At 36.4% G+C, this 71,681-nt stretch overlaps 6 protein-coding genes across 10 annotated transcripts in view; 2 read left to right on the top strand and 4 right to left on the bottom strand.

The window, feature by feature from the left end:
* The window catches only part of LOC122024848 (probable mannose-1-phosphate guanylyltransferase 1), a 3,610-nt gene extending 1,486 nt beyond the window's left edge, over window positions 1–2,124 (bottom strand). The window contains exons 1-3 of one of the 4 annotated variants that reach the window (XM_042583571.1): window positions 1,969–2,117; window positions 1,096–1,133; window positions 795–925 (exon numbers count right to left, since the gene is read on the bottom strand). In XM_042583571.1, coding sequence (XP_042439505.1) covers window positions 795–905 — 111 coding nt within the window. In that variant the 5' untranslated portion in view covers window positions 906–925; window positions 1,096–1,133; window positions 1,969–2,117. Of the gene's footprint in view, window positions 1–794; window positions 946–1,095; window positions 1,134–1,968 lie in introns of all 4 variants that reach the window. The other 3 variants (XM_042583570.1, XM_042583572.1, XM_042583573.1) reach the window with 3 other exon arrangements.
* A 23,766-nt stretch (window positions 2,125–25,890) lies between these two features.
* Window positions 25,891–26,211, top strand: LOC122022869 (transcriptional regulator TAC1-like). The gene has a single exon (XM_042580982.1). It carries the CDS (start codon window positions 25,891–25,893, stop codon window positions 26,209–26,211), a length of 321 nt encoding a protein of 106 aa, XP_042436916.1.
* A 2,927-nt stretch (window positions 26,212–29,138) lies between these two features.
* LOC122023463 (ATP-dependent zinc metalloprotease FTSH 8, mitochondrial-like) lies at window positions 29,139–37,620 on the top strand. Its single transcript, XM_042581580.1, has 8 exons — window positions 29,139–29,360; window positions 29,441–29,666; window positions 29,746–29,820; window positions 33,014–33,147; window positions 33,981–34,460; window positions 34,708–35,475; window positions 35,756–35,983; window positions 36,883–37,620. Exons 1-8 carry the CDS (start codon window positions 29,301–29,303, stop codon window positions 37,369–37,371), a joined length of 2,460 nt encoding a protein of 819 aa, XP_042437514.1. The 5' UTR covers window positions 29,139–29,300; the 3' UTR covers window positions 37,372–37,620.
* A 444-nt stretch (window positions 37,621–38,064) lies between these two features.
* On the bottom strand, window positions 38,065–39,620 carry LOC122024185 (elicitor-responsive protein 1-like). 2 transcript variants are annotated; one of them, XM_042582747.1, is made up of 5 exons: window positions 39,371–39,620; window positions 39,224–39,292; window positions 38,980–39,136; window positions 38,756–38,894; window positions 38,065–38,317 (listed from the first exon to the last, which is right to left on the bottom strand). In XM_042582747.1, exons 1-5 carry the CDS (start codon window positions 39,435–39,437, stop codon window positions 38,258–38,260), a joined length of 492 nt encoding a protein of 163 aa, XP_042438681.1. In that variant the 5' UTR covers window positions 39,438–39,620; the 3' UTR covers window positions 38,065–38,257. The 2 variants fall into 2 exon arrangements, with proteins under 2 accessions (XP_042438681.1, XP_042438682.1); XM_042582748.1 differs by having other exon boundaries at window positions 39,224–39,289; window positions 39,371–39,616.
* A 999-nt stretch (window positions 39,621–40,619) lies between these two features.
* Window positions 40,620–44,161, bottom strand: LOC122024680 (ras-related protein RABE1c-like). The gene is made up of 9 exons (XM_042583352.1): window positions 43,972–44,161; window positions 43,743–43,887; window positions 41,951–42,023; window positions 41,750–41,850; window positions 41,559–41,624; window positions 41,378–41,475; window positions 41,223–41,285; window positions 41,053–41,145; window positions 40,620–40,986 (listed from the first exon to the last, which is right to left on the bottom strand). Exons 2-9 carry the CDS (start codon window positions 43,813–43,815, stop codon window positions 40,903–40,905), a joined length of 651 nt encoding a protein of 216 aa, XP_042439286.1. The 5' UTR covers window positions 43,816–43,887; window positions 43,972–44,161; the 3' UTR covers window positions 40,620–40,902.
* An 827-nt stretch (window positions 44,162–44,988) lies between these two features.
* On the bottom strand, window positions 44,989–54,225 carry LOC122023467 (ubiquitin-conjugating enzyme E2 7-like). Its single transcript, XM_042581584.1, has 6 exons — window positions 54,064–54,225; window positions 53,854–53,956; window positions 53,029–53,126; window positions 52,861–52,961; window positions 45,652–45,729; window positions 44,989–45,399 (listed from the first exon to the last, which is right to left on the bottom strand). Exons 1-6 carry the CDS (start codon window positions 54,110–54,112, stop codon window positions 45,322–45,324), a joined length of 507 nt encoding a protein of 168 aa, XP_042437518.1. The 5' UTR covers window positions 54,113–54,225; the 3' UTR covers window positions 44,989–45,321.
* Window positions 54,226–71,681: the final 17,456 nt, after the last annotated feature.

Here is a 71,681-nt window from a genome sequence, read left to right as displayed (position 1 = left end):
ACTGAACCAGCAAAAAAAAAATCAAAAAAAAAATCTCAAGACATAAATGAAATTTTCCTAGTAAAGATCCAAACAGTGGATCAACTGATACTCAAGCTGTCATAAAATATCCAGTTACTTCCACTAGAGCATCAGAAAAAGTATAAGTTAGAACAATTGTTTTGTAAGAAATTGATTTTCGTAACCACTTAGCTGAATAGGAATATAGAGGGACTATTTGGCAAGTAAATCATTGTAAATTAATTCCTTTAGTGGATGAAAAATTAATATCCATCATGAGTATTCGAACACTATTTGAGTATTCGAGTGATGAAGGATTGATCCGGTTTGATCAAATAAAGGCAGGGGTGTACAAAGCATGGTCCATGGATGCAAATGCATGAATGCAAAATCAAGTATACATAAGTGTTAATATTCACAGGACTAATAAGTGATGCACAATTGGTTAAGAAAATGGGATCAAAAAGTTGTGAACACAAATCAAATAATAAATCATATTTAATTGTGAATTAATTGATCTCTAAAACTGAAATTTAAATTATCTTAAGTAAATTTGTAGTCATTCCTCGTCATGCACCCCTAGAACAACCACAGATCACAACAAACAATGATGACAGAAATGAGGTGCAAATGGTTGAACATTGTCCGATGAGACACAACACTACGTCTCCTACCGAAAGCTAGCTAGATTGACGTTAACAAATTCCAACAACATCATTAGGCATCATCAATAGATTCAACACTCGATATCCTCATTAATGTAAGTAGTAATGTAGTAGAGTCATAAACAATACCTGATGAAGGATCATTGGTTTGTTAGCAAAATCAACAAGTGGCTTGGGGAAACTAAGAGTCAAAGGTCGAAGGCGGGTGCCAAATCCTCCAACAAGAATGAGTGCTTTCATGGTAAATAATTTCTTTTACCCTGTAAATAAGATGGAAAGTCTGAAGACCAAAAGACAAGCCAAATCTATTAAGCTTTGACAATAAAGAGCAAATACATGAATGTTGAAAGTTGAGGATATTCCAGAGAGAACATAAAAGGTAAAGCAAGTATCCATTGAGGCATTGGGGGTTAAATTGATGTGCACTTACTCAGGATTATGATCTCGAACTAAGCATGAACTCACACCCTATTATGACAAGGGATGAAAATAAGATTATTCTCTTATATAAATAAAAAAGAATTAGTTAATTGATTTATTCCAGAACTCTTTTTTTCATATCTATCCAAACCTTTTATTTGCTTTCAACGTTTAGTTGAACTTTCTCAGACACTTCAATTTTACCCTACCGGCATTATGACATCTAATTCTAATATCCTTGGTGGCATTCATGATTAGTAGATATTGCCAGCAAAACAACAAACACCTCTCGCCTAACAAACAGCCATTATTGTTGGACGCTTTAGTGTTAGGGATGAATAATAGCATCCATATGTTTGGAGAGGTGTAGTTTGCTATGTTGGCAGGACCTGTTGATCTTATATACCACCAAGAATAACAGGAATATAATGTTTTAAAGATGGCGAGATACAATTAATGTGTTTCAGAAAGTTCGGAAGCATTTAAAGGATTTGGAAAGATACAGAAAAAAAAAAGCTAAACTTTAAGGATAAGTTAATTAATTATATTAACAATCAAGAAATTGATAGTACAAGAAAACTAAACCCCGTACTAATTTTTCCGCAGTGAACATTTAATAAAATTTCACTCACCCTATCAAGCCTCAAATCCCTAATCACCGAAGACATAAGAAGATCACAACCTAACCAAAGCGAATCTATCCTAAGAAACGAAAGAACAAGACTAAACTTGCACACCTCCAGCATTTAGAAAAACCACCACCCACATAAAAAGCTCACCGTGTAAAAGACCGAGAACTTACGGAGATCCGAACAAAGAACCAGCATGAAAAGCGAGGGGGCGAAACAAGGAAGATGCAAATGTAAGAACGACAGGATCTCACCAGAAGAAGATTTGTAGGAGAGATTACGGCTGCACGGCGCAAAGAATCCACAGAAGGAGAACCGATCTGTCCGCTTCCCGTGAGGAAGACGATGATGATGAGATTCCGACGCCTCCCGTTCTCTCCCCTTTTGTAGCTCCATTCACAATTCACTCATTTTATGACGTCGACAATCAAATGAAGAATTATTTAGGGAATTTTCCTACGTGGCACATTCCAATTTGTCTAAATTAATTTTTTACTAATTGAAGCTGCATTTCTTTAAAAAGGAAAATTACATATTTAATTTTATTTCAAAAACGAAAAAAGATGTTTTTAAAAGATGTTTTTATATATTTTTATAAAATTATTTGTGAGTTGAAAAATAATTTCGTGTTGATGGGTAAAAATAATTATTTTGGAAAAAATATCAATTACTTTTTTTAGAGTCTAATACGTAATTGAGATTAATTGCTGACCAGTTTTTTACTTAAAAATATAAGTGTAAAATTGTAATATATATATTTTTCCCCGGATTAAATAAATTAAATTTTATCTTTAAAATTTAGAAGTTGATTATAATGTTCAGTTAAAAAAATTTAAAATTAAAAAAATTTAGAAGCTTATGGGGTATATATTTAGGGTACTAATAATATTTTTATTTTTTTAGCTTAGGATTAAACCAATTAGATTTTACCTCTAGAATTAAAGAGTTAGTTATAATGTTCCAAGCTAAAAAAATATAAACTAAAAAAATTAGATATTGACAAGGTATATTATATGTATTTAGGGTTTAAAATTTAGAAAAGATTAAAAAAACTCAAAAAAAAAATTAGGCATCTGTATTTGATTAAAAAAATGTCCAAGTCGCCTTCAATGCATTGAAGGCATTTGGGGCACGTACAGACATATCAATTATATATAGAGAAAGAAAATATGTTTTAGCATAAACGACTTATGTGGGCAGTGTTCGTAGATAGTTGAGATAATTAGTGGAAATGTTTATTTTTCATTTATTTATTTATTTTTTATTTTTTTAAGCTCTAGTTATGCCAATAAACTTTTACCTTTAGAATTTAAAGGTTGAGTTATAGTATAAAGTATAAAAAAAAATTCAAATCGAAAAAAAATTGGATATATACTAGATGTGTAAGATTAGGTGCGTATAATATCAAAACTATATATATATTGGTATTATATTTATTTTATAATACTCATCTTATGAGCACCATGTGTATTTTTTAAAAAAAAAATTTAAACTTTAATACTATAACTCAAACTCTAAATACTAAACTCTAAATTCTAAATTTTAAAAAAATTATATATATATATATATATTTTATTTTCTCTCCCCTTACGCCTTCCATTCAAAAGTTTCACTCGGCTTTCCAAAATCTTTTCCCTCACTCTCGCTCCTTCCTTCGTCGCACAATAGCTTCCGTCACTCCCGCTCCTGCCGACAACCCCCTTCTTCTCATTTGTCACAAGCTTCTTCTCGAATTGGCTGAAAGCTTCCTGCCGCTCCCATCCCTCCATTCTTGATTGTAAGTCATTCCACTCTAGTGTCTGTTTTTCACTCCTTCCTTCCCCACACAGTAGCTTCCATCGCTCTCGCTCCTACTGGCAACCCCCTTCTTCTTGTTCGCCTCAAGCTTCTTCTCGAATGGGTCGTAAGCTCCCTACCGCTCCCATCCCTCCATTCTCTATCGTAAGCCCTTCCATATAGATCCCTTAGCGGCCGGTTAGAGGGGGGTGAATAGCCTGCACAATAAAAACAAACAAAATCCCCTTTCTGGATCTTATAGCTTGATTAGAATAGACATTTGCATAAAAGAAATAAGAGACCGGTTAAAAAGAAGAGGCACAAAAGGGTTACTTGGTTTGCAATTAGGGGATTGCTATTCTAAGGAAGTTGAAGCTCACTAAACAATGTCCTTCAGGCGGAGAACCCTCTTATAGCAGTTGAAGCACTTAATTACAAAACAAAACTAAGGAGGAATCATTTTCAAATGTTGTTCTGACATACTGGGATCAAGGTTATATTTATAGCCCTAGTCAGGGCGCTTGGAAGGGTTCAAGGCACTTGGAGGGGGATAAACTTTTATCCCAGTCCCAATAGAACGCTCCACATCGAGTTTGGATGAAATTCCAAGTCTGGGCGCCCGGAGTCCGGGTCTTCCACTTCGGTTTCGCTCACTTGGGTCCGGGTATTCCGCTCCGGTTCTACTCGCTTAGGTGATTTCGGCCATCCAGAATAGGGCTCGCCTGAACCCATTTTCTAGCCTTTGAGCAGTCTTCTGCTCCGGCTTCTCGTCCCTCGAAAATGTCTCACGCCTCCTTCTCGTCTGCCATGTACTCTTCCGTAGAGCCTCGCCCCTCGGACGCACCGAGCATGTCTGCTCTCTCATGTATCGTCCTTTTCGCTAGCAGCGTCTTTCGCTCGACTTCCTGTGTTCATAAGTTTCTGCACACTTAGACACAAAGTATCAAAATAATAAAATGACCTAACTTGACTTGGTTGATCACATTAAAACCATCATGGGGTACTCACATTCCATTCTAGTGTCTGTTTTTTCCTCCTTCCTTCGCCGCACAATAGCTTCTGTCACTCTCGCTCCTGCCAACAACCCCTTCTTCTTGTCCATCGTAAGCTTCTTCTCGAATGGGTCGGAAGCTCCCTGCCGCTCCCACCCCTCCATTCTCGATCGTAACTGCTTCCACTTCAATATTTATTTTTCTCTCTATACATTATTTTTTATTAGGGTGTATACTACAACGTACAAGCCATGGTTGCTACATGTTATAGTAGCTAGGGCTTGTACAAGTAGCTGACAATTAGCTGCTACACGTTGTGTTGAACCCCGTAGTTATTTTGATGTGATCAACCAAGTTCGTTAGGTCCTGCTTTGTGTTTGATCCCTGTGTCTGAGTGTGCAGGAGCTTAGGAGCACAGGAAGTAGAGCGGAAGACGCAGCTAGTGAGAAGGACGGCACGGGAAGGGAGCTGACGGGCTCGGTGCGTTTGAAGGATGAGAGAGCTGCGGAAGAGTACACCGGTGGGCGAGATGAACGTGCGCGGCGTTCGAGGGACGTTAAGCCGGGGAGGAAGGCTGCTCGAGGAGAAGGCCGAAAATTGGGTTCGGATGAGCCCTATTTCGGTTGGCCGCAATCACTCAAGTTTATCGGAGCTTTGGAAGCTGAAACAAAGTCAAAAGGAGTTAAAAAGCTAGTTGTAGGCGCCTTAAAGGAAGTGCTGGAGGCGCCTGCGCAGTCCTCCATCTTGGAGGCGCCTTCAACAAGTGTTGAAGGCGCCTTCAACAATGGAGGCGCCTTCAACACTATTGGAGGCGCCTCCAAGCTGGTCAAAATGACCGTTCGAGCATCGGATAGAATTCTATACACTCATCGAGTTGGAGGCGCCTTGAACCTCATTGGAGGTGCCTTGGACCCTCGAGATAGACTTTCCAGGCGTTATATAAAGGCCCCTGGAGCTAGAAATTAGATATCAACTCAGTAACCAACTATGTATTCATTCCTAGCAACTAGTGAGCGCTCTAAGTGTGTAAAAAAGGCTTCTCCGCCTACAGTGAAGGAGACTCTACTAGTGCGATTTTCGACCGCCTTGGATTAACAACCCACTAGGTTGTAACCAAGTTAAAAGTCTGTCTCTCTTCTATTTCTGCTATTTATTTTTATTATTGTTGCTATCTGTTTGAGTTGAAAGACGAGGAGAGTATAGTTTTTATTTTTCAGGCAATTCACCCCCCTCTTGCCGGCCTCCGCTGCACCAACAATTAGTATCAGAGCCAGACCACCTCAGAAGGACTAACCGTCGACTGAAGCACGAAGATCAAGACGATGGTCGGTACAAGCATTGATCCTCCGAAGTTTGACGGAGACTTCGAGTTCTGGAAACACAAAATGGAGGTCTTCTTCAAGACGGACTTCGACATCATGTTGAGTATGAAGAGGGGTTTCAAAGTACCTAAAACAACAGACGGAAAAGTACTTGAGGAATATCGATGGAACGAAAAACAAAGAATCGAATTCATGGCAAATGGTAAGGCTGAATTTCATTTACTTACTGTTCTACCTATGCAGGAACTCGAAAAGATTGGTGACTATACATGTGCGAAAGAACTTTGAGAAAAGTTCTTAGAACATCACGAAACTTCAAGAAAAGAAGAATCTGACCCTTCGATGGACATCGCTTCGTCATCAGAGGAATCTGAGATCGAGGAGATCCACAACATAGCACTAATAGCCGAACACCGACCTAAAGACGACGATGAAAGCTGCTCCGAGATGAGCATCAATGAAGGGGGAGAAACCTCAGAGGAAGAAAGCGACGATGAAGGGGGAACATCACCGAGTCAGGTAAGTCAGGTACGTAATCTAACCCCTACTCAATCGTTTCAATTTATTAAGTCTCTTTCTAAAGACTTATTTAAATTAGAAAAAGAAAATGCTGAATTGAATTTGAACCTAGCAAAAACATGTCCACTAGAAATGTATGATAATCTAAAATTAGAAAATGAAAAATTAAAAGTTGAAATTGAGAAATTGAAGAATAATAATGCATGCTTAAATAAATTTCTAAAATCAAAATTAAGAATTTATAGAAAATTGAATTGGTATATAAGAAAACATCAGGGACAACTTAGGAAAGTCTCCAGAAATTATGTACCCCCTAAATTTCTGAATAACCCAGTAGGAAGGAATTTATACTGGATTCCAAAATCCTTATTAGATTAAAATTTCTTTTAAGGCTTTCAGAAGAAAAATTAAACGTTAAAATTTCTTTATGAAGCTTTGTCTAAGGAAGTAGTTGTTGCTCCAATAACCAAGAAGGCCGAGTGCCTCGCCACGACTTGAAAGCTGAAATATTGAAATAAAATGTTTAATTAACTTTCTGAAAAAACATTAAAGCTAGAATTAAATAATGCTTTGAAAGTTTTCAAACATTTTTGAAAAATTCTAAAAAATTAATTTTGACTTAGAAATTATTTTGAAAAATTCTAAAAATTCAGTTTACTTAGATATTTTTACTCATTGTGGCTTAACTTAAAAATTTGCTAAATATTTTTAAAATATCATATTATCTTATTATTACCCCATTTTTGCTGTGATCAAAGGGGGAGAGAAAAGTACAAGTTCAGGGGGAGAGAATTTTTTAAAATTTTAATTTTTTTTTTAAATCCTGCTTAACTCTTAATTAATTAGTTGTAATTTTATTTATTGCAAATTTATGCTTAACATGTTAGTTTAGTAATTTTTTTAAAAATTACTGTTTGTTTATTTTCACCCTAAATTGAACTTGGGTTGATGCACATCAAAAAGGGGGAGATTGTTGAACCCCGTGGTTATTTTGATGTGATCAATCAAGTTGGTTAGGTCCTGCTTTGTGTTTGATCCCTGTGTCTGAGTGTGCAGGAGCTTACGAGCGCAGGAAGTCGAGCGGAAGACGCAGCTAGCGAGAAGGACGGCACGGGAAGGGAGCCAACGAGCTCGATGCGTCCGAAGGACGAGAGAGCTGCGGAAGAGTACACCGGTGGGCGAGATGAACGTGTGCGGCATTCAAGGGACGTTAAGCCGGGGAGGAAGGTTGCTCGAGGAGAAGGCCGGAAATTGGGTTCGGGTGAGTCATATTTCGGTTGGCCGCAATCACCCAAGTTTATCGGAGCTTTGTGTCACGCCCCGGGAAAGTCCCTGTTCGAAAAAATTTCGGCAGCACCTCCCCTGTACGGGTGACAATCTGAAGCATTTCTACAGACACAATATACATCAGCCACATGCGGCTGGAATATATACACAACCACGCAGTTAATAATCTCAGCCTACAAGGCTGGACAAATATAACAACAACCACGCAGTTATATATAATTTTATCAGCCCATTCGGCTGAAATCAAAACCAACACAGCGGAAAAACATAAATATAAGCCCATACAAAACAAAACAAAACACTGCTAGCCGGCTAGGCTTACACCACACATCAACACAACACTCCGGAAACAAAACCGGAACACAAAGCCAAATACACACTAATAACCATGATTTTACTGCATTATTTTGATTCGTATATGCATGGTTTGATGTTGATTTCATAGTTTAAATCATGGTTACATCACATTTTGTGCATAGTGTGTATTTTTGGACCTAATTGCAAATTATATTATTTTTGGTGTTATTTGATGCTAATATTTGATTCTTATTTTGTAGGCATCAAAGGATATTGGATTTGGATCTATTTGGACCGAAATTGGGCTCGAATCGGAATTCAAACGAGAAGATAAAGCTTTGAAGCATTATGGGCTGTTTATCAAGAATAGGAGAGATCTGAACCATCCGTTGAAGATATGGCCGATCCAACCTAATGAGGAGAAGATCTAAGTCATTGATGAAGACCCAGAAGTTTTGATCCAGATCTGAGTTCATCTAGCCATTGATCAAGCCGAATTAATTTGGGCCGTTCAATGAAGACTGGGCCGATCTGGGCCATCCAGTGATGATCTGATCGATTCGACCTACGGGAGGGTAGATCCAGACCCTAGATCAACATCAGTACCTTCAAATCGGAATTTGGATGACTTTTCACCGTTGATTTAGCCCGGAATCATCTCAGCCGTCCGATCATATCCAGATCTGATTTAAATAGAAGCTACAGTAGCTACAGTGCCTTCGTCGATCCCCTTCATGCAGCTCAGTTCCGGCGCGCGTCTTCCAGCGGATTTCGACCACCTTTCCTTCTCCTTTCAACCTCTCGAACTTCAATCTCGGTGGAGGGCTTCTCGGCAGCGTCATCCCGATTCTCTGGAGCCGTCTTTGGGTGTTTCCTCCGGCGGAATTCAGCTCCCAGAAGTTCTCTGTTTTCTCCAGATTTGGAGGTGGTCTTCCAAATCTGCGTTCCGATCCCATTCAGTGACGCTTGGAGGTGGTCCGCCGGCGTTATTGAGCTTCATCCGATGTCATCCGCGTTCCACAGCCTTCCATTAGATCCAGAGACCAGATTTCAGATTTCGTCCATTCTTGGGGTTTTGGGTTGTTTCCAACGTGCCGGGGGTGGTCCGTCGGCACTTGTGAGCATTCCTCGAATTGATTTGCAGCTTAGAATCTCCACTGAGGTCCGAAATTGGGTGGTTTCGATTTTGGTACTCTTGTGTGACGGCAAGAGTATGAAGTTTGTGAGTTGATTGCGAGAGGATTGGTTTTTATTTCATTATAGTTCTTTTTGCTATTGTTTTATAGTTAGAAGTCTCAGCTGTGTATCAGCTCAAGGAAGGTTCAACAACACCGACGGACCACCCCCGACGAGCTGAAACAACCCTAAACCCAAGAAAATGCCGAAAATCTGGAAATCTGCCATCCTTGACCTCTGAATCTGGAATGGTGTTGCGGACTGCGGATGGGCATCGGATGAAGCTCAATAACGCCGGCGGACCACCTCCAAGCGTCACTGAATGGAATCAGAACGCAGATTTAAAAGACCACCTCCAAATCTGGAGAAAACAGAGAACTTCCGGGAGCTGAATTCCGCCGGAGGAAACACCCAAAGACGGCTCCAGAGAATTGGGATGACGCTGCCGAGAAGCCCTCCACCGAGATTGAAGTTCGAGAGGTTGAAAGGAGAAGGAAAGGTGGTCGAAATCCGCTGGAAGACGCGCGCCGGAACTGAACTGCGTGAAGGGGATCGACGAAGGCACTGTAGCTACTGTAGCTTCTATTTAAATCAGATCTGGATCTGATCAGACGGCTGAGATGATTCCGGGCTAAATCAACGGTGAAAAGTCATCCAAATTCCGATCTGAAGGTACTGATGTTGATCTAGGGTCTGGATCTACCCTCCCGTAGGTCGGATCGATCAGATCATCACTGGATGGCCCAGATCGGCCCAGTCTTCATTGAACGGCCCAGATTAATTCGGCTTGATCAATGGCTAGATGAACTCAGATCTGGATCAAAACTTCTAGGTCTTCATCAATGTCTTAGATATGCTCCTCATTAGGTTGGATCGGCCAGATCTTCAACGGATGGTTCAGATCTCTCCTATTCTTGATAAACGGCCCATAATGCTTCAAAGCTTTATCTTCTCGTTTGAACTCCGATTCAAGCCCAATTTTGGTCCAAATAGATCCAAATCCAATATCCTTTGATGCCTATAAAATAAGAATCAAATATTAGCATCAAATAACACCAAAAATAATATAATTTGCAATTAGGTCCAAAAATACATACTATGCACAAAATGTGAAGTAACCATGATTTAAACTATGAAATCAACATCAAACCATGCATATATGAATCAAAATAATGCAGTAAAATCATGGTTATCAAATTAACCATGATTTCTGTTCTTGATTCTGATTTGATTCTGCAGAATGGAACTTCATTAAGTTTGAAACTTAATTTGGTTTGTTTGAATGGTGATACACATTAAAAGCTATATCAGTATTTGTTCCTTAACATTAAGTTTAAATTATCTAAATTTAGCACTGCTGAAACTTAATTCACAAACCTGATGTTGGTTGTAGTTGAGAAATGATAAGGGGCTGTATTCTTTGTTGATCAGTTCCATTCACAATAGCATCAGAAACTTAATGCCAAATATGAAATTACAGGAATTCAGTGCTGTTATCAGAGGATGAAAGCTGGGTAGCAGTAAGTGTATAAAAAAATGCATTTCTTATAGCTCAATTCAGCCAATGAATTCAGGAACTTTCTTATGCAACTTATTGAATTGATAAAAGGTCAAAGACAGAAAAAAAATAAGCGTGCATAACTGAAACTGAATCCTGGAATGTAATTTAGAAATGATTTGCAGATTTGGGAGAGTGGCTTAAAGAGTATCAAGTCATTGTATACATGTTGTTTTGTATTGTCCGAGACAGCCAAAGTTTAAGTGTGGGGGAGTGAGTTCTTTGTTAGTTGATTGATTATTTGAGCTTTCAAATGCTGAAATTGAAGTGGAAAAATAGTGAAAGAAATTTTTTTGAAAATTGGCACATTCAAGAGAGTATCAAAAGGGAGACAATGTATCAAGATTCTATGTTGGCATTCAAATTGAATGGGAGGGTAGCTTGATACTTTGAATTGGTTAAAATAAATGGTATACAAATCTCTTTACACATCAAATGGTCAACTCATCAAGTATATTCCTCCAATACTTTCATTCTCTCATTTTCTTCATTAATGCCTTTTCTTTTGCCTATTTCATCCATTTCAATTGTTCTTTTTGCTTCTATTTAAATTCTTCATGATTAAATCCTTTTGATTCATGTATGCTATGTTCTATGGTGGTGGAGAAGTAGAAAATAAGCAAGCCTATGGTAGTGAAATGTTGTGAGTTGCATTGAGTGAGTTCCACTTATATACATGTTTGAGTGTGAGAGTTAGAATAGGTAAATTCCTTGTGAGATGCAACTTGCTTTAATTTTTCAATTGGATTGAAACTACCATACCTACTGATTATTGTTTGAATTGTATTCATGATTGTTTGTGATCTTTAGATGGTCTTAGTTAAATTATTTTTACTATCTTCTAGGTATTGCTAGGAAATTTTCTATGGAGATGATTTTTAGTTTTCTTTACTTGCACGGGACGTTTAAGACTAAGTGTGGGGGATTTGATAACCATGATTTTACAGCATTATTTTGATTCATATATGCATGGTTTGATGTTGATTTCATAGTTTAAATCATGGTTACATCACATTTTGTGCATAGTGTGTATTTTTGGACCTAATTGCAAATTATATTATTTTTGGTGTTATTTGATGCTAATATTTTATTCTTATTTTGTAGGCATCAAAGGATATTGGATTTGGATCTATTTGGACCAAAATTGTGCTCGAATCGGAGTTCAAACGAGAAGATAAAGCTTTGAAGTATTATGGGCCGTTTATCAAGAATAGGAGAGATCTGAACCATCCGTTGAAGATATGGCCGATCCAACCTAATGAGGATCAGATCTAAGCCATTGACGAAGACCCAGAAGTTTTGATCCAGATCTGAGTTCATCTAGCCATTGATCAAGCCGAATTAATCTGGGCCGTTCAATGAAGACTGGGCCGATCTGGGCCATCCAGCGATGATCTGATCGATCCGACCTATGGGAGGGTAGATCCAGACCCTAGATCAACATCAGTACCTTCAGATCGGAATTTGGATGACTTTTCACCGTTGATTTAGCCCGGAATCATCTCAGCCATCCGATCAGATCCAGATCTAATTTAAATAGAAGCTACAGTAGCTACAGTGCCTTCGTCGATTCCTCCACGCACAGTAGCTTCATCCTGGCGCGGTTTTCTTCGGATTCCGACCCCTTTCTCTTCTCCGATCATTCTCCCGAGCTTCAACCTCGGTGAAGGACGTCCCAGCAGCTTCATCCTGATTCTCTGGAACCGATTTGGGTGTTCCCTCCGACGCAATCTCCATTTCTTCGATACCTCTGTTCACCTCAGATTTGGAGGTGTTCTTCCAAATCTGCGTTTCGATTCCATTCAGTGACGCTTGGAGGTGGTCCGCCGGCGTTATTAAGCTTCATCTGATGCCCATCCGCAATCCGAAACACCATTCCATATTCAGAGGTCAAGGATGGCATATTTCCAGATTTTCGGCATTTTCTTGGGTTTAGGGTTGTTTCAGCTCGTCGGGGGTGGTCCGTCGGTGTTGTTGAACCTTCCTTGAGCTGATACGCAGCTGAGATGATCCATTGAGGTCCAAAGTTGGGTGGTTTCGACTTTGGCACTCTTGTGTGACGGCTTGAGTGTGAAACTTGTGGAATTGATTGTGAGAATGGATTGGTTTACCATTTTATTTCATTTTAGTTCTTTTTCTTACTGTTTTATAGCTTAGACAGATTTCTTTTAATGTTCGTTATATTTTTATGCAAGTAGTTAGCATTTCTTTCCTTGTTGAAGCTTAGTTTAAGTTTTATTTGTGCTTGGTTAATTGTTTAGTGTTTAAGTGCTAAATTAGATTTACATCTTGCTTTAGATCAGATTTATTTGAGTCTCGTAATTTCATCCTTAGTTTGATGTGTGTTGATGGATTTATCACAATGTAGTGTGACAATGCGTAATGATTTGTTCATTGGCACATAGTTATGTTTCACTCTTGCTTTAGATTAATTTCTTAATTACTGTGTTTTTCCTCTGTTAGATTTAGATTTAAAGCTTAAACCCCCAACTCCATTTTTATATCAAAAACCCCAAAAAATAGGAATAAAAGACAATCCTAAATTACATTCTATCGTTGGTTCCTCGGATCGATCCTGGGCTCGTTACTACGACATTATTGTTTAATTAAGGGGTTCAGTGAAAATAATATATTGTTAATTTGATTTACGCAAGTGACAGTAGACTTCGCTTCATCAAATTTTGGCGCGCGTCTTCCAGCGGATTTCGACCACCTTTCCTTCTCCTTTCAACCTCTCGAACTTCAATCTCGGTGAAGGACATCCCAGCAGCTTCATCCCGATTCTCTGGAACCGATTTGGATGTTCCCTCCGGCGCAATCTCCATTTCTTTGATACCTCTGTTCACCTCAGATTTGGAGGTGTTCTTCCAAATCTGAGCTCCGATTCCCATCAGAAACGCTAGGCGGTGGTCCTCCGGCATTGTTGAGCTTCATCCGACCACAATTCGCAATCCGTAGCTTCTATTCCAGATTCAGAGGTCAAGGATAGCAGATTTCCAGATTTTCGGCATTTTCTTGGGTTTAGGGTTGTTTCAGCTCGTGGGGGGTGGTCCGTCGGTGTTGTTGAACCTTCCTTGAGCTGATACGCAGCTGAGACAATCCATTGAGGTCCAAAGTTGGATGGTTTCGACTTTGGTACTCTTGTGTGACGGCTTGAGTGTGTAGTTTGGTAGATGATTGAGAGATTGGATTGGTTTACCTTTTCAGTTCATTTCATTTCTGTTTTATAGCTTAGATTGGATTCATTAATTGTTTGTTATGTTTTTAGCAGTAATTTAGTATTTCATTACTTAATTGAAGCTTAGTTTAAGACTTCTTTGAAGCTTGGTTACTTGTTTAGTGTTTAAATTCTAAGTTAGGGTTTCATTTCTGTTTAGATCAGATTTAATTGTGTCTTGCTATTTTATCTTTAGTTTAAGTGTGTGTCGATGATTTAATCACAACGTAGAGTGACAATATGTTGAGGTTTGATTATTGGCACATAGTTAGGTTTTACTCTTGCTTTAGATTAATCTCTTTATTGTTGCGCTTTTCCTTTGTTACATTTAGATTCAAGCTTAAATCCCCCCAACTCCATTTTTATATCGAAAACCCCAAAAATAGGAATAAAATACAATCCTAGATTACATATCATCGTTGGTTCCTCGAGAGCGATCCTGGGCTCGTTACTACGACATTATTGTTTAATTAAGGGGTTCAGTGGAAAATACATTTACTAATTTGATAAGCGCAAGTGACAGTTGCAAAGCTCTAACACATCACACACATATCATATACCAAGATAAAATAAACAAAAAGGCGGAGACATGTCTTCTGATGTGACGTGGGGACCGACAGGTAGAATGCTCCAAGCGACTCCATAAACAACCTGGTACCTGAAAAAGATAGTGTCCACGAGGGGTGAGTTCAACAACTCAGCGAATACCAATAGACATACCTAGTAAGATATATCTAACAGCAATAAATATGGAATACAGCTTCCTAATCATATATAGGAAAAATACAAAACTGAAAGGTAACTGAGGAAGCTGTACTCACCAGGAACTCCTATCCAGAACAAAAGGGTCGTCAAACAGAGAGTGTCATAAATCCTGTATGTATGTCAAACATATGCATCCAACCAAATGCAGCAAATAAATGCAGCAAGCACAAGCAATAAATGCATCAATGCGTATGATGCCAATGACATGGTCACCCCTGACGCCAGTCAACCATCTCACACACAACGATGAGACCGAGTGGGTAGGACTGTGACAACCGTGCAATCTGACATCACTACCCCTGATGAGTGACCGAGTGGACGGGATGCTGTCGGAGTATACCTATCCTCCTACCCCAAATCATAAATGGGGGAGCTCAATGCTCTCATCTCCCGGTACACAGTGACGGAGAGGAAACTCTGCCGGCTACCACGCTGCGTCACACTACCCATGAGCGGACCAACGGAGCCAAACAAAGTCCAACTGTCTGCTGGCTACCATGCTGCTACACTAAACCAGCGGAGCCAAACAGAGCAGAACTGTCTGCCGGCTACCACGCTGAGTCCTCAGACCAACGGAGCCAAACAGCAGAACCGCCATACACCTGTCTGATATACCACTAACCCATGAGTGGTGATGTGTACAGATCCATGTAACTAGCGATATGCTCACAATAATGGAGTCGACTATCGCTCAGCATGCAATCATGATGCATGACACTAAGCATGGCAATATCATGATCAGCATAGAAAAATTCATATATATATAAAATGGGTACCACAGTATCAATGGTCAGATTCGAGGATCTAAGGTACACAAGTCAGGTATGGTATAGAAACCTAGGTATCAGATAATCTAGATACACATGCCAGAAAATAAAATCCAAGACCTAGTCCTAACCTCAGTAAGGTATGGTATGTCACTTACTCTAGGAAGTAAGGTACTCATGGCAATAATCACGAAACATAAACATGGATACATAACAAACGCCCAACAGAACATGCTATGGGTAATAAACAGTGACATACCAAAGACAAACATGATCATTACTTGTAGCTATAAAATACTATGCATATCCAATTGACAATATCATAAAAGATAAGTCAAGAGGTACCCGCCTCCAATAGGAAGGATCATATCCGGTCCAAATCTGACATCGAGATACTCGTCTCGCGTCAAAGTCCTGTAATATCAAACATATACGGATTTAGCTAATACTCTTATGCATTTAATTAGTTAACCAACCATTAATCCAAATCCATCTAGGTTTAACTTAACTCATTTCACCATTACAAACCAACTCCAATGTATTAAAGAAATCACCTCTAAAACTTACCTAATTTACCCTCCTTTGTTGAATCACAACCGGTGAAGTTACTGCCATAAATATGTTCCCGACACTGCAAACAAAACTACCATCAGAGACATCCATCTCAGTCAACACCACATCCATAAGCCCTAAACTCTACGAGTCCAGAGCTCAAACCAACTAACTTACCCACTTCAGTATTTAGCTTAACACAAAACCTTACCCAAATTTTCTGATGCTTCAGTGCTGCTCAAATCCTGAAGAACTTACTGCCGAGATCCGGAGAAGCTGCTGTGGGAAAAACATTGACAAATACCACAGTTATCAGCCAACAAATTCAGCACAGGATCCAAATCAAAAATCCAAATACCTCTTTTTGCCTTACCTAACTCGATACCCCTCGTTTTCCTCTCTGCCGGCGGTTGGTGGCGAAGAAGGAGGACCCAGTGGTGAGGTCTAGGGCAGAAACGTTTGGCCGGCTAGGAAAAAATCTTGGTGGCTGGCAACCGGAGATCGGCAGGGGCTCATCTAGGGCTTGCTTCTTCCGTACAAAGGGCGACTCCGAGAAAGGGAGACAAGGCCGGCGGTGAGATCAGACCTAGGGCACGAGCGGAGGTGATAAGAAGAGAGGCGTCGACTGTAGAGGCGTCGGCTGTAGAGGCGTCGGCGCTGCTCCTTGTTGCTGCGGCGACGCGATGCGAGGGAAGAGAGAGCAATCCCTAGGGCACTCTCGCTTTACTGTGGTCGTCAGTGGCGTCGCTGTGCGACAAGGGGAGATTGCGATAGGCAAAGAGTTAGCATTGGCTTTGATGGTTTTAGTGGCAGCACAGAGGGGAGAAGGGCGTCGACTGTGGCAGCGGCTCGGGAAGCAAAAAGGAGGAGAGGCGAGGGAAATCGGGTTCGGCGAGGAGGTGAAAACCTTAGTGTAGCGGTTAGGGCAGAAGATCGGAGGAGAAGGAGAAGGCGCGAGGGGGAGGGGGCGCGGCGTCAAAGAGAAACCGGAGGAGAGATAATAAAGAAAAGAAATAAAAGAAAATAAAAGAAAAAGCAAACTTTTCCTCGCTTAAATGGGTAGCTTAAACAGACTTTCTTGGGCCCCGTTTTTATCCCCGTAAACTCGTCCATACGAGCTCCGAAAATTTTTCGAAAAATTTCTAAAAATTTCAGAAAATTCCCTTATTATTATTCGCCATTTTTTCGGTATTTTACACTTTTGAAGCTGAAACAAAGTCAAAAGGAGCTAAAGAGCTAGCTGCAGGCGCCTTAAAGGAAGTGTTGGAGGTGCCTGCGCAGTCCTCCATCTTGGAGGCGCCTTCAACAAGTGTTGAAGGCGCCTTCAACAATGGAGGCGCCTTCAACACTGTTGGAGGCGCCTCCAAGCTGGTCAAAATGACCGTTCGAGAATCGGATAGAATTCTATCCACTCACCGAGTTGGAGGCGCCTTGAACCTCATTGGAGGCACCTTGGACCCTCGGGATAAACTTTCCAGGCGCTATATAAAGACCCCTGGAGCTATAAATTAGATATCAGCTCAGTAACCAACTCTGTATTCATTCCTAGCAACTAGTGAGCGCTCTAAGTGTGTAAAAAAGGCTTCTCCACCTACAGTGAAGGAGACTCTACTAGTGCGATTTCCGACCGCCTTGGATTAACAACCCCCTGGGTTGTAACCAAGTTAAAAGTCTGTCTCTCTTCTATTTCTGCTATTTATTTTTATTATTGTTGTTATCTGTTTGAGTTGAAAGACGAGGAGAGTATAGTTTTTATTTTTCAAACAATTCGCCCCCTTCTTGCCGGTCTCCGCTGCACCAACACATTGTAGCAGCTACTTGTATGGTAGCTACTACAATGTGTAGCAGTTACTTATACGGGTAGCTGCTACACATTGTTGGGATCGTTCGTACTCGGCTAGAGAGGGGGGGTGTGAATAGCCGACCCCAAATCGTCGTTTCTTTCTACAAAACGTGTTAGCGCAGCGAAAAATACAAAGAAACGAAAGAGAAGAAAACCAAACCTTAACACAAGGATGTAACGAGGTTCGGAGATTAAGGCTCCTACTCCTCGGCGTGTCCGTAGGGTGGACGAGTCCAGTCAATCCGTCGGTGGATGAGTCCCCGGAGAACCGGCTAATACAATATACTCCTTGTGGGTGGAGAAACCTCGCCACAAACGTTTGCAACAGCAAACAAAGAGTACAAGAACAGTAAGAAAAGCAATACAATATGAATACAATAGCACTCTACCAATTGCTTGCTTTCTTGTTGACTGAAGCAACTTCACAACCCAAACGCAGCGGTCGACAATCGGAAGCTCACGCGAAGCTTGAGGCGAGCTCAATCAAAGCTCAGTTGAAGCGAAGCTTTAGCAGCAGAGAAGAAGAGGAAAAAGAAGAAGTGCAGCAGCAACCCTCGACCCCTTTATACTGCGAAGAAGGCGGTGAAAAAACTAGCGTGCGGCAGCTAGAACCTGATCGATGCGGGCCGATCGGGGAAAGATGGATCGTCGATGATCGGATCGTGGACCGATCGAGCTCTCTGATCGGTCCCGGACCGATCACTCTCTGAGAATCACACTCGTCTCCGATCGGTCGTGGAGACCGATCGGACACACTGATCGGTCCCCACGACCGATCAGCTTTTCTTCACGATCGTCGCTGATCGGTGCGTGGACCGTCGAAACTCAGCAAATTCAGCAAGCCCGATCGGTCACCGGACCGATCAGAAACCCCCTGAATCGGTCTGCAGACCGATCCAACTCCTAGGTTTAGAGTGCCCTCTTTAACCTAGTTCGGAGAACGAGCTACCGAGCCCTCTCCGACTCCATATGCCAAGCTTCACTCACTTGGACTTCTCAACACCAGATGTCCGATCACCCTTGATCTATCTGGATTTTCCCTTGCCCGGCTTCACTCACCAGGACTTTTCACCTGGCTTCACTCACTAGGATTTCCACACTGCCTAACATCCCAGTTGGACTTTCCCACTGCCTGGCTTCACTCACCAGGACTTTCCAACTGCCTAACATCCCAGTTAGGACTTTCCCACTGCCTGGCTTCACTCACCAGGACTTTCCAACTGCCTAACATCCCAGTTAGGACTTTCCCTCGTGCCAAGCTCCATGCTTGGACTTTTCCCGTGCCAAGCTCCCTGCTTGGACTTCTCCAGTGCCAAGTCTCCATACTTGGACTTTTCGCGTGCCAAGCTCCCTGCTTGGACTTTTCCAGTGCCAAGTCTTCATACTTGGACTTTTCAGGTCAACCTTGACCTAGGGTTGCACCAATAATCTCCCAACCATCTATTCTTGTCTCGTCACATCAAGAATAGAACTCTCTCACGAGTGTCAAACATCAACATGCAACTCAACTAGGTCAACCTTGACCTAAGGTTGCACCGACAATCTTCCCAAGTCAAACATCAAAATACAACTCGAGTCAAGTCACCTCGAGTCGGGTCAACCAGGTCAACCTTGACCTAAGGTTGCACCAACACACATTATAGCAGCAAGAGCTTGTACATTGTACATATGCGATAACTGCTACACATTGTAGTAATTAGGGCTTGTACATTGTAGTATAAACCATAATAAAAAATATTAGCCAAACAATCTCCTCTTACAACTTTAAAATTACTATACATAGTAATTGCTACACATAGTAGCAGCTACTATCCAAGTAACTACTATACGTTGTAGCAAGTACTGTCCAAGTAAGAATTGTTGTGCTTATTTTCGATGTTTATTAATTGCCCATCTTTTCAAAATCCCCCTTCTGTCTATAAGAAAGTCATACTGGTTTATTCTGAGTATTAAGATCCTAGTGAGTTTTATTTTTAGTTCCTCTAATGGCTTCTAAAAGAGATTTATCTGCTCCTATCAACGTAGAGAGATCACTTAAATCGAAGAAGGCCCGACGATTGTCTACCCAACCTCAGTGACGATCTATACGGCTTATGTTAAAGCCCAGTTGTGCTTCTTTAACTTCTCCTTCCTCTCCTATTCAACTATTTGAAGATTCCTCCAATAAATTAGATGAGGTATATCATAGAACCTCTGTCTCCCCCTCTCCTTTGGACTTTATTTCTTTAATGATGGCATCTATGTGAGTTATTTTATTTTTTTTAGGAGACTACTATTTTTATCTTCTATATATGTTATTTTTCTTTGATATAGAAAACGAATTGGTCTTCCCCGAAGACAACAATACTTGTTGTTCCCTCAGGCCCCTCCTCTTCATCAACTAACATATCTTTATCATGAATTTCTACTTCGTTTGATGACTGCCCAGCGAAAGCCCTAGAAAAGATGCATTTTTAGGTACACGAGGCCCTAGAAGAAGCACTTCAAAGGGAGAAAGCTTTCCATGCCAAACCGGACAGGCTGCATGATTTGATAAGAGCTTACTCATTAGAAAAATAGATTTTTAGTGTATATTAAGTGTTGAGTGTTATTTTCTGAGATGCTGTATAACTTAATGGTTTTGCATGTTTTTACTATGTTTAAGATATTATGGTTTGAACCTATTCCCCTGCCCACTATAATTCCATTTTAGTAATCCTTGTCTTTACTCTTTGTCCTATCTTTTTACAGGTTTTGAGAAGTGTTTTGAGCATAACCAGCAAGTCTTTTGATGACCCATTTTATAGTTTCAAAAAGACAATTCAGTTTGAGTTGTCTTTATCAAGATTGAATGTTATTAGAATCATTTTTCCTATAAATCATCTATCAACCTAACTCCTTTATGTTGCTTAGCTTTTCTTCCTCTTATACAGTGATTTTAGTTGAACTCTTAAAGGATCATGTCCTTCTTTAGCAGGAAGATAAAACCCATTGAGGGTGGTGTTAAAGAACCCCCTATTGATGAGGATTCAAACTCTGTCTTCTGCCTTTGAAAGACATCTCTATCAGTAAACTCCTCTGTTTCTCGATACATTTTATCTTTCTTCTATTATATCTTTCTTTCTTTATGAATTTATGAATTTTATAAATTAATTCAAACAGGTCTCTCAGTTAAGCCATAGATCATCATATAACTCGTGCCTATATTAAGATTCTCACATAACACGAAACCAAGTGAGGAAGGAGTTGGATGCTACTATTTTAGGAGAGACAAAGAATCAAACTGAACTTATGCAACTGTGATGATAACTGTCCCAAGTTGATGTAGTATTATAGAATGCTATAAATCAAATAACTGAAGTCTAACTATAGCCCTTTCCAAGCTTTAGTATTTGTATTAACTTTTTGACTTAAGATTTTCTTATTTGTTCTTTGTTATTATCTTTGTTTATTATATTAATATTATTCCCTTTATGTATCTCAACCCAATAAAAGTCTTCAACTCTTTCTTCATTTATGCTTAATAAGAAGTTACTCTTCATTTTCAGACAATAATAGATTAAATCAATCTTAGCTTTTTATCTAGATCTAATCAAGTAGCTGCTACACGTTATAAAATCTAGTAATCCTAAAGATCATTTAAATTAATCAAAATTACTTTAAACTTACAGTATACAATAGTTGCTACATGTTGTAGGAACTACTATATGGTAGCTACTATAATGTATAGCAACTGCTGCATGTGTTGTAGGTACTTGGACAGATAGTTGCTACATGTTGTAAAATCTAGTACTAGCCCTAAAAATATTTTTGATATTTAACCTAACTTGGTAAAAAAATATTTTAAATTAGTCAAAATTACGTTAATATTACTGTAGACATAGCTACTATACGTTATAACAACTACTGTCTAAGTAGTTACTACAACGTGTAGCAGCTACTGTGCGGTAGTAGCTACTTAATATTCCTAGATTGAATGGTCAATAAAATCAAACAATGAATTTATGGCGATTTATCAATTAATTAATGATGACCTACTTACTCTAGTTCATTGATTCATGTCTTTCACAAAATGACCACTCATACCTTCTATAAACCATGGTCCGCGAACACAGGCAAAATCTGACTTTGTTAGAAGGACAATTATGAGCGTATAATACACCTTTTATTGCCAGATTTAATAGCACCCCTATTTTAATTAAAAAAAATGATGATGACGTAAAGGGAGCTTTCTCATTTTTCGCTTCTGTTTCATTACTCTTTTACAAGCCTCCTCATTTTCTTCGGCAATCCTTTCACAACATCTATATATTAGCGAGTAGCATAACTATGGTGTCATCTTTCCGTCACCATCTTCGTCATTCCTTTCATGACATCCACTATCTTTATTCAAAATCTGGTAATGTGTCTTCCTCCCAAAACGGAAATGACAAAGCAGTCATGTTACCTTCCATGGAATATTGTAAGCTTCATATGGTTGTACGCGACCTGTTTGGGGTTCAGAAAGGAATATTTTTGCTACAAACATCATTCCATATGCTATTGTTTCAACTTCTAGATTGTGTAGCTCTATAAATTTCAAGAAATCTCTTCTGTTGATCAAGGTTGATCGCTCATGTAGAACACTGTGGACGTTGATAGCCCAAACTTCTCCCAGCTACGACCAACGCACGCGAGGGAGATAGAAAAAGGTTATAAATATTTCCTAATCATAAACTTCCCTTGTTGCAGATATTGTGCAGTAGAACAATGTGATATTAATATCTACAATGTCAGGTCCACGGTGTAGCAGTTGGAATATTGAGTAGCTGCTACATGTTGTAGCTGCTACTTTCAAGTAGTGGTTACAACATGTAGCAGCTACTCAACATTGCAAGATTGAATGACTTGTATATCTTTGTATCTTTAAGTTTTGTATTATGAAACAATGTAACAGAATATATTGTGTATGGAAGAAATTTTATTTTTACCAGTTTGATTGTGTTTCTAGCCAACACTTTTGACAAAGAGTGTAAGAAAAGTTTACTTAAGTAAATAAAGTTGTTATGCTCCATGAGTACCTTCATAAATGCATTGAATATTAGGATCATTGCATGTTATAGCAGCTACTCTCGATTAGTTGCTACAAAGTGTAGCAACGACTATAAACGTGTAGCTACTACATCATGCGATGTAGCAGCTATTGTCGAGCAATTGCTACAATGTGAAAGTGATAGAGTAATTGCCCTTTTGGCCATATAGTTTCCGCTGTAACCCATAATAGAGAAACATTTCAAACCATCCTGCTTGGTTATCCCTCTCGTTCGTGACTATCGTTTAGTCTATTAACCTCATCATGATGCCTATAGTTTTTCCCCCGAATCTTCATCCCTATCGTAAGTTATTTAATTTGACTGTTCACCTTATGTTTAGGGTTTAGAGTTTTGGATTTTTAGGATTTTCAATCGACTTCCAAAGTAGTGTAGTTGCTTTAACAAGACAAATTTAAAAGTCTATTTTTCATCACTAATTTGTTCAAGAGTTAATACATCATGGAAGAGTTTAAGCCAGAAGACCTATAAACACTATAACTTCAAATACCATATTTATTCTTTATCACTAATTTACAAGGTAAAAGGATCAAGATATCAATTAACATGTAGTAGCTATTGGACAGTAACTGTTACATGTTGTAGCAACTACTTGGATACTAGTTGCAACAATGTGTGGCAATTACTGTCCATGTGACTACTACAACATATATCAGTTATTTATACAATAAGGATTATTGTGCTTATTTTTTATTTTTATTAATTGCTCGTCTTTTTGGAATCCCCCCCCTCTGTGTATAAGAAAGTCATATTGTCGAGTATTTGCTACAACGTGTAGTAGCTAGGGCTCGCACGTTGTAACATAAACCCTAATAAAAAATATTGTATAGAGAGAAAAATAGATACTGGAGAAAGGGCTTATGATCGAGAATGGAGAGGTGGGAGGGGTAGCATCGACTTTGTTTGTGGCGGCAATTTGGGGAGCTTCCAGCCCGTTTGAGAAGAAACTTATGCCACATTTGATTAGCTTGCAACGAACGAGCATAAGGGGAGTTGGTGACGACGAAGGGTTTAGAGCGAGTGTGTCTGAGTGTAGGAATGACTGAGAGGGAAAACATATTTGGAAAATTGTTTTGAAGATTTTGAACGAAGGGTGGGTGGAGAAAGAGATTAACTAAAAAAGTGTCCGACTGGAGAAAGAGATTAACTAAAAAAGTGTCCGACTGGGAGAGAAAATAGATTTGTGAAAGTGTTTTGAAGGTTTCCAGCCCATTTGTGCTTAGCTTGCGACTGTATTTTGTACTTAGATTGTAGTGTCTTTACTTTGCTTGTGACGGATAGGTTAGAAGGGGCATTGCCGGTAGGAGCAAGAGTGACGGAAGATGGCGGTGATGGAAAGAGCGAGAGCGAGGGAAATTTAAATATGGAAAAGTCGAGTGAAGGTTTTGAATGGAGGGCAAAAGGGGAGAGAGAATAATTTTTTTAATAATATAAAAAAATTGAGTGAGCAACGCCACATGAGCACGTCACTTACGGTCACACAAGAGACATCAAGCAATATATCATCCCCTATATATATATAACATTTACTATCATATAAATTAAAATTAGATATATGTATGTGATGCAAAAAGTCACTTCTTTAGTTTCTATTATTTGTTAATCAAATATCACAAGTCTAAGAAAATAATGCATTTTGAACTCTCATTATAATTTGCATTCGAAGTGTTTTCTTTTTGAAAATTTTAATTAACTTGGGATTTTGCTTGCTTCAACAAGTCACGTATAGTCAACAAAATTAAGATAAATTATAGAAATTGATACATATTTATGAGATATGATTGTTAGAATTATTGTAACAATTTTAGTGAATTAGGATTGCAAATAAAATGTAAAAATTATAAGAAAAGAAGGCTATTATTGAATAAATAGAAGATCTCATACAACCACTACTACTTCAAAGAAGTTTTGCTAACATAACCGGTTATTTTCAGACTCTAAAAGTTTAAGAGTCAACAATCTGATCACCTCATGAGATCTAAAAGTAAAGGTGCATGATTCCAAAGATTGACAAGAAAAGTTCGCACAAAACAACTAAAGAACTCCTTAGAATCCATTGAATTCATTAGGATCCAACCAGAGAGGGATCTTAAGCCTGGACTGCAGCTTAGACAACTTTTTTTTTAAATTATTCGTGTAAGTTTTTTTACTTAGCCCACTAAAATTCATCCCTTCTACACCAAAGTCTAATCCAATTCTAAGTTCAAGCGCCCAGCTGAGTTGGTTATCACATGACAGACTTAACCCTCCGGAATATAAATTATATTGCTCGCATATAAATGCTCAAATTTGCTCGGTTAGAGAAATATAAAATACCAGTCTAGATCTTCCAATATAATGGAACCTCAATTGTAGTGCTCACGGCCGTTATGAAAAGATCTGTACTGTTTTCTGCTTCACCAAAGTATGGGGCTACTGTCCAACTTCAAATCTCTCATTTGTTTAAGAACACTATCGATCAGCTTCTATTTTTAAAATCGTGCAGGATTGACACCTTTTACTCAATCAAAGGAAACCTGTTCCACCAATGGCATAATTAATATAAACAACAATATTCTTCCTTTACACCCTTTGATCAGCACTAACGTCCAAGGCCGGCTCTCAACCGTGCCCATTTTTTATTCTTTCCTTATACTTTCCGGCCGGCGCTTGGAACACTTATCTTTTTAATACTTGATATTCAATTTATACCGATTTATTTTAAAGTAGACAGACCGATCTCATATTTCGGTCATCAACTAAATCCAAAAAGTAAGATGACTCCTGGCATGATGCCCAGCATCACAAGTTGTTTAAATATCGAACCCTAGATCTTCCTCTTTTTGTTGTTCTACACGCAAATTAAGTTATACTTGTTGATCTTTCTAACTTCTCTTAACATTGTTTAAAAAAAGAAAGAAACTGAGTCAACAGGAGACTCAGAGTTTGACTAGTAATTAGGAGAATGTTTTTTCTCTTAACTGTGTGTAGCTGACCATCTCTCTTGCATTTCTTAACCCTAACCCTAGCACTAGCCCTAGCCGGCCGGCCGAGGAGATGGAGGGCGGTGAAAGCGGTTGCAAAGTCGGTGGCGGCGACAAGCCCTGTGCTCGCTCCTTCGACTGCATCTTCTGCAAAAGAGGCTTCTCCAACGCGCAGGCTCTGGGAGGGCACATGAACTTGCACCGCAAGGACAAGGCCAAGACCAAGCTCCAGGGCCCTCGCTCCTCCTTCGGCGCCACCAAGAGCGCCGCTGCTTCACGGAGGCTCGACCGCGAGGAGACTGAGCAGACGGCGGCGGGGCAGCATGGCGTGGCGGTAGAAGAATTGGACCTTGAGCTCCGGCTGGGCCGATCAAAGACATGTACACATTTATAGACATATATTTTATCTTCAAATAATAAAGTTAATTTTTGGTTTTTTGTGAAACGATCGATCTTTTTAATTTATGTATGTTGATATGATCGATCACATATATATATATCAAGCAACTCAATCATAAATTTTAAGGTTCATCGATCATTGAACAGTGACTCTAGATCAAGATTATTATGCTAAATTAATCTGATATTTTCTTCAATCTTTTTTATGTGAATATATGATCATGTCATTTTAAGTTTAATTATTAAATCAGCATTAAACAAACTTAATTGCCCACATTATTAAATCTGAGCACATGTATTTCTGGTGTGTTTCTCACATGGAATTAGTGATAATTAGATATTATGTGTGAGATTGATTTAGTTCTTATCATGTTACTGATTTTAAAATGACATACTTTGTTTGCACAAATTCAAAATAATTAATGGCTTAAACACTTCTATCATTGAATTCTTAATATATGGTTTGATTTTATCTCACTTGCATGATTAAGGTAGTCATTATATTTGTGGTATAGTGATCAAGAAGCACCTACTCATTAAGTTCTTCTCTCTAGTCTAAGTTCCGGTTCAAACGTACCCATTTCTCACGGCCATGAGCGATGGCTAAGGAACTTTTGGGGGACTCTTTTTGTTCTTCTAAATCATTTCTAGTGCTCATTCCTCCAAGCTCTATCTCTAGAAAAAAAAAAAAGAGAATAATTTAATATGTTTTATTGTTGTGGTTGAAGGAACCTATATGTACATGGATTTATGGAATACAACATCAATAATTATTGTACACATGTGACATCATATATATCATCTGATAAACACTTATTGATTGAAATTAATTTTATATTAACTATTACTTTTGTTGTGATTATTATTGAATCACCACTTTGGATGTTAGCTCAGTCTTATAATTAGGCTTTTCCCCTTTGAATAATTTGAAAGTTTAAGTAAGAGATATATTCTTTTTCTTTTAAGATAATATTGCACTTCAATTAAAAATTAGAGCACTCTAAATTTTAAATTTTAATGAACTTTTTGAAATTCTTTAGAAACAAACATAAAAGAAGAGCTCAAAAGAGAGATTTCAACTTGAGTTTGTAGTGATTTTATAGGAGTCAAGAGAAAACTCAAAGTGTGAAAAAAATGGAGTTCTTTTCGTAAAAGGATCATAATTAATAGAGAACTTAATTAAATAAAGTTGGACCTTCACTAATGGCCCATTTCTTAACGTGTGGCCCAATTTCCAAACTTTTTTTTAAATCGTAGCCTAATTTTAGATTTCGTCGATCTCATTCTCTCAAATCTCAATACAATAAAAAAAATTAAGTAAATATTTAGGAATTAATATGTAAATTCATGGTCTACTATTCTATTTTTAGAGCATCCACATCAATTACCCTAAATTAAACTTTTACCTTAAATTTTACATTTTGCATTAAAAAAATATTTACCCTACTCATTCCCTAAATATACATTTTATGAATAGTAGTTCTTTAAATTTAGGGAATGGATTCCATTCCCTAAACATTAAAATACTATTTCTCTCTCCTCCCTCTAATAATAAAAAATTTCTCTCTCCTTTCTCTAATAATAAAAAATTTCTCTCTCCTCTATCTCTTTCCTCCATCTAATAATAAAAAATACGAAGGAAAGAGAAAAAATAATAAAAAAATAAATACATGATAAATTATAGGGAAGCTGATGTATCATATAGTGAAAAATGGATATCTAAATTTAATAAAGTAGTTCTTTTACCCTAAATTTTAGATTTTGAATGAGAATATTGGGATGGTCTAAATAGATACCTTCATTTTATAGGCCTATCCTTAACATTTTTCTAAGATTTTTTTCTGTGCATATTTTTTTTTTTTTAATTGAGCTTAACGTATTCGTGTATTCATGCTTGTGGTTGATGTCACCATCCAATTAAGTTAGACTTATTTCTCGAATATTTTAGATATTAATTTTTTATTCATCTAAATGTATTCATAAAATAGTTCATTTGTTGATATGTTCATGGTTATTTAGTTGATCTGGAATCAATTTCTTAGTAGATATAAAAGGCATGTCTGATCTCCCATGTATTGGACTATTATTATAGGATTAAATATTTTCATAATTTGTTTATATATATTTTATCTTGAGATCATTATTGGACCGCTTGAGAGGAAGGATATCATCTTTTACTTTAAGAAAACAACTCATCTATATTTCTATAAAAAAAACCTAATTTTTAAAATCTTTTACAAACTTGATAGGTATTAATAGCCAGCAATCAACGACATTAGGATTATAAGATTCATTTATTCATGCTCCGGATTATAATGTAACGGTTAAATTCTTTAAATAATTAATCAGATATTTTTTACTTTTTTATTTATTTTTATTTTTTTATTTATTATTTTACGTTTTTTTTCCTTTTTTACTTTTTAAAATGTTTTTTACGTTTTTTTTAATTTATATATATATATCTTACTATTTTATTAAAAATCTTCCCCCTTTACTAACTAACTTTGGTGAAGCCTAAAATAAATTTACGTTAATATCTTTTTTCTATTCATACTAAAAATAATTTTAAGATTTATTAATAATTCCACAAGCGAAACAATCAGTGATCTAGATTTCGAAACTCAGCTGCGACATATTATTATGAATTTTTCTCATCATTAATTTTCTCTGATTATTTTATATAAAAAAATATAGTTCTCTTTAATGGGTATGGGTATACCCATTAGATATCCTATACCCGATGAATATAAGTACGGAGAATATATAATTCGACCCGAATTCGACCCATTGTCATCCCTAGCATGGAACATGAAAAACTTCCAAGAAAGACTTTTGAGCAAAAATATCCGCATGCTCGGATTCGGATCTCCAATTCAGCTTTCAAGTCCTCAACCCGGCAGCCAATTGTATTTCACACTCTCTCGTCCTCAAACCAGCGGCCCGAAGCTGCTCCGGCACTGGCGGCCGCCCCAGTCGTAATAAAAACCGTGGACGACGTCTCATCTTCCCACTCCGCCCCTTCTCCTCGTCCACCGCCTCGCCATCTCCCCGATCCCGATCTCCTGCTCCTCCAGTTCACGCTCGATGCGCTTCTCCTGGCTCGGCCGCTGCCTCGTGCGATCCGCACGCTCCGGATCCTCCAAGGTACGATCTCGTCCCTCCGCCTCCGTTTCTCGTTCGATGATTCCCTCCTCTCGGTGTAATAATCCGGTTTGATCTCTTAGGTTGCTCTCTCCTGTGCTCGTAGCGCTCGGAATGTGGTTTCCGGCGACATTCTGGTATCGGCCTTCGAATGCGACGGCGCCGGACTAGGGTTTGCGAGGGGTTATCTGACTCGATTCGGATCGAGCAAGGCCGTCGGATCAGGGAATCATCTATTGGACCTGAGGTTTCTGTTCGCGAATCCTAGTTTTAGGAGATTTTTCTCCGGTGGATCTTCCGGCGAGAAAAGTAATTGATCTTGTGGGTAAAGTGATTTATGATTGCCTGGAAGCACCTGTTACTAACCAAGATTTATTTATTTTAATAGATTACGATAACGACCGTCAGAAGGATAAGAAGGAGATCCCTAAAGACGATGCAAACAACACATCGGATCCTAAAGGTGCATGATAGTTAAATTACATGGTCGTAATTTCATCAAACTCTTTCCCCTTTTTTGTTAAATGACCCCGTGACATAAGTTTATGGGATAGATAGTGAATGCATTGGCGACTACCCCCTCATCTCCATAACCCAATGTGCTTTTTCAATTCAATGAGGATACAAGCACAAAACAAATACTATGCTACGCACTTTGAATACTGCAACAAAAATTAGTAAAATATAATGTCATTACCATGGTAGAACTACTTGTTGTTTGTCTAGTGATTCTCTTTTAAATGATTAGCTCAATTCTTATCTTTAAAATATAAATTGTTGCAACAAACATTAGCAATTAAGTATTTAACACGAAGTAGAACTAAGGTTGAATTCAATGGGACTAAGTCAAAGTATCAGCAATTAGAAGGCAATAGTGTTTGTGGTTTGTTGCTCAAAGTCTCCTAGTTTATAGGAAAATGACTTATTTGTAGGTAGCTGTGAGCAAAAGTTTGGTTAAATCGAATTAACCAATTTAAAAGTTCGGTTCGGTTATTTCGGAAATTCATTTTTTTTTTTATAGAAAATATTGGTTATTTCGGGTAGTTGTTTCAATTTTCAAATTCCTAATTCGGTTAAATTGAATAAATTGATGTTACGCTAGCATGTCACGGCTTGACCTTGTCTCCTAACATGGCTGTGTCGTGTGGAGACATGACCGTGTCGCGTGATTGGCTGTATAAAGTTCGGTTAATTCGATTAAAAACTGAATAGCCCTATAAAGTTTCGTTAATTTAGTTTTTAACTGAATTAACTGATATTTTATCTGTTCGATTTACTCGATTTTTTGTTGGAAAGTTGGGTCGGTTCGGTTAGATAGAAAAAATTTTGGTTTGTAGGTTTCAGTTGTATGGGTTCGGTCGATTTGATTTTGAACTGATTGCTCAGTCCTATTTGTAGAAAATATGTTTTTGAAAAAATTATTTTCAAAAAATAGATTATTTTTTATTGTTTGGATCTATACTAAAATGTATTGAAAATATTTTTTTGGTATTTGGTGCACACAGGAAAATATTTTTCTCTTCTTAAAGTCGGGTCTGTCAGATGATTTGGCTCAAGTAAGCCTATCTAATGGTACTGATCAACACGACTGACCCCCCAGACTTGCTAGATCATCCAGACCAACTAGCTCACTTGAATAGGTTGGTCCCCCTTGAACAGATCAGATTGCTCAAACTGGCTGGATCATCCAACTCAATTGAATCGACTGGTTCGCTTGAACGTACCAGATTGTGCAGATTGATTGACTCAATCAAATCTGCTAACTAGCTTGTCCACTCAACCGCCCTGACTAGCCTACCAATTTGACTGGCCCTCTAGCTCAGTCGGCCCAACTAGACTGACTGGCCTCTCTGCACAACCAGCTCAACTACTCGTCAGACCGGTTGGCTTGACTAGCTCTCGACCCATTGTTTTGCTTGGACTGCTCAAACAAATAAGCCTAAACGGATTAGACAACTTGACCTGCTTGAACTGCATAGATTGTCTGACTCGCTAGTCTTGCTCAACCACAATGTCAAACCAAGTTGATCAACGTGTCAAATCACTCTTGTCTAGATCACTTGGCTTGATTCGTCCACCTGGACCACCTAGCTCGACCAGACTGCTTGACCTACTTGATCTGCCCAGATTGATTGAATTGCTTGGCCTGTTCTGCTATAGTAACTTCCCCAAATTGATCAGCCTGCATAAAGGAGAATGGAAATTGGAGGACTGGATAAATTTATTGGTAAAGAAAAATGTTTGTGGATGAGTAGGGAAAATAACTTCCTCCTTTTAAAGGGAATTACTTTTTCTCAACAAAAACCTTTCACCAAAAGAAAGTTTACTGCAAAAAAATTATTGACTGAATTTTCTATTACACAAAATATTAAAAAAAATTCTTCAGTAAAACAAATGGAACTTTAGCCTGGAAATTATTTGTAATTGATATTGGTAGCCTCGTTCTCTCAGAGAGTGTTGAGTCAAGAAATAATGTTGAGATATATGCATGAGGTTTTAATAAAAATGTGATTACTAAAATGTAACAAATTGGACTATGATAATATGAATGACTTGGAAATAAGTGGAGAAACTCAATCAATTAGATATGATGTAGAGTTAAAAGTGATCAAAGAAAACCTAAGATAATTATGAAAAAGATCTAAATAGCCTCTGTATTAGTAACAGCATAGCCTTAGTTCTTAATGATGCCATATTTGTATAGAAATTGTCACTGTTGGAAAATAGATTTTATTGTTATTCTACTAGTGATCTTTCTTTTATTGTTCATCACTCTATCTTATTTTATTCATAAAATTTTCAATGGAGCCCCTAAATTGATGCTCAACTTACACATTTTAAATTCTCCTAAAAGATTTTAGTCAAATTATACTTTTTTTGGCCTACTATATATCTTTAAATTCTTTATTTAACTATAATTTCATTGCAGTTCACACAATTGCATATCTCACCATTGGCCCCAACATTAATATATAATTACAATTTCCATTTTTTTTTTTTTTTTTTATAATAATTTTCTTCTAATATTTTTTGTTTTCATTTCACTTATATATTTTTCACATAAAATTGTATATTTTCACAAAAATTACACTTTGTATTTTATTGATAGTCTAAGTTATTATTTCTTAACACTTAATGATAAGGATAATTATTTAGTCTAATTAATATAATTTATTAAACCTTTGATTGCTTGTGTATTATTTTAATTTGTTATATTTTGTAGACATATTTGCATAATATTAAATTTGGTAAGATTTTATATTGCTACATCATTTTCCTACAAAAATGTTTGAAATCAAATATTTTTTTTTGTTTTTCATTAAAAGATGGGCATTCAAAGTAAGAGTATGATTTGCCTAACAAGATGTCATAATTCTCATTCTTTTCAAAACTCTTTTTGTTAGATTATACAAATAGTTTTTGTTTAAATAAAAAATAAATTCATCTCAAAGTTCTTAATTTTTTTGAAAATAAAATAATAAGGATCTTGGATTCCCAAACACAGCCTCAGGTTCCTGTAAATCAAGTCTATATATTGTGGATATGTTTTACTCTTTTCAAACTTCATGTTGTGCTTTCAAGCTATATGTTTGCCAAATCTCTGAAGATTTAACTAGAGAGTTTGTTCTCAACCATTTACTCTTTCTTATCTGCAGGCGATTCAAACCCAGAAGATCATGGAAATTTTCAGGAGGACTTTATGAAACAAATTCAAAATTTTGTAGCTCCTCTTCTATTTATTGGCCTATTGCTTTCATCTTTCTCAACAGGTTCATTTGAACAGAAAGAGGTCTGCCTTTCATTTAATTTTTTAAGCCATCTAAATAGTTTTATTTACCTAGTAAACAATTGCTTTCTGTCTGCAACTGTAAATTTTCAAGGCTGAAATGCTATTGTATAACATGCATAGACTTGCACCTGCTGAAAATTACAATATATTCAACTGGCAGTTCAAATAATGGGTATGGCACATAGTTTGCCATATGTGTGCATAACACACAATAACTTATGAGTAAACCAATTGTTTACCAGCTTTGATACTTAAATTGGTTGGTTTTGGACTAATGGCTAATCACATGCACTAAATCCTTTAAAGATGTTTGTGAAAAACCCAATTGTTTGTCCAATTTTTTCTCTTCACTTGAGCTGTCAACTATTTTAGCATAGTGCCTATCTACCTTTTGCTAACTGTGCAAGTTTGCATCTTTCATTGGTATTGTCAATGTCTAAGTTATCATTTAATAGAGGACTTGACCATTTTGGAGGATGATGCAACAATTTTGTTTTTAGTTGCTGCAATTTTGAATGCTACAACAACCACTGTGAATTGGCAAATGAACTTTTATGTTTTCTTTTATTGTCTTTGTATCCAAACCAGTAATACAGCAAGGACGGCTTGCTGTCTTGTTGGGTCTCGTTTTCATTGATAATACCTCATAGGTCCAAACATGGATTCTCTGACATAAAGGTAAAATTTTATTAATTTATGTAATCATATTCATTTGTAAAATTTCAATCGTACATAATGCACTTGATAATTCCATTCAGTGGCTTTCCTTTTATAATTTTCTTGGCTTTTATCATAAAATGTTGCTATTCTGATGCAAAGTTTTGTTTTTCCAGATTAGTTTCCAAGAGTTCAAAAACAAGCTATTAGAGAGAGGTTTAGTTGATCACATTGTTGTATCAAACAAATCAGTTGCAAAAGTTTATGTCAGAAGCACTCCTCAAATAAACAAACGAGCACATGACAATGAAATTCGAGGTTCAGCTGATGCTTATCCTAAACATGCACCTAGTCAGTACAAGTACTATTTTAATATTGGAAGCTTAGGATCATTTGAAGAAAAGCTGGAGGAAGCGCAGGAATCATTGGGCATAGATTCACATGACTATGTTCCAGTAACTTATATCTCTGAGGTAGTTTGGTATCAAGAGCTACTGAAGTTTGCTCCAACAGCTTTTTTCTTTGGTCTTCTTTACTTTATGGGCAGAAGAATTCAAGGTGGAGTCAGTGTTGGTGGTTCAGGAAAGGGTGGTCAAGGTATTTTTAACATTGGGAAGGCTCAGGTGACCAAGATGGATAAGAACTCAAAAAACAAGGCAAGCATGTCATCTTTATTAGGCTTCTTAGTTTTTCTTGTTTTCCCTTTTTTGATTAACAAGACAATGAATAGAAAGTTAATCTTCTATTTTTTTGTTTTACTTTAGTAGTGATGGTAAGTAACTAATTGTCTGCTGTGCGCGCGCTGCTTTTTACTGAATTAAATGAGCTGTTTGCTAGACCTTATTCTTCCTGTATTTTCATTATTGTATGTCTATCCTAATTTGTCCTTTACACATAAGCTAGGTGTATTTCAAAGATGTTGCTGGCTGTGATGAAGCCAAACAAGAAATAATGGAGTTTGTGCACTTTCTAAAAAATCCTAAAAAGTATGAGGAACTGGGAGCTAAAATCCCAAAAGGTGCACTTCTTGTAGGACCTCCTGGCACAGGAAAGACACTTCTTGCGAAAGCAACTGCTGGTGAATCTGCTGTTCCATTCCTAACAATTTCAGGGTCTGATTTTATGGAAATGTTTGTTGGTGTTGGACCGGCCAGAGTAAGAAGCCTGTTTCAAGAAGCTAGACAATGCGCTCCTAGTATAATTTTCATCGATGAAATTGATGCCATTGGCCGAGCAAGAGGTCGTGGAGGTTTCGCAGGTGGCAATGATGAACGGGAAAGCACACTGAACCAGTTACTGGTAGAGATGGATGGATTTGGGACAACATCAGGAGTGGTTGTTCTTGCTGGTACAAATAGACCTGATGTCTTGGACAAAGCCTTGCTACGACCTGGACGATTTGATCGGCAAATAACAATTGATAAACCTGATATTAAGGGCCGTGAACAGATCTTCCAGATTTATCTTAAAAAGATCAAGCTAGACAATGAGCCATCATTTTACTCCCAAAGGTTAGCTGCTTTAACTCCTGGATTTGCTGGAGCAGATATTGCTAATGTTTGTAATGAGGCAGCTTTAATTGCTGTGAGAAGTGGAGAAACACAAGTGACGATGCAGCATTTTGAGGCTGCTATTGATAGGATCATTGGTGGATTGGAGAAGAAGAATAAGGTAATTTCATTCTACTTATCATTGTTTTCCCCAAAATTTATCTTGTTTTTTTTTAACCTAGATTTCAGCTAATGGTAATAAAAAATTTGGATACTTGAAAATGACGCTATAATGATTTGTTTATTGATTGGCTATTGAGCAGCTGTGACTTCTACTAGAGAAGTTTTGAGTCTTTTTGATGGTTCAAATGTAATGTAGGGATATCCTGAGCAACTTTAGGCTGTCTATCTCTAAGTCATTCATGCTCTGCAAATCTTACATAATAAACTTTTTTTTAAAGGTAATCAGTAAGTTGGAACGACGAACTGTTGCTTACCATGAAGCTGGTCATGCTGTTGTTGGATGGTTCTTGGAGCATGCTGAGCCCCTCCTCAAAGTAACAATTGTTCCTCGAGGTACTGCAGCTCTGGGATTTGCTCAATATGTCCCTAATGAAAACCTTTTGATGACCAAAGAGCAGCTCTTTGACATGACATGCATGACCCTAGGTGGGCGCGCATCTGAAGAGGTTTGAACTGGCCTTCTAAACAACTCTCCTTTTTAATATTTTTTAGTTTGTGCATTGCATTTGATTAGTGTTTAAATGTGGTATGTTATAATTGAACTGGATCTTTTAATATAATCTCTATACGGATAAAAGGGCACTCATTACAAAATGTCATTCTTTACTAATACTTGATTAATAAACTAAATGTCTTTTGACATTTTTATGCAATTGTTTTTCTCTTTAAATTGATTTGGCCTTCCACCTCCTATTGCATAGCTTCACAATCTCTACATGAATTGAATTTAGTACTCATTTATTTCCTGGAGCTGATGTTTAACCATGAATTATTAGTAAGACTAATCCAAGATGAAGCTTCATCTTGGAATCTTTTCCAAACTCTAGTCTATTATATTCATAACTCGTTTGGTGCCTTGGTGGGACTACTACTTCAATTGGTACTTGCTGTTGAGGGGGATGATGTATCTTGACACTTGACCTTATGATAATTTCTATTTATTTCTCTAGTATTTTCTGATTTCTTGAGAACATTATATTGTTGAACTTACAACTGTAATCACTAATCACACACTTGGATGAACTTCATAAACATAAATTTCTGACAATTTCGTCTGATATCTTATTACTCTGTGCTTTTAGCTGAATTACTTATTTGTTAAACTAGAACCACATCAACCCCATTCGATCCAAGTCTGAAAACTTAGACTTCACTCGGGATTGTAAATTTGCATCCCTTTGTTTCCTGTTCATGATCTGTCCCAAGGATTGCAGTGATTGTCTATGCTATTTGCAATTTAATAATGTAGTCTGTATAACTCCTAGTCTGTGTAACATCTTACAATTCTACTTTACACAGCTAAATTCTGGTGGGTTTGAAATAACATGACTGAGTTTTTTTTCAGGTTTTGATTGGAAAAATCTCTACGGGTGCACAAAATGACTTAGAGAAGGTCACAAAAATGACCTATGCGCAGGTTGCGGTCTATGGTTTCAGTGACAAGGTTGGACTTCTCTCCTTTCCCCAGCGTGAAGATGGTTTCGAATTGTCCAAGCCATACAGCAGCAAGACGGGAGCCATCATCGATGGTGAGGTGAGAGAGTGGATTTCCAAGGCATACGAGAAGACTCTGGAACTGATAAAAGAGCACAAAGATCATGTCACACAAATTGCAGAGCTCCTGCTCAAGAAGGAAGTTCTGCACCAAGATGATTTGGTTCAAGTCCTGGGGGAGCGACCCTTCAAACCAAGTGAACCGACAAATTATGATAGATTCAAGCAAGGATTCCTAGAGGAAGAGGAAAAGAAAAATCAAGAGACCACCCTTGATGGTCCCTCGAGTTCAGAGGGTGATATGCCATTATCATTAAATGGGGGCACTATACCCGCATAAGTAAGATGGCTATTCATAGTAAGTAACAATCTCATATTATGGAGTGTAGTAGACTTTGAGGTTAAGAGAAAATCTGTATAGCTCAACAATCTATCTATTAATCCACGTGAATCGGATGAGTTGTAAGATTGTTTGCCCATCCTCGCTGGTTCCCTGTCCTTGTAAAGATCTCTTCGACAAATTTGTATTTGAAATTCTGTTCTATGCTTAGAAGAGGATTATAAAGTCTTAGGATAAAAATTAGAAGTATGTTCATTTTTACTAGAATTGTTAGAGGGACACCTTGTATTCTTTTAAATATTCCTTTCAAAGCCTATATATGTCTTAATTTTTTAAATTTAGAACAATTTATGAGTATATAATAATTTTTTATATGACTTGAACTACTCTAGATTAATAAACTTTGTTATACTATGGCTTCTTTTTTCAATTTTGATCAATTTAAAATCATTAACAATTTTGAATAAAATTATTTCATGAACTTAAATAGCTAAAAATTCACAAACAAATACAGTTTTGATCTAGAAAACTGACACCCTATATATTAAAATCTCCATTAATCCTAATGGAAACGTGGGGTATTATGATAATATATTAAAAATTTTAAGAATAATTTTAAAATTTGCTAGCATGATTTAGCATTCACAATTTTATTCAAAACCTATTTAACACAATTTATCTGTAGCCAACCACTCTGCTAATATGACTAGTCTTTTATTAAAATGATAAACTTGCTCTAATACAAAACTAATAACAAAGTGTCTGACCAAAACAATAAAAGTCGCTAATCTTTCATAACAATTCACATTGACAATCTCCATAAACAAACTCTAACAAAACAAACAGCATTCATAACATTCATAGCAAACAAGTGCTTAAACAAATCTTAGGAGCGAAAGCTGTGTTTCCATCCACCAAACTCTTCTCCTGTTTCCTCTTCTTCCGTCTAATCAAAATATAACAAAGTTGTCAATACATAAAACCCATGCATAATTAGCAAAGAAACGCATTAAAGTTGTGACCCCAATATATTTCTTATTTTGAAAATACTCTAATTTTTAAATTGTGCTAACAGACACCTATATGACTATAACTGAGACAATCTATTAAAGTAAAATAACACGACTTAATCCAAATTACTATACATAAAACATTATGTCAAAAGACTCTTTACTAATCTAGTTAAAATTGTTCAAATGTGATCAAAATCATTTAAACTTGGTTAAAATTAATTTAAAGAGTATTTTTTTTATGTATAATAATTTGATCAAATTTTGCTATTTGTTATAGCAACTAAAACCGTAATTACTATAACAATATTAGAATAAATAAAGATATTTTTAGGATGAAAAAATATGTTGGCTTTCGCTAATTAATGAATTACCTCCTTGTTAGTGAAGGTAACACTAGCTCGGATCTCTCCGCCGTATCTCCGGTCGGCAAGCACCACCCTGTACTTGGTAGTCTGCAGCTCCGCCGCCCCCTCCTCCACCCCTCGAGCAATCACATCTCCCACGTAGATCCTGCGCCATCAAATAGTCGTCGAAGAGCTAGACAATCATCAATTCTATTCCGCCAAAAATGCCATAAAAAATCTTCTGTACGTACGTGGCCTCGCCGAGGAAGTCGTCGGCGGTGAAGGTGTCGTGGTCCATGACCCTCAACGTGACCTTGTGCTGCTGGTTCTGGTGGTCTGCAGCCGCCGCCGCCGGCGAGCGAACCAGGAACCGGAACGTCTCGTTCCACGTAGGATTACTTCCCTGACCTGAAACTCAATTATAAGAAGATCAGAAGGCGATCCGAGAGGAGAGCACAAAAGTCAAACTTAAAATCCTGCGACGGGTTGACTGACCTCGAGCAATCTTGCTCTTGTGTTCTTGGCCTCTGTACTGGATCACCACGTAAGGATCTACCTTTCCTGCTACCAAATTACCAGGATCCTTGAATTCTGGAGCCAATTATATATATCGTCCAAAAGAAAAAGAAGAGATAAAGATACCGATTAGGTCGGTGTTCTGAAGTCCCTTGGCATCGACCAGCTGCAGCTCCAGAACTCCCTTCCCCATTTCTGAATTTTTATTTTTTTTAGTTTCTGCTTGATCGATTAGATCTCCTCTGCTTTCTTTTTTTATGTTTGAGGCAGGAATTAGAGTTTAGGGAATAAATGGCATCCCAAATTCCAAGTCAAAGGATTATTCATCTTCTTTTTTTCTTTTCTTTTTCTGCCAGCGACCTATTTGATTTTGATCTAGTCTTCTTCCACCTAACCAACTAATAAATAATATAGCAAATGTTTAAACAATTGATAGAAATCAAAAAAGAATATCCAATTAGCATAAGAAATGGTGTAATAAATTGGGAATCTGCAGTATTGCATGATCAGACAGACGACTTTTAATTTCAATCACTCAGTTTTGAGTGACCGAGTCACGCAAAAAACACCATACGAGCCTACGAGGGATCTTACTCATTTATTAACAAACAATGGATCTTACTCGACTAAATGCTCAAAATAATTGCCAATGCCAATTTGTTATGGTCCAAATCACAATGGGTAAAAGTAGTCTGCCACATGCTTAGACGAAGGAGTGCCAGAACATGTCAAGGTCAACGGACCTGGATTGGGTAGTCTGCAACTGCTTCATCTCGCTGTAGAGCCGGTGAAGAGACGTTTGGGTTGAGCGAAATCACCCTATCACTTGATTTGTTGCCTATGACATGCAAAGTAAATAATTATCAAACTCCATCTCCATCTCCATCTCCACCTCCTCATCTTTTTTTTCTTTCATCATCCTCTTTATCGGATTCATAAATATTATTTACAAATCTTAACAAGCCGAATACATACACATTCAAATTTATTTATTTTATTTAACAAATTTTGTATATTTTATTTAACAAAATCTTGTGTATATTAAACGAACATAAATAAATTCTTATCAAATCGTGCACACCTAACTTAATTATTATGGTAACAATCACTTTCGATATTTTTGATATAAAAATATACAACAAGACACCCTTTTAATTTAAATTTTTAAATATAGTTTTAATAATCCAATTAATTGGGATACCCTTTTAATTTAAATTTTTTAAATATAGTTTTAATAATCCAATTAATTAGGATACCCTTTTAATTTTACACATATAATCATGTTAGTCATAGCTATATCACAAATGAAGTGATAAGACACTAGCCTATTTATAATTTCGAGAATTTATGAGAAACTCCACAATTGCTAGTGATATTTTCCAGTGGCATGAAAGTGATAAAGCATACATTTTCCACACAAATTTTACAAAGATAATAGAACAGGAATTGCAAGTTTGCAATACCAAATGAAAGAGAGAGAAAACAAAAAGTGTCGGATAAAGTAAAGCAGTCACAGAGACAAATGCACCAGAACGGAGAAAAGGATTGAAATTACAAGCACCCATGAGTCCATTGTATTGATAACCTTTGTGGCCTATGACATGCAAATTAGTTATCAACCACATTTGAGTCCATCTCCGCCTCTTCGAATCGTTCACTCAAGATCCACAGCATGATGATCTGGCCGCCGCGGTGCCTTCGGCAGCTCCCTGGTCTGGTTTGTTGATCTTAATTGTCCGATCCTGCGTCAAATTGACAAATGCTTAAGATTGTTGCTCAGAGTTTAGCTATAGGAAATTTCTTGGTACCTCAGGTTTGCTGTCTGTTTCGGAGAGTCTTTGCTTAATGTCTCTAGCTATAGAAAAGAAGACCTGCTCCACATTCAGATTTGTCTTGGCACTCTGTGCAGCATAAAAAACACCAGCGGTTAGAGAGGAAGCAACCGTCAAATGAAAAATATGCACAGTATAGTGCTTACGGTTTCGAAAAACTTGATTCCATATTCATCAGCAAGTGCTTGTCCCTTTGCAGTAGGCACAGCCTGTGAAACCACAAATGTAAAGCCTTGGGGGAAGCCGAACTATTGTAGTTGAAGATAGAAGATTAAGTTGGTACCGACCCAAGGGAACATACCCGTTTGCTTTCATCCATATCAGCCTTGTTACCGACTAGAATTTTGTTCACATTGTCAGACGCATGTTGTTCAATGTTCCGGATCCAATTCCTTATGTCTGGCAGGCGTAAGTTATGTCAGGAAGAGGAAGAATATAATCTAAACAATTAATTATGTGGAATAAAGAGTAAAGGTGCCTACTGTTAAAAGATGACTCATCGGTGACATCGTAAACAAGCAAAATGCCCATGGCACCTCGGTAGTAAGCTAGCAAAATGGAGAGAATGCAGTTTCAGTCCAGAAAAGCTTTTGAAAAAAAAATCAAATGAGTGCAAACGATGCATCCTAAAAGTAATTGCTTCAAGAAGAAAAAGAAAACAATTAAAGCCTACCTGTTGTTATCGTTCGGAAACGCTCTTGACCAGCCGTATCCCAAATTTGGAGTTTAATTCGCTTGCCATCCAATTCTATAGTTCTTATTTTAAAGTCAATACTGTGCAAGAGAACGACGATCAAAAACAGAAAAAAGAACACTAGAATAAAATAATCAAGTTGAGATAGAAAAGCCTTAAAGAGCTTTAAACATAATATACCCTATTGTAGTGATGAAACTTGTTGTGAACGAACCGTCAGAGAAACGCAGAAGGAGACAACTTTTCCCAACGCCTACAGTAAGACAAAGCATCTATCAAAATAATGGAAACATCACAACAAGGAGATTCGTAAATATGAAGAATTTCTTTTATTTGTAAATTAGTAAGGTCCATCATTTTGGTATATATGACTTTGTGCACACTGTCATTCCTACATAACAACAATGATTGGATAGAAGTAGACAGACAACAAAACTCAATACCGCAGAAACACGCCATGTGCATGCATACTCTCATTTCCATTACCTCACAACAAGTGGGGATAGATTAATTGAATAGACATACACAGACAAAAACATTCTATACAGCAGTAACATGTTACCTATAATCATTGACATAAAATTACAATTTAATAAATCAATGTTGAAAAATATTACACAAGGCTAAGATTTTCACAAATTAATCACTAATGCTAAGAAAAATGATCTATAAAACCAGGAAAGATTTGACAAAAACTGAGAAAATGGAATTTAGATCAACAGGGGATTTCACCAAACAAATAACTGATTCTTGCCCAAATTATGGTTTTGCAGTAAACAATATGCTACGAAGCAACCATTTTACTAGTTAATGCCAAATTTGTTTTCTTTTGTTTCATATTCCACCTTATTGGATGTAGTTTCATTATGGATGTAGTTCATTTATGCCACAAAAGCAGAGGCAAAAAAAAATCATAAGCACGGACAATGGAACAAGGACTATCATTTAATTAGAAAATTTACAACCAAAATACTCTTAGGAGATGGTTACTAGAAGAGAAATTGGAGAAAATAAAATAGGAAAGGTATGCAAGTTTAGGTATTTTTAGTCAAAGGAAAATTAAGATTTTTAAATTTGGGTACTTGTTATCAAGAAAAAAACTAACTTCCATTTCCTCCCTCTTTTCTTTTCTCTCCGAGAAAATAAACCAATGAAGAACCACATTCAAAATTCTTTATATTTACAAAGGAAAATATGTAAAGCAGACTTATTCATATTTACTCATTCCAATTTGCATATATACCAAAACTTAAAACCTTACACTATTGGAAAATCCTGTGATTTAAGGTTTCATTCTTGAACAATAAGCGACACAAAAGATTAGCAATTGAATTCAATGCAAACCATAATGATTATTTAAACAGACAACCATAAGGTATGTCTGACATTCTCTATATGATAATTGACTCCCAGCTAGAAGCACGCAATCATAGTTTTTGCAGTTTGAAACTGGATGAGAAACCGGTAACCGCAAATTTACAAAACAATTAGAACACTAGCAACATAAGTCCTTTAGAATCTTTTACAATGTATGCCACAATAAAAATAAATCAAACTCCTATGAATAAAGAGACAAAAGGGATTAGTTCTTTTTTTTTTATAATGAAATATAAGAAGACAAGTTAATCCATTATAACTGAAAACATCAAAAGTTTGACTTTGGATCGCGTGACACAATAACCATGGGAAGATACCACAATTTTGCGATCCAATAAAAATAGTTTCAATATTACATTGGACAAGGCACAACATTTTGAAATCCAATAAAAGTAGTCCCAAAAGATCATCAAAATCCAAGCTTCACGCAGATCTATCCAATCCAGACCCAACATCAATGATGTCCATATCATCCAAATCTAAATTAGGGGGGAAAGGACAAGAAAGACCGGACCTTTCAGATGCAAAGGGGATCAAAGAAGCACATGGAAACGTCATCAAATCCGTGGTAGAAAAAAAGCCAAAGAGGCCTTACCGCTGTCTCCGATCAGCAGAAGCTTGATCAGGTAGTCGTAATCGGCGCGTGCCCTAGCAGGTGGAGCGGCCATGGCGATAACCAACGGCGGAGGAGTCAAGAATCTCCTCTTTCAAGTCGCCTCCGCAGCAGATCTCTCCCCTCCCTCCCAAGGAAGCAGATCAAAAACCATAAGACCGTAAATCGAGGAAACCAAATGGGACAAAAAGGATGGCCAGTAAAAGCTTACGAGACTCCTCGATCCACCAATAGAAGGAAGAAGGGCTTGATGTCAAGAGCTGGAGATATGAAGGGGAGGAGGAGGCGAGCAGCGGTGTCGCTGTTCTGGCCGTGGGATCCGCCGTCGGAATAGGCGAAGGGGGAAGAGAAGGAAATGAATAGAGAGAGAAGAAAGATCACACCGAAATACTTTTAGTTATTCCTATATTTATTCTAATTTTTCAGAAAGAAAAAAAATCATTTTAAATAAAAAATATATATATTTCTCTTCTAAAAAGAATTTTAACCAACTTCATAAATGAATTAGCCTATAATTTTTTTTTCTCAAATATAAAAATGCCCATAGTTAAGTAATGTTAAGAGCAATTAGAAATGATAATAGAATTGTTTGACTCATTCATTTAATTAAAAGAATATCAATGAGTTAAATACAAAATAAGAAAAATTATCTATGTCATCCATCCCTAATGATAAGTTTGTTGATTGCATAGCCATGGCTTCAGAAAATAAACTTTGACAATTTGGCTGAAAGAAACACTTTTCCTACTGTGTTTGTGCAATAAAACTTATTAAAATATTTTAGATTTGAAAGCGAAAGCAAAGACTTTTTATATATATATATATATATATATATATATATATATATATATATATATAAGCAAGATAGAAATTTTCCACCAATCATAGAAACTAAAAAAAATTCTTGTTCCTTATATTTGTTTCATTTGTTTGCCCACAGTATTAAATTCAGTCTTTAAAGCTGATCTGTTCAATAGAAGATTTATACAGTTAGATCAATTCAACTGAAAAAAATATATCTATCATGGTTCATGCCATCGACCAGGTCCCCATGACTCTAAACGCTGGTCTACAATGGAAAGATATACTTGTGAAACTATCAAAAGCGTGTTAATATAATGAAACACTACCCCATTGACTGGCAGACAATTGCTCGATATTGCATTTGCAAGGTAATTAGGAAGCTTCCTTACCACCTTTAAGTAACAGTTACTCACTAAGACAAATATGATCGAATATACCGTTAATATAAAACGACAGTGATAAATATCCACGCGATACTCAACGCGACCCTGTGTTTTTACCATTACATGATGAAAGTAGAGAAATGATAGCAAAAATATGTCCTCCGAAACAATGAAAACAGACCCAAGACTTAGCATCTCGACTCTTAACTAGAACGACCTCGAAACCTTATCCGCGAGACCATTTTATCTGGAGAAATGCACCTGCACTCCAATCAGATCTAGCGAAAGTGTATAGATTTGCAGACGCCATTGTAGCTCCAAAAGAAACATAAAGCTCGCAGAAAACTCCCCTTGGTTGGCCGCCTGCGCAAATCTCACATCATTTCTTGAGATCGTCTAACGATGCGGCCCACCTTCTTTTTGAATGTGTCCCTGTTATCTCTCCATTCCTTCTGCAATTTACACAGCCAATGAAGAGCACTGCAAAGATGAGTCTACGACGTCAAGAGATTTTGCTGAGATTTAAAATCCACAATGAAATGTCGCAATTTAATACTTGTATGAAATAGAACTGTAAGAATGTTATGAGTCGAAGTTGGTATAATTATTCAATCAGTTTGAATTACCCTACCCAAAAAAATTCATTTTAAAGTTGTTACAACATTTAGCAAAAAATTATTGCAAGTTTTCATGGTTTGGCTTACAGCGGCTTCCACATTTGCAGGAGATTCATCATTAGGACCAGAGAGCATGGAAATAATACTCAGAACTATACTCTCAACCTGCCCATATGAAAACATTGTAATTGGTTAGTGCACTGCTGTGCAAAGTTCAAATCTAGGTGTTTAATGGTGCAAGTAAAAATTGGATGGATGAATAAAAAATAAAATGCCATGCTAAATCTAATTGACGATATTTTTTGGAATAAAGAGTGCAGCACTGCATTGGCAGTCGAGGTTTTCAAAATTTCTGCAAACATGGTATCAAATTATCACATGGCACACATTCAAAATGGATACAAGAATGTGGTTGCCATGTGACAATAATATATCAGATAAGTAATTGACTCGTACAAGTAGTCTGGATGATCAACAATTCTTAAAACTGCATTCGGATATCACATGGTTGGGATTTGGGAAAGGCAAATAAGAATACAAATTCGTAATGCACATAGTAATGCAACTACAATTTGATTTGCATTGATAGTCGAGGAATAAAAATACATGTGCAAATAAGCAATTAAAAGCCAAATGCAGGCGTGGTGTGATAATATTAGTTGGCTTGATTTGGATAATATTTCAAAATCTTGTTAAGGATAGTAAGATTTATTTTGGTTAAATCATACTACATCAAGTATTTTTTAATCATTATTTTCATAAATAAATTATTTATAAAATAGGTCTAAATTTGATTAAACTTTAGAACTGGGATAATTTTCCTGTGTTTTAAAGAGAGAGCCCACGGGATGGCTAGTTAGCTAAAGGGTGGCAGATTTGCTTGGGGGAGATCAATTCCCAATGGATGCATGCCCTCGGAGAACCAACTCCTCTCACCCCCTAGCCAGTTCGCTTATAGCCCCAATTGGCTATAAGCTAACCTAGTGATTTACCTCCATTTACATAACCTGAGGACAGGCTGTGAGGGGTGCCTGGGATGAGCGTAATCACCTTTTGCTACAATAAAAAGAGACCAGTCTCTTTTGTTAGATCTTGCAATTAATAAATCTTGAGTTCTCTTCATGTGTTTGATTTTTCATCCCAAGACAAATTCCCAATTCAGCTTAAGATTGTCCTGTGGTCCCGTATTCACATTCCATCACATTGTGATCTGCCAGTAGAAGAGTTTCATTTAACCCCTCAAACATCCCACACAACCATCACCATAATCCTGATTCTCTTTCTTTCCACTAATATCACAGATGCCCACCAACAATGTGAGGAACCAGTACCACACACCACCAGGACTTCGTTGACCTCCATCCACACCATCCTCTACTCCAAAGGTTGGTCAATCGAGAGCTCTCCCTTGCCTCTAAATCTAATATAATATCCCAACTCCACTAACCTATGGACGGGAGTGTGTGCTATTCACCCATAGCAAAACCAATGCAACACTCAGCAAGGCCCACGTTGACCTTCATATGTTTGAAAGGAAAACACACACTACTCAAACAATCTACCTTAACAAAACCGTGTAGCTATGGGAACTCACCTCTGCCTTTTTGCGGAGTTCCATGTTAACAGGTCTGATGACTTCAACCACGTGCCATCTTAAGTGAACCACGAGAGACTCTTACTAGCACCTCCTCCTCCACACCCTACTAATGCAACAATCATTGTCATTGCCAAAGAACCTAACACCCTTACTTCAGTCACTAGACTAGCATGGATGAACTGACTTATCCTCTGCAAGAACCCTGAACCCAGTGTTTATTCTATAGATCATTATCTGCTTAAAACTCTCTTTTGCTGCAATCCAACAGACCTTCCAGTGTGGCCCTCCTCCTATAGGTCAGCAGAGCCCTCATGCCAATTACCGCAAGCGTTGGCCCATGTTCTAACATGAACCCTAGTGAAGGATTCAAACCAAGAGAAGGCATCCTCTCCATTGATGCTTCATTCCAATCTAGCAAAGAGACCCGTCACGGCTATACCATATCCTCTTCTCCCATGCAAGAGGACCACCAAGCGCTAGTAAACTCAATCCACAAGAAACCTCCTGGCTTTAGCTATATCCCCCCCACACCTTCTCCGCAATCTGGCAGAATCTGATCACTTGCTGCGACAAATCCAAAGAACAAAAAACCACATCTAGTAGGCCTACTGTAACCAGGACAGGCTTCAGACTAACAAAAAATTTGTTGGGTCCACATCTTTTGGAGTCCATTCAAATATATGGTTTGATCAAATATGAAATGCAAACTATACCTTACAAATTAGATTGGGATCTAGTACAGGCTAATGTAGAATTGGTTGAGATCAGGAGCAACGCATTTCAAATTGAACTCACAAGATAGAAGATCCCCATTAACTGATCAAGATACAACCACATAGAAACTTAATCAGTGAATCAACTTACACTATTTTGGTATAATCACATTTTCTCTTTTGATAACTATTTATATTTAGTTTGTTTGTTGGTTAATTTTTCCTTAATAGTTATTCTCATAAAATGACCAAAAGGTCATGGGTTCGAATCTTGGAAATAACCTCTTGCAAAAAGCAGGGTAAGGCTGTGTACAATGGATCCTTCCCCGGGACTCCGCATGGCGGGAGCTTCGTGCACCGGGCTGTCCTTTTTCTTTTTTAGTTATTCTCATAAAAACCCTGTATATCATTAATTCATTATATACCTTATTCATCAAAAACAAACAGACAAAAGAAGATAACACGTACACATCATATGCATATTCTTCTTTATTTGTACCTTATTTTGTTCATCATTTATCATATTATAGTTCATAGAATAAATTATCATCCATCATACGACTTTACTTTATAAGGATCATTAGCTTTCGATATGCTTAGCTAAATATGATACAAAGATACACAGCGACTGTTACAAAACACATGAGAGAATTTTAAAAGTGAAGATCATAAAGCCATCTACGACTTAGAAAGGACATGGTCAGTATCAAATGGGCACACCTTGCAAAAATGAAACTCATTGGAGTCAATATGAAATTTTAGCATAGTTCAAGTGCAAGAGTAGAACCTGTTACACTATGGCCCAATATGAAAAGTAGATTAACTAAAACATAGGTTCCTACATACTTCAAAGATTGATTGTATAGTAAATTAGTAAATCTAAATCAACCTTTATTAAGGGTTGCCAATATCAATTTAAAAAGTAACACACATGTTGTGGTATTAGAAAAAAATATATATTTTCTATTATCTCAAAATTCATGAGCAAACTTAGGTTAAAAGTTCAACTAGAAGGCAATATGTTTTTCTAATTCAATAGACGAAATCTACCACAAAGCAATAAAGAGATGATTTAGAGAATGAATCAACTTATTACAAATTGGTAGAGAATGAATACCGCCTACACATAAAATTTCAAAACCAAACACACACAAACTCAAATTGAAAAGTAGATTATTCAAAAACAAGTATCTTTTTTTTGAAAAAACTAACTTCACTAAAAATTAACAAACCTTTCATTGAATCACGTGACTTAACTCCAACATCATGAGATGATTTAGTCCCTTCTAACCATAAGACCACCAATGTTATTACCTCACCGATTGACTTTTCTCTTTGATAAGAAAGTACATTTGACTAAACCACAAGACATAAACTTAGAAAAATCCCTTATGATTCAGTTAGTTTAGAGACCATTCAACCTACCATTAAATATGGCTTAGATGATAAAGACACATTTATGCTACCCTAAGATACCCAAAGAGGAAATCGAACACTAAGAATAATGAAATAAGAATGCAAGGCATCTAATTGACAATTAACAAATGAATTAAGATTTGCATTGATATAATACTCTCCTTTGTAGAGAGTCTTCAAAGCTTGCAAACTTAAAGAGCTAATTTTCTTACATACTACTTCACATCAATGCTGTCAAATCGTGACTCGTATTGTAAATTGCTTTGATGAATTATTGAATAATTCAATGAACCGAATCATAAGATTCAGATTAAAAATATAAAATAATTTTAAATATATATATTTTTACTTTATTTAGAATAATTATAATATGTAAAAATGTTATAATTATAAAAACATCATATAATACAATAGATATGAAGAAAGTAGGATATGGGAAGCAGAAACCCTCTGCTCCTTAGTACCAAATTCTTGAAATGAGGATTCTTCAAACATGCCAAAATTCCACAATCTAAGTAATATTTTATGTTAGATTAGGTGGCACAATATAGAGTAAGTTGTTGATTCATAATAAAAATATATAAATTCATACCTTTGTAGATTGTTTAATTCTCTCCATTAAGAATTAAAATGACATGAACAATAGGAACTTTCCTTGTCAATTTCTTTTGATATAGAGATATTATTATCATCGAATTGATTTCAACTTCAACATGATATGACTCCTAAGTCACTAATAATGTTACATTTATGTATTAATGTGGCCTGATTTATTTTTAATTATTGTTAGGTATCAAGTTATATTGACTATCTTCAACTTTGCGGCTCCACTTGACAAGATCAATGTCATTGATAACTTCAAGATTTCACTTTGTAATTCTCTATAGTTATATGACTATAAAATTCATCATCCCTCTCTTTTATTATAAATTGAGTTTAATTTATAATAATATTGATTTAATTTAATTTTCTAGCAGTTAGATTTACCTTAATTCACTAAATTTATATATCAATCAGGTTTCTATGTTATTTTAGAATCATTTACAATCAGTTAGAATCAGGTTTCTATGCAGCAATAAAAGTTAAATGGTGAAATGATTCAATTTTCCAAATTCTTATATTGTTAAGTCATTGGAAAATGCTTTTATCTGAATTCACAACCTTTTCAAGCAACCATTATCTCGGAACAACCTAGAGCCTGCTAGGTTTAGCCCAAAAAAACTTGAGATTATCTGGGAAAATCATGGTCACAGTTTAAATTTAGCACAAACTGTGCAAAATTTCAGTCCACTGACTAAAGCTTGAACTAACCGACCAGTCAATGATTCTTTGTTATAGCATTGATATGTAAAATAGTGTGACACTAGTCAGTGCAGGAGCCAAAAAGATGTTTTAACTATGTATGATCTTCAACTGTCATTTTGTATTTCCTAATATTATATAAAACCACAAGCAACTTTCCATTTAAGACTAATGAACCTAAGACCTCTGATAGTCAGACTTGGCTGTGAACCAAACAAGTCTTTGTTCGAGAGCACAGTTGACAACTGAACAAAACTATCAACCAAAATATTTGGACAAACCTATTGCCTGTGTACATGTTTCTATTGTTTAAGCTAAAGAAAAAATGATATAGGATTATTATACGTTCGATGTGACCATTTTTATTTTAAAAAAATCATCCAAGAAAATAGCTAATAATAATAATAATAATAATAATAATAATGTGAGATGGGAGATAATACTCCTCTGGGTTATACGTAAATCTAGCCTACTGTTTATACGTTTTCACATATCTAGCCAATATTTTAAAAAATTTCAAATCAAGACAATTTTTTAAAGTATGTTAAAATATATCCTTCTCCATAATTTTTTCTGTCTATTCCCCATTAAAAAACTGATGTAGCACTCACATAAAGATGCCACACCGATAAAAACTTTTGGAGATGGAAATGAACAGAGGGATTGAAGCCGAGAGGTTTTGTCGAGCTCAAGTACATGAATCTCTGCTGCCTCCTTGCCCCTCCTCCGTCATTCCCTGCTCCATTGGATCCCTCCAACATGTTCTCCTTTACTGCAGCCAAAATTGAGGAGATAGATTGTCGGCAGTGGCTCGACCTCTTCCAACTCCACCAAGAGCACCACGACCATGAACCCTTCCAATGAAATCCTCAATTGAGCACTACATCTGGATGAAGGTAGCAAGCATGTCAACATTAAAGATGGCAAGTGCTAGAATTCACTGCTTTGCTTCCTCCAATTCCCTCGTCAACTTTTCCTTGCTGGCATATTTGCCTGTTCCTTACCAAAAGAAGCAGCTCCAGTATTATGCGGCCACAGCTCAATGTGGTTCAAGAGGCCTTTGTGACAAACGTGCTTGAGAAGCAACTGCCAAAGACAACTGACCTTACTGTCTAGATCATTGGTAACACACCCCTGTCATCGAGTGCACCCCCTGCCACAGCCTCCCAGTCAAATGACACATTCCAGAGTTGCTTAATGGAGTCTACATTCACAATAGCGCAGCCAGTTCGAGCCCATCATTGGGCATAATATTTTTGATGGGATAGTGCATGTGATTCACCTCTGCAATGGCTACTGGTTCACATTGACAGAGTAGCTTCGACAGGAATGCATCATAGGGCAGCCAGTGTTCCCTAAGACCATTTGTTAGCTCCATGGCCACTCTGGCATTGCATGGTTGCTACTCTTCTACACTCAACCTCTTCAGCCTCATCCACAGCAAGCACAGAATAGGTGTCACCAACATTTGCCTCAGCTACTTCATCTATTTTCTCCTCAACATGTCCAAGAACATGTTGTACCACATGTGTCACACCCACCAACAATCTCCAACTTCACCAAGGCTCCTCTTCATTAACAAAGGTCATGGAGTTCATCTTCAGTAACAACCAGTAAGACACAAATCATTCTATGTGCCAAGGGAGGACGCAGTCAGTGAGGATGACAACCATGTGCTCTGCTGCTTCATGCACGACGAGAGGACAAGAGTCATAGATGAAGATCATAAATGCCAACAACATGAGGCTTCAAGGCCACTATCAAGCTACCTTTGCAGGTGTCCTGCAAACTTCCGTAGCACTTCCTCAACGCAAAGGACTTGGAGTTACTAACTTAGTGAAGGCAACTTTCTCAATGAGCCCAATGAAGCAGGTAGGGCTAGAGAGGCAATGCGGTGAAAACTAATGTAACTGGGCTCAATAAGCACCTCTTCCGCCTCACAACTTTGATCCTTCTCATTCCCATCCTCAAAGTTGTATCTGGTCAGCATTCCTCATGTGGCCTTTGCCGAGTTGGCAAAATGCCACGTTGGTGCTACAATTAGATTTTTAACAGGGAATAGACGAAATTATGATGAACTATGGATTTCAACACACTTTAAAAAAGATAGGCTAGATTCAATTTTTTTTTATAAATTTGACTAGATTTGAGAAATCATGCAAATGATAGGCTAGATTTATGTTTTTTTGTTACTTTCAATTGAATGTTAAAGTGATACAATTTTAACCAAAAACAGATATAAAACACTAGCCAAGAAGGGGGTCATACAGTGTGTATTGGGGTCCAGCGCTCACTTGGAAGTTCATAGCCATTTGGATCTTCACCAGGTGGATGTAGAATTGATATGCATACACGCCCATCTGGATAAACTGAAAAGAAATTCATTGTTAAACCACATAGCTGGAAGAAATGGAACAATTTCAATAAAGTATCAACCATTCGGGTGCCACATTTCTGATGTGAACCGCACAGTTGGAGGACTGTTGGGATAATTGGGCGGGAAACTCATAACTGCATTGAAGAACCCACCATCACTGCAATGAGATTTAATCCCATCATATTTTGTAAGAATGAAATCACACAAGAGTTGGTGCAAACCCAATAATTTTTTTGGCAGATGTGTATGTGGTGTGAATTCAATTGCCCTGATTAGTCTTCACCAGCAGGGAAAAAAAAAGAAGACTATATATAATATACAGAATATAGTGATGCAAGAAACGGTAGATTATTAAATCCATCCCTGGTTCACCTAAAATACTAGTTCAATCAAAACATGCCCGTGTGAGTTATTTTTTGTTTAAACATTCCTTGCACCAGTTGCGAAAAAAAAAAAAATTCTTAGCAAACAACTGAGGACCTTAAATGAAAATTTTACTCCCTCCTGCATGGCCTTTGCACATCCTAAACATACTATTTCACAGAAATGTAGCACGTCCTTTAAGTATTATCAATTCTATGGATTTGAGCTATTCAATTATTCCTTTTGAATCAAATTAAAAAACCTAGATTTGAATCAATCATCTTTTGTGTTCCTGAGAAAAAACAAAAAAAAAACAAATTTTTTTAATCAAGATCGCTGCAAAGCTCCAGTAATACTAGCCAATGAAATAAAACCTAGTGAATGGTGCAGCAAAAAAACCCATCCAGTCATAGATAAAATTCTGAAAAAAAAAATCCGTCAGGTTAACAATCACAAATAAAAAATTTTAAAAGAAGAAGAAGAAGAACCAGGATCGCCCAATTCAAGTGCCAATCACTCACTACAGCGTATCAGGCGGCCCGATGATGGTCACGTTCCACTCAAAGACATTGCTATCATCCACTAACCCAGCAGAGAAGCCATCCACCGGATTCTTCATGAGATCTGATCTCAGAACCACATATTTAATCAGTATCAGTATCATTGATATAGCAAACATCGATCGAAACCCTAAGTGGGATAATCCATCCAAGAGGCGAACCGATCTATACCTCTGAGCTGCTTCTGTAGCAGGAGGCTCGCCGGGCTAGATGCCGCCATGGAAACTCCGGTTAATCCTCCGATAGCGTTGAGTCGGCGCGACGGAAGGAGAGAGAAGCAAAGACGACACTGGAAGAAGGTAGGGATGTGGAGACTTCCCCGATTTATACAAACCTTTAACCAGCGGAGAATGGGCAGTCGGCAAATTATGGGAATAATCAAGGGTTTTTCTTATTATGTTAATATTTAAGGGTAAAACTTAAGAGAATGTTATTTTTCTTTAGAAGGCGGTTATAAATAAATTAAGGCTATAGCCTTAAACAAATTAAATATTAAGTAAATTTAATGTTGAACTTGATAATAATTTAAATATATATATATAAACTCATTAAATTAAATTAATAATCTTCAAAATATATATAGGAACCGACTCATTTCTGTGTTTAATTTATGTGACTGATACTCTTGAGTGATTTAGATTCCAGAGTCATCTCAGTTACATAAATTAATCGTATATATATATATATATATCAATCGGCGTGCAGCATATTACAATACTCAATAAATATTACAACATATATCAATCAATTGTACACACGCAGCATATCAATCATTATTTTTTTATTTTTTTATTAATTTTTTAATTAAAAAATTTCACATTTCCTTATATAAATTTCTAATACATTAATATATCCCTTAACATATTACAATACTCAATAAATACTTAAATTAATTTTATTTTAATATTTTTTTTAAACCAAACACTATAATCTAATTGGAAAGCCTAAATCCTATAGGTAAAATCTAAAAAAAAATAACTTTAATACTACAACTAAAGCCTGAACCCTAGAAAAAAACTTTTAAAAAAATATTTTATTTTTTATTTTTTTTCAATTATTTTTTAATTCATAAATTAAAAAAAAATAAAATAAACAAATAAAAACAGTTGTTATCTTGTGCGACGCGTATAGTCGTGCAATGTAGCATCACGCAGGATAATAAATTTATATATATATATATATATATATATATACACGAATGGTTCACTATAGAACGATCCACAATAAATTTTGAAGGGTGCCTAAATAATTTTAGGCGCTGCGATTCGTCTTTTTATTTTTTTTAAATATTTAGTCGAGCTGTCAGGATTTAATCCAGCGCCTCAATTATTTTATTCTTTATTTTTTAAAAAAATAAAAAATTCTTTAAATCTTAGACTTGAAACCTTCTGAATACATATATTAACACTTAAAATTATTTATTTTAAACACTATAATCTAAGAGAAAAATAGGAATTCTAGAAGAAAATTTTATTAGCTTAAATTTATTATAATCAAACCCTAAATTCTAAAATCTTAAACCTTAAATACATATAATATAACATCTAAAATTTTTAATTTTAAATATTATAATCCAAAAGGAAGTATAAATGTTAGAGGAAAAATCTTATTAACTCAAACTCAATTCATTATGACCCAACTCCTAAATTCTAAAATTTTAAACTCTAAATATATATAATATACCTTAAAATAAAATTTAAAAAATTACTGAATGAGTCTAGACTTCTAGACTATGTCATCCACGAACATCAATTCCATCACCCTATATAATTTTTATCACTAATAAAAATTAAAATATAAAAAAAAAACTCAAATTGAGAGACATCTCAAATCAAGCTCATGACAACGGAAGTTCATTAAAAAAAACTTAAGTCAAATTTAAACAAACCATTTCAATAAATTGATTCATTTTAGGTAAAATAAATCTACTCTAAAAATTTCAATTTAATTGTTTTTATAAAATACATTAAATATTATTATTATAAAATTAAAATTAATTATTTTAAATAAAAATGAATACACATGAATGAAAAGGATTATGCATTTAAATAATAAGATCATTAATACAGCATTAGTTTAGTTTAATTCTAATAAGATCATTGATATAATATTTGTGCCCCATTAATTCGTCCTTAGGTCAATTATACTACGTGTTAAGTTCGATCTCATAACTTAATATGGTAATATTTTATGTCTTAACCGTCACACCATTTCGAGAGGATATGATTTTTTTAAAAATAATATGATAAATAGATTCAAATTATCATGTATAATTTTAAATATGTGACTATCAAATAATCATACAACCCAATTATCAAAAATAAAATATAATTTAATATTACTTTATTCAATCCTACATACTGTTATAATCTAATTTAATATTTACTATATAACTTTGATTTCATCCTAAATGCTTTTACACCTAAATAAATTTAATATTTAACTATTATTTTAACTTAAATTAAATTAATAATATTAATATCAATAATATTAATGATAATCATAAGTTGATAATATATATAATAAATAATTATCAACTTAGATACTATCTCTCTTCTTCTTCTCTTTCAATTTTTATAGTTTAATCTATTTATTTTTCCATTCTCACATGATGCTCCAGTTAGCTAGAAGGTGATAACTAAGTTATAATAGAGCAAAAGATCAATGTTGGTACAATTTTTCTAAGTCAAAGTTGGTCATGTTGACTAAACTTGAATTTGCTCAAGTGTGAGTCTTGATATTTAAGTTTTGATATTTGACAAAGTATAGAGATTACAGGTACAACCGTCCATTTGGAGAGATTATTCAAGCAATTCTCCTCTGGTCAATAGTTGACCAGTTTGATGTGAAGAAGAGTTAAATAGGTCAAGATTGACCGGATACTTGACTGGGAAGTCTTAACTGGAAGTTAGGCAAGAAAAAGTCCTAATGAGTGAAGCTAGGAAGTTGGAAAGTCCTGGTGAGGGAAGTCGGGTAGTTGGAAAGTCCTGGTGAGTGAAGCTAGACAGTTGAAAAATTCTAGTGAGTGAAGCCAGGTGAAAAATCTAGTGAGTAAAGCTAAGCAAATGGGAAATCCTGGTGAGTGAAGTCAAGTAAAAGACCTAGTGAGTGAAGCTAGACAGTGAGAAAATCTTGGTGAGTGAAGCCAGGTGAAAGTCCTAGTGAGTAAAGTCAAACATATGGAAATCCAGGTGGATCTAGGGAGACCAAACACTTGGTGTTTGGAAGTCCAAGTGGGTCATGGAGGACCAAACACTTAGCACGAGACGGTAAGTCCAAGTGGATTAAGGTTGATTGGATACTTGGCACAGCTAGAAAAGTCCAAGTGGCTCAAAGGATTGACCGGACACTTGGTAACGAAATCCCAGCAGATCAATGTTGACCAAATGCTAGGCATGAACAAGTCCCAATAGGTTACGATTGAAAGATATTGGGTTTAGGACCCTAGACTTGAGTTAGTCAAGTTAGGGTTGGTCAATCAATCAGCCGATCGATTGAACCAGAACTCAATCGATCAGTTGATTGATTGGGAGAGCTTCGTGAGCAAGGACAGCCCAATCGATCAGTCGATCTATTGGGGGTACGCCAATCGATCAGACGATCGATTGGAGGCCACTCGCGCGAAGAGCATAGTGTGCTCCCCAATCGATCAGCCGATCGATTGGGATACTCTAATCGATCAATCAATTAGGGCTTAGTTTCTCACAAGATTGCGAGGCAGCCTGAATTGATTCTGGGTTTATCTGCGAGAGCACAGAGGCACTCTAAATCGATCGGTTGATTGATCAAAGTCTCCCCAATCGATTGGTCAATCAATTGGGATATAACTGTTGCCAGGATACAGGCTTTGGACGACTGGGATTGTGTGGATATGATGTGGTAATCGATTGGAAGCAAGCCCAATCGATTGGGAGTCCTAGATCGCGACGGGATAAAGCCATTGGCGAGGTTCAAACGCGTAGAAGTTCTCTCGTTCTCTTCACCGAGCTTACGACTACTCATCGTCGCTTCTTGAAGCATCTTGGAGATAAGTGTTATTGTACTTCTAAGGTCAAGGGGCATCTACAAGCTACACGAGTTCAAGTAAGAAGGAGGTTTTCCCTTGTATTCTTGTATTTATTTCTTGCATTGAGTTGTATGCTTATGTGAGTGTTGTAAGAAGATTCTCCACCTCCAGTTGTTCCAAGAAGGAATTTCTTTCTTAGTGAAGAGTGTGCTGTGTAGATCATTGGATTAACCACCTCTTGTTGAGGTGGATACCAAGTAAATCCTTGTATTAGTATTGAGAGCTTGATTCGAGTCTATTCCGCTACAAATCATCATTATCGAAGCATGAGAAGCTATTCACCCCCTAGCTCCGAAGTGACCCAACAATCAATTCTCGATGAGTATATACCCTCGGAGAAAAAAACTTCTTCCACCTTCTAGCTACTTAATGATCGACTATAAACTTATCTCATGAATATTTACCTCCCTTGTAATCACCTTTTGGTACCATCTATTTATTTTTCTACTTTGATCCTTACTTTCACGTCTTCAATCTCCTTTACTATGCCCCCAATTCAAAACAATAATAATTCAAGGAATTGAAGTTAAAAAAGCCCACATTTGCCCCATCTCCCATCCGAAATCTCTTGAATTTCTCCTTTTTAGAGATTTTTCTGCATATGGGTTGCTCTACTTCATGCCAGCTAGCGGCGCCACCACCTGGATGTGTTCGGATTGACTATTATTTCATAAGAAGAAGATTCGTACAAAATGAAAAATTCATAATGATCTCCTATAGTAGATCTTGATATTCGCTTGTCATCAGAAGAACGATCACAAACGAATCGGAAAGCTTTTCAAGATTCACAAATCAAATCCCACAGAGGTATGTTCTCCTTCGCCGATTACTTGCTCACCACCTCTTCCTTTCAATTTCTTGGACGCCTCATATAAAAGCAAGCGACAATAATATCGCTCATAAAGGAGGAAGATGAAGGGTTCCTCATAAAGGAGGAAGATGAAGGGGAAGAGACACCCTTTCATCTTTGTAACTATAACATCTACCACTCATCTAAGTCAATCCGTAAAGGTTAACTAGTCATAAAGATCATATAAGTCACATAAACTATATTATAATCAGGCCACAAAGATTAGAGAAAAATATTAATTAGTCACAAAGACCAAATAAGAACATCAAATCCATACTTTAGAAAAAATGATTCGTGCGACAGCAAACACATCGAGCAATTATTGCTAAGAAGATTGTTACACCTTACATAGCTACTCTATAGAACGGATCAGAAATATCAATAACTTGCCTTTATCCTAGATAAATTATTTTCATTTACATCAATATAAACATCTCTAATATCTTATAATGACTATTATGTCAAGAGCATGTTCTATATTCAAATATTCACAATCATTTCTATACATAACAAAAATGAGTCGACTAGTGAATAATATCAAAAAATATAAATCTATTTAATTTTCCTTTTTAATTAGAATCTATTCATTTTAATCAGTTTATTTCCTAGTTATGCTTTATAGATCGAATCACCCATAGCCAATATAAAATATGCTAAAGAAGCAGACACTGATCAGAACTTCAAGTAGACGGCTAAATAGTCACTTAGAATAAAATTTAGATTAATTTATAATCTCAAAGGTCTCAGATAGTAGAGAAACAAGGATCTATTCTCCTCCTATCCTTATTGTCGTCATAACACATGTGGTATGAATCACATGCTATGATATTTTTCTCTTTCTTAAAAAGAGCGCATGTTTTTCTCAAAATTTAACATCGTACAAATTTTGATTTAAACATACCTAATGTCTAATTCTAAATTCAGTATATGAATTCAAATCTGCCCTTAAGTAAATTTAGTAAATGGTTGGTTCATTTACTCCGATCATTACATAAATTATCTCATTTTGATACAATTATCAAGGCAAACTTAAATTATGGGTATGCCTCTATTCACAACTACATAAGATGTCTCATAAATAACGGTTTTACCTCAATTTACACTTAACAAATAGATATGATTGTCCATGTGAGTTGACTAATCTCAACCTGCCAACATTCTTATCGAGACTTTATTCAAATGTAACAAAGACATATACACTTAATAGATCATGGCATTTATATATATATAATTATCCTTACAATATGTTACATTCTTCGGAGTCCCAAAGACTTCACATGTCCTTGAAATGACTCTTTAGTCAATGACTTAATAAAAGGGTCTGCAAGCATATCATGTATAGAGGTGTACTCAAGAACTATCTGTTTCTTATCAATAATATCTCTTGTAAAATTATACTTAATTTCTATATACTTGTCTTTGCTATGATATTTGGATTTTTTTTAGAAAAAAAAACTATAGAATCTTGACTGTCACAGTACACTGTAACAGGATTTCTACTATTCTCAGTAATCTTCAGATGGTTCAGGAATTTTCTTAACCAGACAACCTCTTGCATAGCCACGTCACAAGCACATACTCAGCTTCCATTGTTAACGGTGCTACACAAGCATGTTTTTGCTATTCCATGATATGGTGCCACCAATTAGTAAGAAAGTATAGTCAGATGTGGATTTTCTGTCATCAAGGTCCCCCACCTAATCTATATTTGTGTAGCCACTCATGTTCATATTTGATTCTTGGAAACAGAGATAATAATCCGCTGTCTCTTTGAGATATTTGAATTAGGGGTGGGATCGGGTCGGGACCCGTCCCGTAACCCCCTTACCTAATACCCGTCCCGATAAGAATTATGATTTTTTTTTCTCCCGATCCTGTACCCGAAAAGTGTCAGGACCTGAATATTCGGGATCCCGAATATTCGGGATTGGGTAGGGACCCATAAGAATACCCCGAAAAATATTTTCTAAAAAAAAAAATCTATGGAGACTCAAACAATTTTTTAGTATAATACAAATAAATTAAAATGATTTCGTGGTACATAACCATTAAAAACTAAAATATCTTCCTAGGACATCATAAATATATTAAAACTAATAAAAAAAACTAAAACTACTACTTAGTTTATAATTTATACCTAATACAAGAAAATCCAAAAATAAAAATTGTCATGTCAGTCATTGTATCAATAATGAATTGATGATATGGTGACCTTAGTCCTTAGAAATGCTTGGATTCAACCTACAAAAAAAAATCACAAAAATTATTCTTTATATCATTTTATCAGTTTTCATATACTAAAATAAACTAACTAACTATCTTCTTCACACATTACCAATAAATTATTTAGAAACAAAATTATGATGAAGTATAAGAAAAATGGAGAGACAAAAAAAATAAACATAATGGTTAGATGCTTAAAATATAAAAAAATAATATAAAAAATAATATTTTTAATATAAAAAATAATATTATAATATAATCGGGTCGGGACGGGATCCCGTCGGGAGAAAAAAAATTCGCGATAGTGACCGGGACGGGAAAAATCCCGAACTTTCGGGTTGGGAAAATGTCGGGTCAGGATATTTTCGGATCGGAAATAGGATGGGATTCGGGAAAGGTTGGGATTTCTGGGATTTTTTCCAACTCTAATTTGAATATCCTTTCCACCACTTTCAGTGTTTCAATTTTAGGTTTGATTGGAAACGACTAATTAAGCCAACATCATACCTTTTATCAGGATAAGCATACAACATAGTATATATTAAATTACCAATAGCACTGGTATATGTTTTTTTTCTTTAGTTCTGCTATTTTTTTCAAAAGTCTTGGGATACATACTTTTGCTCAAAACAGTATTTTTCACTATAGGTGTTTGTTCAATGTTACAATCTAACATATTGAAGTATGGTAACATCTTAGTGATATAAGCCTCTTGAGACAAACTCAAAAGTATTTTTGATCGATCTCTAATGACTTTCACTCCTTAGATGTACTCAGCTTCTCCTATATCTATTATGTCAAATTGTGATGAAAGTCACGATTTGATTTCTATCACACACTTTATGTCACTTCTAGCTATTAGCATATTATCAACATATAATAATAAGATGATAAACTTTCTTTTTTTCCTTTCTTAGGTAAACACAATAATCCTCATCGATTATTTCAAAACTATAAGATAAAATAATTTCATTAAATCTTATGTTTCATTGTCTCAACGCTTGCTTTAGCTCAAATATAAACTTCTTAAGTCTATATACTCTATTCTTTTAGCCTTCAACAATGTAACCTTCTGGCTCTGTCATAAATTTTCTCGTCGAGATTGCCATTAAGGAAATCATTTTTACATCTATCTGATGTAATTTCAGGTCAAATTGTGCTACTATAGCTAGAATGACATGTATTGGCATAAATTTAACAACTAGGGAGAATGTCTCTTCAATCTGAATATACCCTTCATTTGGGTATATCCTTTTGCAACTAATCAAGCTTTGTATCGATTAATCGATCCATCTGTTTTCCTCTTAATTTTGAGAATCCATTTATTTTCAATGACCCTTCAGCCTGAAGGAAGATTGACTAAATCTCAAATTTGATTCTTTCTCATTGACTTCATTTCCTCATCCATAGCAATTTTCCATTCTTATCTAATTAAGCTTCTCAAAGCTTCCTCAACCATTTGAGGTTCCTCATCGTCAACTGGAAGAATCATTTCATTCTCAATGTCAAACTTTCTCAGAGGAATAATATGATGACTACTTTTTCGTAGGTTAGACGGTTGAGAAACTGACTTATCCATAAATAAATCACTCCCACTAGGTAGACTAGATTCAGACATCTCTCGTGATACATGATTTGTTGATAAAGGAACATTATCCTCCTCTTTTATTACAAATAGAGGAATCATTTTATCAACCACACCTCATGTTGTGTACTTAGTTTCAAGAAAAATAGTATCTCATTGTAGGATGGTTATGCACTTGATAAGTTACTTGGTTTAGGGCCTTCGGAGGGGGGGTGAATTGCCTAGTTTTAAAAATATATCTTTTTCAAAAATAGTACGCAACAAAAGAGATAGAAAAAAAAAGAAAAAGAACCAACACAATAACTTGAGAATTTACTTGGTTCAGAGCCTTTGACAACTCCTACTCCAAGACCTACGATCCCTCGGACCATATCGACAGAAAATCTACTATAATCCTCTTCGGAACTACCAAAAGAAGGAATCAAGTACAATAATAAAACAAGGACAAGTGTAACAACCTACACTTTTTCTTTATGCAGTAATTAAGTACTTTAATTAAAACTTTCGTTACCCAACACTTTGAAGAAAATCGGATCGAGCTCAGTGTTGGATGACTTCTTAGCAGTAGTCGAAGTCAGCAGAGTCACACTACAGCAGGAGGACGAAGTTGTGTTGGTGCGAGAAGCATCCGACAATCAAACCTGATTAATTATGTCAAAGAGTCCAAAGTTAAGTTGTCTTGTTATTTGACAACTTTGAATGAGATTGCAGAAAAAGTCCTAAGTGCTCTTAGGCATAAGTCTTAGTAGATTCTAGGCAGGTGAAAACCTCTAGGGGTTGTAACCCTAGGCGGAAAGTCTTGACGGATCGAGAGCTTCAGGCAAAATCCTAGAGTCGGGGACTCTAGGTTGAAATCCTAGTGTTGCGAACCGGGTGGAAGTCTGGGCGGATCATGGAGTGGGCGTCCAGCATGAAGACCGGAAGCTTCAGACATTAAGCAAAAATCCAGTTAGTCTAGAGGATCAATCTGGTAACAAGTAACTTCTCCTGAGAGGAGTAGGTGAGGACGTGTTCCCCGAAGAGGGAACAGTAAGCGTCGGTTCGAGCTAGAGTTTCAACGAAACTCAAAGTCAGAACCGGATAGTCAGAGGCTGTCAAATTTCAGTTTATATATATTATTTTATGTCTGACCTAACTTTATTTTATAGAAAATAAGGGGCTGAAAATAGCTAGTCTGGGCACCTGAAATTGGTCCGAGCACCCCAAGCTGGTTCGGGCGCCTGGAACTGATCCGGGCTCCCCGAGCTGGTCCGAAGTCGGTCCAGGCGCCCGAAACTCAAAAGTTATCGCCAAGCTGATGTGGCACGCGTGGAGTGGCCGAGCCACGTGGTCCAAGCGCCCGGAGGGGTTTTGGGCGCTCGGAACAGCCTATAAAAGTAGCTTCGACCAGGAGCTTCAAAAGAACACAACGAACGACTTTCGCTTCTTCGAGCTGCTCAGAAAACGCTTCCACGATGCCCAAAAGCTCCGACGATGATTCTTCTAGAGATTTCCTGATATGAAATTGTTGATATTATTTTATTTAAAAGTTACTTGTACTATAACTGTAATCATTTTGTATTGTTTCAGATTGATTAGTGATTGTCCATAGAAAGTACTCTTACATGCGGGCCTTGGAGTAGGAATCACCACAGGCTCCGAACCAAGTAAAATCTTGGACTTGTTAGCATTGCTATGTTTTCATTTCTTTCGTTATTCCGTTGCATATTTACTTAAAATGAACGAAATAACCACGAGCGTTATTCACCCCCCTCTAGCGCTTTTCGATCCTACAAGTTGGAGCAGCCAAAATGTACAAAGGATCACATAGAAGTGTCGTTCTTCAATGGCTGGCCAAACTCTCCTTTTAAGTAGTGTTGAGGGCGCTCCAATCCCTTTAAAGGCACCTCCAATCTCAAAACCGATCCCCTTATCCTTGGAATTGCCAAGCTGCGCAGACTGCTGCTTTGATCCACTTAAGGGTGCCTTCCAAGCACCTTTGCACCATGCCCCAGGGCGCCTTCAATGACATAGAAGGTGTCTTCACTCCGTTCCATGCAGGTCTTCGGCTAAGGCAGTCAAGGCACCTCTAATCGCAAAGGAGGGGCCTCGAGCATTGTTCACCCAAATGTTTCTTATGCATTTTTATTTCTGCAAAACATGTTAGTTCAAAAATAAAGTGTAACATACAAAACAAAGTTAGCATAATAAAAAAATAATATTATTAATTAGATCATGTCTTTCCAAGACCAGGATCTAATCAATATCTTAGTTCAAGAATCCAAAATAGACCTGCGCCTAAAGTCCCTAATTAAGACTCGTCCTCATTAGAACACTCTCCTTTAGTGGCTTACCTTACTTACCATGCATAATCGCTTGCTCTACTTTGGTCCACTAGGTCTTCCCATAGTTGTTGGATATATAAACCCTAAACTTAAGTTTAAGCAAGTTTAGGTTGTTCAATAAATTAGATGATCGATTGAACCAGAGTCCAATCGATCAGTGGATTGATTGGCTAGTATTGTTTGACGCAAAGAGCTCAATCAATCAGGTGATCGATTAAGAGGAAATCACGTAAGCATAGAAGTCTTTTCCCAATCGATCGATTGGAGCGAGGTTTCTCACACTAACGCGGGGAAGTCGGAATCGATTGGTCAATCGATCCCAGGATTTTCTGCGAGAGCACAGAGACATTCTGAATCGATCATTTGGTTGATTAAAGTCTCCCTAATCGATTGGTCAATCAATTAGGATATGATCGTTATGCAAACTGTGAGTTTGGATGACTGGGATTGCACGGATCTAATTGGTCAATCAATTGGGAGCAAGCCTAATCAATTGGGAACCCTAGAAGCGCAGATATAAAGGTGATGGCAAGTTAAAACGCGTAGATCTCTTCTCACGTCTTCTTCCCGATTCTCACCGTCGGTTCTTCGAAGCTTACAGTTGAAGTACTACTGCATTTCCAAGCTACAAGAGGCTTCTACATCAACAAGAGACTAAGCAAAAAGAGGTGTTTCACTTGTAATATTGTATTTACTTATTGTTTTAGCATTATATCTTGTTGTGAGTGATTGTTGCTACTCGGAATACCGTCCTAGTTCCCCTGTACAAAAAATTTGTACAAGCATAGAACTATCCTAGCTACCCATGTGTTCTACTAAAGTTAAATTTGGATTACAAATAATGCTTAACATTATTAATCCAAATTTTTCCTTTAGAAGTTAAACTTGAATTGGGAACGAAACTTAGCATTCTTACTTCAAGTTCAACCGATGTGATCTTCCTAAGTTAAACCACATTACAAAAGTTGATCAAATATCTATTTCAAGGATCAACTTCCAGGTCAAACGTAGCGAGACACTAGGCCTTCTTGGGTATGGGATAATCCACCACTGCCTAGACAAAGCCTTTCAAAGAAATCGAATATTTAAACTTCTCATAGTAAACTAGGTTTAACAATAGAGACATCAATAGAAACACATTATCGAAACATGAAATCAAAATAAATATCGAAAATAAAAATGATAATTAAAATCAATAGCCTCTTGTGTTTGGTTTTACAAGATCTATACAAAAGGATGCACTAGTTATGATGCGGAAACTTAAACTAGTTATACCTCTTGTATCTTATAGACCTCTTGATCTTCTATTGTATTCATCTTCTTATCTCGGACGTCGTGTGAACGACAATCTACCAAGACAAGAATCCACCCAAGCCTTCTTCTTCCTTCCAAGTTTTGGCCACCAACTTTCTCCAAGAGATGATGAAGTTCGACCACCAACTTTCCTCTAAGGGATGCTAAACAAGAGAACCTCCTTCTCTTATTCTTCTCCTTCAAGCAATCGACCATCAATGGATCTCCACACCAATATATCGCCGGCCACCAAGAGGGAAAACAAAGGAGAAGAGAGAAAGAGTAGGGTCGGCCACCACCAAGGAAGAGAGGAGAGGAATAGAAGATGTATATTTTTTTTGGGTGAGGCACCTCCTCCTTCTCTTTTATATTCCTTGGTCCTGGCAAAAAAGGTAAGTTTTGTAACAAAAAATAAAACTTCCTTTCTTATCTATGACATGGCCGGCCACATGCTTATTCTCCAAGCAAGGAAAGATTTTAAATAAAATTAAAATCTCTCTTTTAAAATCCCTTTTGTGGATAGTTATAAAAGGAATGTTTTATAAATTAAAATCTCTCTCTTTTAAATCCTTTTATGGATATCTATAAAAGATAAGATTTAAAATAAAAACATAGTTTCATAAAGGAAAGTTTTATAACAAAAATTAAAATCTTTCTTTCATATTATAGATAACTACAAATAAGGAAATATTTCAAATATCTCTTTTATTCCTTTGTAGAAATTTATAAAAGGAAAGATTTTAAAATTTAAAACTCTCTTTAAAAACCAACATAAAAGGAAAGTTTTTAACAAAATAAAAACTCCCTTTTATTTCCTTTTATGACCAATCTAAATAAGGAAAGTTTTATATTAAAATCATCACTTTAAATCCTTTTTATGGATCTATATAAAAGGAAATATTTTACAAAAAATAAAACTTCCTTCTTAATCATGGTGTGGTCGGCCCCTTGCTTGGGCACCAAGCAAGGCTTGGCCGGCCCTAGCTTGAGCTCCAAGCTTAGCTTGGTCGGCCCCTTGCTTGGTCACCAAGCAAGGCTAGGCCGGCCCTAGCTTGGGCCTTATAAGAAGCTAGGCTTTGGGTGAATATAAGGCTTTATATAAGAGGGTACAATAGGGACAAAGAGGAGGAATTGGTTTTGGTCTCCCGATAAGCTTAAGCTTCCCGTGTTCGCCCCGAACACTCAACTCAAGTTCATCAATAATAACTCATACAACTAAAGAGTTATTATTGCACTACCGCACCAATCCCATATTACAATATGGGCTCCTTCTTATCATGAGTGTGTTAGTCTCCCTGTGTTTAAGATATTGAATGTCCACTAATTAAATGAGTTACTGAAAACTCACTTAATTAATATCTAGCTCCAAGAGTAGTACCACTCAACCTTATCATCATGTCAGACTAAGTCTACCCGCAGGGTTTACATGACAATCCTTATGAGCTCCTCACGGGGACATCATCAACCTAGATTACTAGGACACAGTTTCATTCTATAATTAGTAACACACCATATAAATAATATCATTTTCTAACTTATCGGGCCTATTGATTTAACGAGCTAAATCACACCCTTTGATAAATTAAAGAAATAAATATTAAGTATATGTGTTTGTTATTATATCATGATTAAGAGTGCATACTTCCATAATAACAGAGGTATTGTTCTTTTATATAGTCAGTATAAAAAGAAACTACCTCAAATGGTCATGCTCAATACACTCATAGTGTACTAGTGCAATTTATTAGTCAAGATAAACTAATACCTAATTACACTATAGCCACTCCAATGGTTTATCCCATTCCATCTTGGTTGTGAGCAACTGTTTATAATTTATAAGGAACTGATAACATGAACTTCTGTGTGTCTCCTCACACCATGTTATCTATAATATAAATTAAATAGGCAACTACACTTAGCATAAATATAGACATTTGACCAATGTGATTCTTATAAATGTTTACAAAGAACTAGACTTTTAGTATACACTCTAACAGTGAGTTGTATGAGGTTTCTCCACCTCTAGAGTGTTCTGAGAAGGAGTTCTTTTATGGTGGATGTGTGAGAAAGGGTCGGATACTTGGATTAGTCACCTCGATTGACGTGAATAACAAGTAAATCCATATTATTAGTATTAAAGAGCTTACCTTCGAGTCTATTCTGTTGCAACATCATCATCATCGAAGCGAAACGAGCTATTCATCCCCCTATAGCTCCGAAGTGTTCTAACAAGTGGTATTACAACGAGGATGTTCTTCACTAGACTCATCGTCGGAAGGGCAATAAACTAGAGGAAGAAGAAGAAGTTAAATCCCCAAATTTTAATAAGTCAAAGATTATCATTAAGGGAGATCAACTTGAAGTTGGATTTCTAAGATGGACTCTGATTCGATACAAGGGTGCTTCTACCATTCATAATGACGAGCTTCGATCCTTGAAAATCAAGGATAAAAAATTTCTTGATGATAGAGATAGAGCAATGGTTTACTCTAATGGAAGGCTTTGAAGCTCCAAAGGATTTAAAAGGCAAAATTCTCAATAGAAGCAAATGGAGCATAGAGCAAACTCAAAGATGTAAGATCAATGATAAAGTGACCAAACTATTGGTCAATTTATTGTCTAGTAACATCTTGAGCAAGATTGGAGACTATGAAGATACCAAGGAGATTTGGAGAAGATTGGTATCATGAAGATCCCTCTACTGTACCAAATCAAGAAAAATCCAAAGACGACAACTCATTGAATCAAGATAAAGAGAAAGAGGATTCAAAGGTTGAGAGGTGCTCAACATCCGAGGAGGAGATTCTAGAAGATCCATCCTCAATCGAGTGCAACGATAAAGGCAAAGAAGGAGCATACTCTTTATTTCATGTACATGAGAATTCGGAAGTTGAGAGATGCTCAACATCCAAAGATGAAGAGGCATCCACCTCAAGGATTGAGGGGGAGTATATATCAATGTCGGATCAAGAAGAGGCCTCTTCATCCGGATCAAGAGAAGAAAATGTCAACCCTACAAATGAAGGTATAAAAATTTTAATTATCAGTAATAAAAATCATATTATTTATTTTGAGTGTAGGGAGAACGAGCATTACAAGAGTAAGTGCCCTAAATTAACCAAGAAGAAGGGGCAACAAGCACCAAAGGGCAAGGAGAAGTCCAAGAAGATCGATCTCGTGGTATGCAAAGGTAAGGAGCATATTGTGTGCTTCTCTTGCAATCAAAGAGAACATTATCGGAGTCAATGTCCTAAGGAAAAGAATCTGGCCAAGAAGAGCCATAGAGGAATCACAAATCAAGGGGGAGCTTTTAAGAGCAAATCTAAGGTATCTTTTATTAATGCAATTCCTTTAAGAAATGATAAAAAGCATGCTAGTTCAAATTTATATCATTTTGATGCTATTTATTATAAAAATAGAAAGTATAATAGAATTAAGGAAAACTATGTAGCATATCATGCTAAAACAACTTAACTTAAGGCTAGAAAGGTAGATAACAAATTAGACAATAACTCTAAAGAAATTAGATATATGCCTAAAATCAAGATTTTAATGAAAAATCTAGCGTTGAGGATTTATGGAAGGAAAATTAAGTCTTGAGGTTAAGACTTAATAAATTAGAGAGGACCGTTAGAAAAATCACAAATGAAGAACAAGGGTCCAAGAACAAAAATCTAGGTTTAGGAAAGTAAGAATCATTCAATGGTCATAGAGCTTTGGGATACAAACTCAAAGCCAAGAAGGATGCCCCTTCTTATCATAGAGTTCCATATAGTTATGAAACTAATCCTAGGTCAAGTGGTCAGGTCAAGGTTACAAGGGAGGTCATCCCTAGAACTAACCTTGCAAAGATCAATGTGACTAAGGCTTCAAAGAAACCTAAGAAAATTACTAGGAAGGTCACAAGGAAAGTTATCCCTAGAGTTGACCTAGAGGAGATGAGTGTGGCCAAGGCTTCTAAGAAGCCTAGGAAGGTCATTAGGAAGATAACTAGGGAAGTTATCCTTAGCGAGTACCTAGAACACTCAAGGAGAACTAATAGATTTTGGGTTCCTAAGAGTATATTCTCTATATCCTAAATGGATTTAGAAAGTGTTAACTCTAATTAGAAGAGTATTTAACCCAACTTTGAAGAAGTTGATACTTGAAGGGTATTTTCAAGGTAATTGTACTCCTTGAAAATGAAAAAGATTAAATGTTTATCCTTTTGAAGAGTAAAATATGTCAAAATTTGAGAAATTAGGCTTAATTAAAATTTACACAAATAGGAAAAGCCAAAGAAATGCCAAGTTGAGATTTTGACATTTTCTTAGGGCAATGAGGGCAATCTAGGATTAATTTTAATTTAGCAAATAATTAAGGATACTTAGATAGAAAATCTAGGTATATTATTTATACTAAATTGTCATGATTATTTACCCTATCACATGTCATGTCATCATTTCACACATGCATGTTGCCATGATATCATGATACATTCATACATACATCATATTATCCATGATATAGATCTAGAGTTTATTTTGGAAAATATGCATGTCATATATGTCAAGATCATTTTCATACATTATTTTAATTTCTTGTAATTTAGGACAATTTCATTAATCAACAAGTGACATCCTCAGTAGATGATTAATTTTAAAATGCCTAGATAGATATGCATGATCCCTTAGTTTAGGGCAAAACCAGAGTTTACATCTCACAAGGACTATAAGTTGACTTGTATGTGCTTTAATACACAATAGATACAAGTGAGATGTTAGGATGGTGAACAAAACTCAAAATGTTGAGTTAGTGTATCTTTTTAAGTTTTAGTTTTATTAAAACACATAGTTATGTATTATCCAATTATTGGAAAAGCTAGTGCACAAGTCATGTATATTTCACCCAAGGAACATGGTTAAAAATTGGTTTTGAAAAATATTTCAAAATGCTTTTGGAAAACCTTGGTAAATGTTATCTTTTGATAGTGTTCACCATTATATAGTTAGACACAAACTAGGAAGAAATATTAAAGTTTTCAATGGTTTCGAGTTTTGTATTAATCTTTAAAAATAGGGGTTATTTTCTTAGAAAACTTTTTTTTCATGATAGTATATGATATAAATAATGTATACATGAATTTTTATGATTTTTGAAAGTTTATAGAATTATATATGTATTTCTGAAATTCGGCTGAAATTGATTTCAGAGAAATCAGAAACTCTAATCGATTAGTTGATTGATTGGAGAGTTCAATTAATCAATCGATCGATTGAAATGGGTTTTTTCGTGAGCAGAAGCTCACGGAATCGATTAGTTGATCGATTCAACCTTGCCTTGATTGATCAGTTGATCAATTCAGGTACATTCCCACGAAAAGAAGCTTGTAGAATCGATCGATTGAATGATTTCAATCGATTGAGTCCCAACTTCAATCGATTGGAAAAGTTGATTTTGGCTTAAGTG

The sequence above is a fragment of the Zingiber officinale genome, chromosome 9B, assembly GCF_018446385.1.
Source record: "Zingiber officinale cultivar Zhangliang chromosome 9B, Zo_v1.1, whole genome shotgun sequence".
In the NCBI taxonomy this organism is placed as follows: Eukaryota; Viridiplantae; Streptophyta; class Magnoliopsida; order Zingiberales; family Zingiberaceae; genus Zingiber; species Zingiber officinale.
This window is presented reverse-complemented; position numbering and strand designations above follow the sequence as displayed.

Excerpts from the sequence above, each read along its gene's own strand:
- LOC122022869 (XM_042580982.1), top strand. The coding sequence starts at position 25,891 with ATGGAGGGCGGTGAAAGCGGTTGCAAAGTCGGTGGCGGCGACAAGCCC.
- LOC122023463 (XM_042581580.1), top strand. The coding sequence starts at position 29,301 with ATGCGCTTCTCCTGGCTCGGCCGCTGCCTCGTGCGATCCGCACGCTCC. Across the intron at positions 33,148-33,980 it reads GTTCATTTGAACAGAAAGAG|ATTAGTTTCCAAGAGTTCAA; the intron begins GTCTGCCTTTCA and ends TTGTTTTTCCAG. Across the intron at positions 34,461-34,707 it reads ATAAGAACTCAAAAAACAAG|GTGTATTTCAAAGATGTTGC; the intron begins GCAAGCATGTCA and ends CACATAAGCTAG.
- LOC122024185 (XM_042582747.1), bottom strand. The coding sequence starts at position 39,437 with ATGGGGAAGGGAGTTCTGGAGCTGCAGCTGGTCGATGCCAAGGGACTT. Across the intron at positions 39,137-39,223 it reads CAAGAGCAAGATTGCTCGAG|GTCAGGGAAGTAATCCTACG; the intron begins GTCAGTCAACCC and ends ATTGAGTTTCAG. Across the intron at positions 38,895-38,979 it reads GACTTCCTCGGCGAGGCCAC|GATCTACGTGGGAGATGTGA; the intron begins GTACGTACAGAA and ends TTGATGGCGCAG.
- LOC122024680 (XM_042583352.1), bottom strand. The coding sequence starts at position 43,815 with ATGGCCGCTCCACCTGCTAGGGCACGCGCCGATTACGACTACCTGATC. Across the intron at positions 41,625-41,749 it reads TTTCCGAACGATAACAACAG|CTTACTACCGAGGTGCCATG; the intron begins GTAGGCTTTAAT and ends CCATTTTGCTAG. Across the intron at positions 41,146-41,222 it reads GAATCAAGTTTTTCGAAACC|AGTGCCAAGACAAATCTGAA; the intron begins GTAAGCACTATA and ends TATGCTGCACAG.
- LOC122023467 (XM_042581584.1), bottom strand. The coding sequence starts at position 54,112 with ATGGCGGCATCTAGCCCGGCGAGCCTCCTGCTACAGAAGCAGCTCAGA. Across the intron at positions 52,962-53,028 it reads AGAAATGTGGCACCCGAATG|TTTATCCAGATGGGCGTGTA; the intron begins GTTGATACTTTA and ends ATTTCTTTTCAG. Across the intron at positions 45,730-52,860 it reads GCTGGACCCCAATACACACT|GTTGAGAGTATAGTTCTGAG; the intron begins GTATGACCCCCT and ends TCATATGGGCAG.